General features: G+C 39.7%; 9 protein-coding genes across 16 annotated transcripts in view; 8 read left to right on the forward strand and 1 right to left on the reverse strand.

Annotated features, from left to right (window-relative positions):
• Positions 1-3590: 3590 nt before the first annotated feature.
• On the forward strand, positions 3591-12770 carry LOC116707106 (palmitoleoyl-protein carboxylesterase notum1a). Its single transcript, XM_032544274.1, has 11 exons — positions 3591-4228; positions 7121-7173; positions 7302-7397; positions 7739-7799; positions 7885-7943; positions 8040-8142; positions 8254-8445; positions 8576-8673; positions 9999-10146; positions 10244-10291; positions 10407-12770. Exons 1-11 carry the CDS (start codon positions 3900-3902, stop codon positions 10708-10710), a joined length of 1491 nt encoding a protein of 496 aa, XP_032400165.1. The 5' UTR covers positions 3591-3899; the 3' UTR covers positions 10711-12770.
• Positions 12771-14026: 1256 nt separating this feature from the next.
• Positions 14027-16791, forward strand: LOC116707108 (myeloid-associated differentiation marker-like protein 2). Its single transcript, XM_032544279.1, has one exon. The coding sequence runs from the start codon at positions 14877-14879 to the stop codon at positions 15786-15788; it is 912 nt and encodes a 303-aa protein (XP_032400170.1). The 5' UTR covers positions 14027-14876; the 3' UTR covers positions 15789-16791.
• Positions 16792-17509: 718 nt separating this feature from the next.
• LOC116707107 (pyrroline-5-carboxylate reductase 1, mitochondrial) lies at positions 17510-21919 on the forward strand. 3 transcript variants are annotated; one of them, XM_032544275.1, is made up of 8 exons: positions 17510-17664; positions 17890-17961; positions 18082-18152; positions 18275-18454; positions 20020-20241; positions 20370-20462; positions 20887-21050; positions 21368-21919. In XM_032544275.1, the coding sequence occupies exons 2-8, from the start codon at positions 17895-17897 to the stop codon at positions 21534-21536; spliced, it is 966 nt and encodes a 321-aa protein (XP_032400166.1). In that variant the 5' UTR covers positions 17510-17664; positions 17890-17894; the 3' UTR covers positions 21537-21919. The 3 variants fall into 3 exon arrangements, with proteins under 3 accessions (XP_032400166.1, XP_032400167.1, XP_032400168.1); XM_032544276.1 differs by having other exon boundaries at positions 17529-17794; XM_032544277.1 differs by having other exon boundaries at positions 17553-17668; positions 17894-17961.
• Positions 21920-22228: 309 nt separating this feature from the next.
• Positions 22229-35264, forward strand: LOC116707109 (transcription factor MafG). 2 transcript variants are annotated; one of them, XM_032544280.1, is made up of 3 exons: positions 22229-22394; positions 32831-32903; positions 33798-35264. In XM_032544280.1, exons 2-3 carry the CDS (start codon positions 32868-32870, stop codon positions 34248-34250), a joined length of 489 nt encoding a protein of 162 aa, XP_032400171.1. In that variant the 5' UTR covers positions 22229-22394; positions 32831-32867; the 3' UTR covers positions 34251-35264. The 2 variants fall into 2 exon arrangements, with proteins under 2 accessions (XP_032400171.1, XP_032400172.1); XM_032544281.1 differs by lacking the exon at positions 22229-22394 and adding an exon at positions 22416-23127.
• Positions 35265-40810: 5546 nt separating this feature from the next.
• LOC116707465 (ethanolamine-phosphate cytidylyltransferase) lies at positions 40811-50404 on the forward strand. Of its 2 annotated transcripts, none has more exons than XM_032544806.1 (13): positions 40811-41153; positions 45408-45496; positions 45991-46152; positions 46324-46390; positions 46492-46576; positions 47079-47120; positions 47693-47840; positions 48062-48144; positions 48227-48304; positions 48421-48486; positions 48580-48645; positions 48760-48848; positions 49005-50404. In XM_032544806.1, the coding sequence occupies exons 1-13, from the start codon at positions 40813-40815 to the stop codon at positions 49117-49119; spliced, it is 1431 nt and encodes a 476-aa protein (XP_032400697.1). In that variant the 5' UTR covers positions 40811-40812; the 3' UTR covers positions 49120-50404. The 2 variants fall into 2 exon arrangements, with proteins under 2 accessions (XP_032400697.1, XP_032400698.1); XM_032544807.1 differs by having other exon boundaries at positions 40813-41153; positions 47708-47840.
• A 1067-nt stretch (positions 50405-51471) lies between these two features.
• Positions 51472-60123, forward strand: LOC116669423 (guanine nucleotide-binding protein G(o) subunit alpha). 3 transcript variants are annotated; one of them, XM_032499305.1, is made up of 10 exons: positions 51472-51693; positions 52342-52450; positions 52535-52626; positions 52736-52828; positions 53120-53280; positions 55279-55407; positions 57866-57995; positions 58093-58164; positions 58939-59026; positions 59757-60123. In XM_032499305.1, exons 1-10 carry the CDS (start codon positions 51649-51651, stop codon positions 59945-59947), a joined length of 1110 nt encoding a protein of 369 aa, XP_032355196.1. In that variant the 5' UTR covers positions 51472-51648; the 3' UTR covers positions 59948-60123. The 3 variants fall into 3 exon arrangements, with proteins under 3 accessions (XP_032355196.1, XP_032355195.1, XP_032355197.1); XM_032499304.1 differs by having other exon boundaries at positions 51508-51693; positions 52315-52450; XM_032499306.1 differs by lacking the exon at positions 51472-51693 and adding an exon at positions 51793-51874 and having other exon boundaries at positions 52318-52450; positions 59757-59947.
• A 328-nt stretch (positions 60124-60451) lies between these two features.
• LOC116707333 (neuropeptide B) lies at positions 60452-61922 on the reverse strand. Its single transcript, XM_032544660.1, has 2 exons — positions 61555-61922; positions 60452-60800 (listed from the first exon to the last, which is right to left on the reverse strand). Exons 1-2 carry the CDS (start codon positions 61807-61809, stop codon positions 60672-60674), a joined length of 384 nt encoding a protein of 127 aa, XP_032400551.1. The 5' UTR covers positions 61810-61922; the 3' UTR covers positions 60452-60671.
• A 528-nt stretch (positions 61923-62450) lies between these two features.
• On the forward strand, positions 62451-67051 carry LOC116669428 (B-cell receptor CD22). The gene is made up of 9 exons (XM_032499312.1): positions 62451-62659; positions 62735-63085; positions 63163-63420; positions 63552-63806; positions 64291-64378; positions 65345-65393; positions 65687-65811; positions 65900-65956; positions 66040-67051. Exons 1-9 carry the CDS (start codon positions 62617-62619, stop codon positions 66062-66064), a joined length of 1251 nt encoding a protein of 416 aa, XP_032355203.1. The 5' UTR covers positions 62451-62616; the 3' UTR covers positions 66065-67051.
• A 105-nt stretch (positions 67052-67156) lies between these two features.
• Positions 67157-68412, forward strand: part of LOC116669429 (B-cell receptor CD22) — a 3665-nt gene continuing 2409 nt past the window's right edge. Inside the window, exons 1-3 of one of the 2 annotated variants that reach the window (XM_032499313.1) lie at positions 67157-67710; positions 67789-68139; positions 68226-68412. The exon at positions 68226-68412 is cut by the window's right edge and continues 71 nt beyond it. In XM_032499313.1, the coding sequence (XP_032355204.1) occupies positions 67656-67710; positions 67789-68139; positions 68226-68412 (593 nt within the window). In that variant the 5' untranslated portion in view covers positions 67157-67655. The remainder of the gene's footprint in view (positions 67711-67788; positions 68140-68225) is intronic. The other variant, XM_032499314.1, reaches the window with a different exon arrangement.

Genomic DNA, 68412 nt, shown 5'->3' on the forward strand with positions numbered 1-68412 from the left:
ACAGCTGAACTGTCAGCTGAACTATTTGATTACCCCCTTGTAGCCAAGGAGACCCCTAATGCAAACCTATCTTGAAAGAGTTCATTTTTATCAAACAGGGATTCATCTGTAACCAATAGCGGTGCTCCTCTTACGAAATGAGAGCCTGCTCGACAGATGTCTCCTGCCTCTCTTACTCTCTCTTACTCCCCATTTACATCCACATCTTAGATGGCACCTCTTGACTTAAGTCAGGATCAAGGTTGTTTACCGATTCTCTGGGTAATATCAGGAACATGTGGTGGGGGCACATGAAAGGAACTCTGCAGTGTGTTAACACCCGAAACCTCTTTACATGTTTGTTTTGGGTTTTAAACAATAGTTTGAACATGAAATTAAGGGGACCTGTTTCCGGAGGTTTGCCTTAAGGTGACACAGAACAGAAGCTGAAGGGTTTTCACAGGGGTGGATAGCCTAAAACGTCAAAGATCTCTAACATAACAGTCAGATCAACTTGTTAGTAAAGAAATGCAGTCAAAAATCTCTATATTTTCTACAATATTTATTTTTATTTTTTAAGTGCAGTGTAGTACCTCTACTACTATGAAAAGCAATAGACAATATGTTAAATTCTGGTGTTAAACAGCACAGAAATGTTAGCCACAAGAGAAATTACTCCAATATACCCAAAACCTCTGAAGGTTTCAACATCTTATCAACTTATATGTAACACCTGAGTTGTATTCCATACATTTCCAGTTTGCTTTTCGTCACGGCTTTTAGCAGATTTCCACACTTAAACACTTTGTGGCATAATACCACTAAGTCTCAGGCTTTGCTGTTTGCTGACCTTCATGGGATTTAGTGCTGCGGTTGAGTCCCACAATCCCTACCCTGATATCATATGTTTTATGCTGGTGCTGATTAGTGCTAGTGCTCTGTATAGGAGAGGGTGGCAATTTAAAGAAACTCTTGTATGAAATATAAAGGTTTTATAGATGGTGATCTCTCCTTTGTTCTTCCAATGAGGACCTACACCTGTTTCTGATGATGTGAGCCAGAGCCTGTCCCTTTCAAGAGGCTGATCCCTCCTGATCTCTTTGATGTAACCTGACCTAACAGTTCCAATACCAGGATTTGATGATCACGGATGGACCCTCAACAACAGCATGTGCAAATCAAAACTAACAGGCACGGGGTGACGGACGATGGGGATGTGTGAGCAGAACTGGCAGGCTGTGCGGACAGAGAGAACGCGCACAGAGCTATGATGTGTCTAAACGCCAGGCAGCCAATGGTCACATGATCAATGCTGCCAGCCCAGACTTAAGCAGTAAAACCTGTGGATCTGTGAGGGCACATGCAACTGATTGGAGATGAAAGACAGGCTTTGACTTTCACAGGAGGCCTGGAGTCGGGGTGGGGGCTAAAGGGGCACTTCTGAGGGACTGCCATCAGAACAGCTGGGTCATTTTCAAATGACCTAATTCTAGGATTAATCCATTCGGACTTGCATGGTTAAATTTGTGTCTACGTTACATGCAGACGATGGGAGGCAAAGAAAAAGGGAGAGAGAGAATTACCAGTGAAAGCCAGAAAGGCTTAGCACTTTGAGTTCAAACAAGGTGCACAGTAGAAAACAAACCACTGTGCACTAACAGTAGCAAAGCAAACCAGCGTTTATGTCTCCAACCCTCACACTGTTAGGGAAATTCAACACAGAATCTACCCGTTCAGATCACTCGAAGCACAAGCATTTGCAGCTCGCACTTCTCACTCGTTTGGGTCAGAGGACATTTCGACACACCGCTGGAGCATCTCTTCATGGTAGGTGTGTGTCAGAGGCCAGCGTCCATCTGCAAGTGATTTAAGGGTTACATTTTTGGGGATGACGTGTGATAAAACAGGGAGGTATACAGGTCAAAGTGACCTGACTCAATCTGGGACAGAGCTTCCCCGCCCGGGCCCAACCACATGTTTTAATCTATACAAGCATCTGTTTGAAGTTCCCAATGAATACCATCAGTTCTGCTGGTGACTTCAAATCTATCTTACCTGGCTCAGAACCGTTCGACACCCTTTAGGCACACTGATTAACCACAGGAGGTTCTTTTTCTTAGAGGATGTGAAGCATTTTCAAGAGTTGTGTGCTGTTGTGCTCAGGATGTACGTGAGCATCATTAAAAATGGCCAAATTTGTTCTTGCTGTCTCAGTTTCTATCAACATATTTGGACCATTTTACAGACAGAACTTTGTAAAAGTCACACTCCCCTAAGAGTAAAGTGGCCAACTGAACTTGGACTACAATGAAGATGTCATTCATTGGTTCTCCCAAAAACTACATTTGATGTACTCGATTCTTGCAACCTTTATGGTTAAATGCATTTATTTGAAGTCGCTTTGGATAAAAATGTCAGCTAAATGAAATGTAATGTAATGTAATTATATTTGACGAAATAGGGCTCTCAGTGCCCAAATTAGCAGCCCCTGAGTCCTTTTCAATCCCCCTGCCAAAGCTGATACAAGACATTATCAATAAGGTACTTTAGTCTGTTTCACAGCAACTTTACCATAGGCAGTGTTGACATGACAACAAGCTGAGATTTGTCCCCTTAAGATGCTCTCAAGATAGCAGCTTGTTGCTTTCATATATGCACAGGTGACTGTTATTGCCCAGTACTTTAAAACTAAACTGAATTACAACGGCAGACTGTTTCACATAGGAAGAATGAGCTCAATGAACGACAAAAGTCACTTAAGTGTCACTGTGATGAATAATCACTGCTATTCTTATATATTCACTGTGGGCTACACTTAAACTTAAATGTGTCAAAAGATTGTGTGTTAAAATGAGAAGTTGTTTGAGGGAAGCCTACCTCAACCGCAACGAGGCATTTTTGTGTTAAAAAAGCTGGCTTCCCATCAGGATGCTCTGCTCGACTTAAAATATACAGTAGACCAGGAAAGTTTGGAAGCGACTGAAGTGCGAGGGAGGAGGCGAGGAGAGGGGGCAGAAAGAATGATGGTTGCTTTGATCTGTAGAGGCCCAGTCTGGATTAAAAAAAAAAGTGTCCAAGTCCCTTTTTCTAACCAAAAGAAAACATGAGCAATTCAACTAGTCAGAACTGGAAGAGTTCTTAAAAGGAGTCGTGTGTTTTATTAAGTATGATACTTTATGTGCTGTAAAAAATAATAATAATTAAAATAAAATTAATACAAATAATAGGTTTTCCATTCTTAACCAGGTAAAGTCTCTTGATATCAAAATGTAATTCCCTGGTTAAGTATTGTGGGAACTCTTTGAGTTTTCCTGTGTTTTGTTTTTTCTCCACTTGCTTTTCAGGCAAGTGTGTAACAAGATGCATATTCTCACATTATAAATTTGTGGTGGAATGGGAAATGGGCATTTCAAGGCCAATAAAAACCACCACATCAAATAAAACATCGCGGATCAAAAGAACCAAGCCATGGACATTTTTTCCTCTATAAATTAAAAAGGGGGGGTAGTCTGCCACGCTTGATCATGCATTGAGTCCTGCCCCGCTCCTGCGATTGGCTGGACAGACACACAAGGGGGGAAAGTTTGAATAAAATACACGAGCATGGCACGAGTGTTGTCGTTCAAGCTTGTGCGCTTGGTCCAGCAGCGCGTGAGTAGTACTAGATAGATAGGCATAGGCGCACTCTTTGAAAGTTTTATATATATATCTCCAAAGAATTCAGCGACTGTCTGATCTAAAAATAATTTAAATATAATAAACATTAAATTTAAGCGTTTCTGGGAGAGTGTGCCAAGAGTTGTTGCGTTGTTTAAACCGTGCGTAATTGTCGTTTCTTGCATTAGCTCCATCAGTAAAAGTTTGTGTTTCCCTGACGAACCTTTGCATTTTCATCCAAGGACATTTAAGACCGGGATAAAATGACAGCTATCAGAATGGTTTCTTCAGTGTTGGTGCTGGTCCTGATGCAGTCCGGAGCTCTTTGCGCACGGAGGTTCCGGGGTGGCCGCAACCCACAACCACGACGCTCATCACCTCCTCCCACGTACCGGGCGGATCGGGGTGACACCACGGAGAGCTTCCCTCTGGATTTCACTGCCGTGGAGGAGAACATGGATAACTTCATGACACAAGTGAAGAACCTTGCGCAGTCCCTGTACCCGTGCTCGGCGCAGAGGCTCGACCACGACATGAAGCTGAACTTTTTGGAGAATACATCAGTCACCTGCAACGATGGAAGTCCTGCGGGGTAAGTACCAACTTAGAATACACACGCAGGGTGATAAATCACGATTCCCATGTGATTGGATCAACGGCAGGTCAGAGCAGGGTCAGCTGTGCACCCTGGAGCTAGTCGGAATTGTTACTTGCTTCAGCAGGACACAGCCAGTCCTGCTGGTCATCCTGCTACCCAAGTAACCCACGTTTATCTGGCCTCAGGGCAAAACTGTTCCTCTCAGTCTCCTTAGTCGTGCTGGTTTATTGCAATTGTTCAAATTTGTTTTCGATTCCTAATAAATTTAAATGCTAAAAAATAAATAAAAAATGTATTTAAATGAAAAAATGTAAATGAAAAAATAAATCTTCCAAAAGAGAGCTATGTACTAGGACAGAATAAATAAACAGCTGCTTTGCGTCAGCGAAGCGTGAAATTTGCGGATAGCCACATGGCCTATGCTTCATTTCCTTTGCTTCAAATTAGAATGCAGCATTTGCTCTGCAGAAAGTTTAGATTTAAGTTTTCAGACCCCCGCCCATCCTTCTTTCTGCCTGTCTCTCTCTGATGATGGCACCCAGTGAGCACACAGCGGAATAATGATTTTACAGGCGTTTAACAGTAGGCCCTATGTGTTTTCTACGTGGCTACTGGAACTGTAAATGTGTACAATTTGCTGTTACTGGCTCACAGTAGTTTTTAGTAAACTTCTTGTCAGTCAATGGTCAATGAGGTAAACAATGGATCACTACTACATTTGTTTGCCATGATATCAACTGTTGAGAATGTTAATAAGCAGAAAATCCATCTGTCAGTAAGACAGCCTCCATTGTTTCTCTACTAAAGCAGGATAAGCCAAGCCACTAAAAGCATTTTTATATCAGACAGATCCCCTGACTCTTATATTTTATAATACACAAACAATGCCCGGTCATACAGACTCTCTTTAATGTTCCATTTGTAGGGAGTCAACTTGAGCACTGCAGGTTAAACTGATTCTTGTACATATAATACTGATAATTGAGTGATGGCATGCGTATATAGAAGTTGTGAAAGTTGTAAACTTTTCATATTATACATGGGTTTACAACATAATTGTCTTTAAAAGCCACAGCCCAAGGAACGTGGATTTCACTTGTCTCAAACACGTACGTACTGCATCACAAATATCAAATAAATGTCATGCAAACTTCCTATTAAGGTTTCATGCCCCTAATTTACTCGTAACATAGCAAAAATATGGAAAAGCAAAGTTGAATCATTATCTTGTTATGTAGTCATTATTATTTGTCAGTATTATATAAATGCTTTACTGATTATGCTGTCCGTTCCATATCCAGAGGCTGTAAAGATTGTCCGTGTATAAGATCTGGGACCAGTTCAGTGACAGAAATGGGTTTTTCTATGTCTCTTTATGGATTTATGCTGTCTAATTCCTGTAAACCCCCAAAGTGCCTGATGGAGAGAGCTGACTGTTAGCACGGTAAAGCTCTCAGCTCTTTAGAGATGCAGGGGACAGTTACTGGCAGATGGTCATTTCATTCACTACTGTGGCTCTTCTTAGTTGAGATGCTAATCCATCAGCTATATAAAAGGGTACAGTTACAGATAAACACAGATGAGTAAAACCATTCACTAGACAAGAAGGTAGAACTGTGTGAGTTGCACTTGTTCGAGTGAGTGGGTTGATGCAGTGCCTTTCCCTCTTGACTCGTTCAGCATGCCAAGCCCGCCTTTACTTTGTTGTTTGGAGGTAGAATGCCCTGTCCTCAGTCTACATCATTGACTGTGGCTTACAATAATAGTACAAGACATTAACTGCAGCCAAAGTATGATTCAGAGTCTAAGCCAAAGGCTAAGAGCTACGGCCAAGTTTGTTTTCTTTAAAGTCACTGAAGTGTTTTTGGCAATCCTTTGAGTTTTGTCATTGGTAAGTCAGGTGGATACTGATTGAAAAAAATAAAAAAATATATATATAAATATTCTTGAGCTTCTTATTAATTAGGTGGCTAAATCTACTCAACAAATCAGAAAGTTTGGTGATAAAAAAATAAAGAAAAATAAAAGTTATTGATGCATCTGACATGAGGACATCCAGCAGCATGGGAGAATCATGATAGCATTGCCCTCTCCTGGGCTGACAACATACAGCACACTTCTTATATTCTAGCATGCATTCTTTTTAAAATCTTAGCCTGGCACAAAAATTCACTTCATCTTACCCAGGGTGCATTTACGGGGGCATTTATTTTGGCATATATGGGTCCTATATATAAAAGACATACTGTGTGTAGACATCAACACAGGTCAAATGTTCTCTTCATCATTCCTTTGGGCCGTAGCCTACAATTTATCCATGTCGTGTGTGTTGGCGAATGATGAGCTCAGCGTGATGAGACTATGATGGTACATTACCTATTCTTTCTGCATTACACATGAGGAACAATATCACCTGGCATCTACAGTCCAAACAGGATAGGGGACGGTTTATCTCACTATGTCAGTTTTCTAAGTTCAAACTATACACAACCTTATTGTTCTCTCCTGTGTACTTATGTTGGTGGAATTTCATTTTTTCTATTGTCTTGTCACCTTTCAGAGATAGCAATCAACAAAGTGACAGAACAGCCCTGTTTGGATTAAAGTGATGATGTTGTATGTGTTTATATTTCAAGCTTGGATAACATCACTGATGGTAGAAACAGTGAGGGTATTACTTTTCCGTGTTTATCTCATCCTTCTGAAGAAAGAGCACCCTATCACAACTGTGGAATGAGGTTGTATCTATATGTTGTTTAGATGTATTGTTATGCAGGCGGTGTAAAAAAAATCGTGAGGAATACAAAATCATGTTCACATACGGTATGGTACAAGCGTTATTGACACGTCTGCTAAGTTGATTTGATATTCTTTGTTCTCTTGTAGGTACTACCTGAAAGAATCTCGGGGCAGCAGACGGTGGTTGATATTCTTAGAGGGTCAGTATTAATTCAACACATTTCATTATGTTTTTTCCATTCATGCCCACATTGAGAATGATGAATAATTGTACACAATGTGTGTGATAAATTCTCCATGTTTTGCTTTTTTGTGTCTCTATGTCCAGGCGGCTGGTACTGTTTCAACAAGGAGAACTGTGACAGCAGATACGAAACCATGAGGAGATTGATGAGCTCATCCAAGTGGCCCCAAACTAAAACAGGTCAGCCTCAGCTAGTCTGTATTATTCATTACGCTCTCATAAGCACCACTGTTACTTCACTTGTGGCCTGTAGCAAATCCTGACCCCTAACAGGGTGAAAAAAGTAGCCAGATCCCACTGTAATGCCTCGGTAATTAAAAGGATTAGATGCATCTGTCACCCCGTCATAATGTAGCTGCGGTGTAGGGCTACCTGGCGCCCGCTAATGTAGGAAAAGAGATGCCTTCCTCTCTCATTGCAGAGTAATAACTGTAATCCATGTGGTAATGATGATGAGGAAGAAGAGGATGTCTCTAGGAGTGCCAGAATGGCTAATGATACATGTTGATCTGTCTCTGCAGGCACGGGGATCCTGTCTCCGCTGCCTGAGGAAAACCCTCACTGGTGGAATGCTAACATGGTGTAAGTTGACTCACATTTGTTTGTGTTTATTGAAGTTCAATTTTTAATTATGGCTAGCAACTTTAACTTGATGTGGGTTGCGCAGGTTCCTCCCGTACTGCTCCAGCGATGTGTGGAGCGGCGCTACAGCCAAAACAGAGCAGAGTAAGACATTACTGAAGCATCAAAACAAGCATAATATGTAACCCTCTTTAAGAAAAGTGGTATTCTACAGTGTTACTCCGTTTGTGTTGTGTGTAGGTGGATATGCCTTCATGGGCTCATTGATTATTCAGGAGGTTGTGAAGGACCTGCTGACCAAAGGTCTGGACAACGCAAAAGTCCTCCTTTTAGCAGGAAGCAGGTATGGTCATGTGTGAAGATTTTGCTTGTGATTTCAAATTCAAAATCCTCAACATTTCATTCACATTCCTGTATAGGTATTAATAAGAATATGCTATATTTATTTGTGCAGTGCGGGTGGTACCGGGGTCCTTCTAAATGTGGACCATGTGGCGGAGTTGCTGGAGGGACTGGGCCACACTGGGATACAAGTGCGAGGCCTGTCTGATTCCGGCTGGTTTCTGGACAACAAGCAGTACCACTGCACGGACTGTGTGGATGCTGTCAGTTGTGCCCCCACTGAGACCATCAAGAGAGGCATCAAGTAAGGGAGGCAGTGGATATTATCATGAAGGGACAATATTTTGCAAGACTTATTTTAGTACATTGATAAGTTCATCAGGTTGCTAATATAGACATTGTGTCCCATCTGTTCTTTTCATCTGCCCCATCAGGTACTGGGGAGGAGTGGTACCAGAGAGGTGCAGGCAAACCCATGAAGGAGAAGAGTGGAACTGTTTCTTTGGATATAGAGTCTTCCCATCAATAAAAAGTGAGTTTGGGGTCAAATGCACTTACTGTACATGCAAGCCCAAAATACCTGTGTGGCACATGAGTAGATAGATACTATATATACAGACTACCGTTTAAAAAGTTTGGGGTCACTTAGAAAGGTTCTTATTTTTGAAAAAAATGAAGATAACATTAATTTGAATGAAGATAACATTAAACTAATCAGAAATACTGTCTAGATATTGTTAATATTTTAAATGACTAATCTAGCTGAAAACGGCTGATTTTTAATGGAATATCTACATAGGTGTACAGAGGCCCATGTCCAGCAACCATCACTCCTATGTTTTAATGGTACATTGTGTTAGCTAATTGTGTTAAAAGGATAATTGATGATTAGAAAACCCATGTTCAATTACGTTAGCACAGCTTAAAACCCGCAAAACGACAGTCTCAATGTCCACAGTGAAGAGGCGACTCTGGGATGCTGGCCTTCTAGGCAGAGTGGCAAAGAAAAAAACATATCAGAGACTGGCCAATAAAAGGAATAGATTAAGATGGGGAAAAGAACAGACTTTTGACAGAGGAAGATTGGAAAAAAGTGTTATGGAGAGAAAAATCTAAGTTTGACGTGTTTGGATCACACAGAAGAACATTTGTTAGCAGAATAAGTGAAAAGATGCTGGACGAATGCCTGACGCCATCTGTCAAGCATGGTGGAGGTAATGTGATGGTCTGGGGCTGCTTTAGTGCCGGTAAAGTGGGAGATTTGTACAAGGTAAAAGGGATTTTAAATAAGGAAGGCTATCACTCCCTTTTGCAACGGCATGCCATTCCTTGTGGACAACGCTTGATTGGAGCCAACTTCCTCCTACAACAGGACAATGACCCAAAGCACACCTCCAAACTATGCAAGAACTATTTAGGGAAGAAGCAGTCAGCTGGTATTCTGTCTGTAGTGGAGTGGCCAGCACAATCACCAGATCTCAACCCTGTTGAGCTGTTGTGTGAGCAGCTTGACCATATGACACGTAAGAAGTTCCCATCAAGCCTATCTAACTTCAAGAAGTATGGGAGGAAATTTCTTCAGATAACCTCAACAAATTGACGGCTAGAGTGCCAATGGTCTGCAATGCTGTAATTGCTGCAAATGGAGGATTCTTTGACGAAAGCAAAGTTTGAAGGGCAAAATTATTATTTCAAATAAAAATCATTATTTCTAACCTCTTCAATGTCTTGACTATATTTTCTATTCATTGTGCAACTCATTTGATGAATAAAAGTGGGAGTTTTAATGGAAAACATTAAACTTTTGAACGGTAGTGTATATGCACTCTATTAATCTTTTTGTTTCGTTTTACCTAGGCCCTGTGTTTGTTGTCCAGTGGCTGTTTGATGAGGCCCAGTTGACAGTGGACAACATCCAGCTAACAGGCCAGCCTGTGCAGGAAGGCCAGTGGCGCTACATCCAAAACCTGGGCATTGAGCTGAGGAATACACTTAAAGATGTCCCGTAAGGCACTGTCTCTGCAATTTAGGAAGTTAATTTACATAGAATTATTGCATGGATTCAAATTTGTTTATGTGGGTTTTTTAATTTCTATTTTCAGGGCTATGTTTGCTCCAGCTTGCCTATCACATGAAGTTATCACCAGAAAGTGAGTATGATTTATTTTTTAAAGCCCTGTTTCCAGTGTATCATTATCAGTGGACACTAAATTGTGTGTTTAAGACTTTCTACCTGTGATCTGACAGCGCCCTCTTGTGTTGTAGTTACTGGATTGACGTGCAGGTTAAAGGCACCTCCTTGCCACGAGCTCTGCACTGCTGGGACCGCAGCCTCAACGACAACAGGAACAACAAGGCTCCACCCAAAGGCTGTCCCGTACATCTGATTGACAGCTGCCCTTGGCCACACTGCAACCCCACCTGCCCCACAATCCGAGACCAGTTCACAGGACAAGAGATGAACGTCATTCAGTTCCTCATGCACATGGGCTTTGATGTGCAGAAGATGGCCCAGCAGCAGGGCATGGACCCCAGCAAGCTACTGGGCATGCTTAGCAGCGGCAGCTAGAGGGACACACATGCACACAGTATCAACAAGCTAAGCCCAAGCACGGCTGGCTGGTCTCTTTGACCAGTCTTCCATGCCTGATACCTCCAACTCCACCTTTACAACCCATTCTAACTATAGTCAACTCCCCTCTGGCCTCCTGTTTACTTTAGTCTAAGCCTCAGTCAAATACAGGGGGCTTAGATTTGTCCCACAATCCCTTTCCTAACAACTGGTGAAGGACAGGGGCAACACACCACCACGACAAGGCACAAACTCTCTGCTACTCTCCATTTAAATTATCTTTTGCTTTTTAAAAGAAAAAATATCACAAATGTAATCCAGTTTTAAGGATGCTCATTGATGTTTTGTTTTGTATACTATTTTCATCCTTCCATATAAATTATATAGAGTCATTGTTAAAGAAGAAAACACTACAATGACGTAAGGATGCTGTCTTTGTTAAGTAGTCACTATAGAGTATATAAGGGTATCATTTGGTTAAACTGTTTTATAGTTTCTTATCACACAAAAACTTACTTTAAGGGAGAAACATGGACATATATATGACCAAGTGAGAAAGGCACTGGATCAGAAAGAAAATGTTGTATTCATCTCTAAAATAATGGCAAGAACGATAAAGAGAGACAACTGTCACCAATACTTATCTAATCAGCTTGTAGTATAAAACCAGGTTGGATTAGTTAGGCTACTGAAAATAAAGCTGCAAATATCAGATGTTATTCCTTGCTAATGAAAGTAGCCAAAAAAAAAATAAAAGACAGACAATGCTCCACACTCCATGTTATTGTTGTAATTATCCTGGGTTTAGAGAAAAGGTAACTCATACTTGATAGTGTTGAAATCTAGTGGTTTGTGTCAGCAGTGCTATTACTACAGCAGTAGTAGCAGTGCCACAATGCCCGGTTTAGTTGTTTGCTGGTGCTGATTGTGGTACTGAAGGGGACCTTGAATCACTTAGACGGTCTATCAGTAGCTATACAAACACCACAGTGCCATTACATGTAGTCTATACCTCTTTCTCACAGGCCACATCATCACTAGAGGACTGTTAAAACCCAAAATTAGGTCAATAGTCCTGCATTCCTCATACCAATGCAATGAACATTTAAAGGGAGACAAATAACCTGTATTGTGTATTTTTTGGAGTATTTGTACAAGTCCTTTTAGGTGTTCACTATTGTAACTCCCTTCTTATATTTCATAACAGAGATCACTTTTTAATATAATGACAATGTTGTATGTAATGATGTCTTTAAAAAGGATGTTTTAAAGGACCTCTATTTTGCATCATACCAGAGAAGGAAAGGTATTACTAATTGTAATTTTATTCTGTAACATATTTTTTAACAGAAAAAAAAAAAAATCAAGCTACATTGGTAATTTACATATTTATTTTGTTATGTAAATCATATTTATAAGTGCTATTTTCACAGAGAAGTGATTCTTTGTAAATTGTAAATACATAGCGGTTTTTCTCTTTGTGTTGATTGCATGTCTTTGTATCAGACCTAAAAGAAAAGACATATTACATATACTACAAAGTAAAAATGTCTGTGCAGTCTTGTTATTATTATTATTATTAGTAGTATTGTTATTAGTAGTAGTAGTAGTAGTGGTAGCAAAATAGGTATCATCCCATTTTACAGTCACCTCACAGAAACCTTTAGCAGGAGGTAAGGTCAACAGTTCCCTCAGGCTCCTAACAGTTTGTCACCATTTTGACATATCTGATAATAGATATGAGGCTTAGAGTACACAAACTGTCAAAGGTTTTTCAACACCTTATACTTATACTATATACAAAAACAGGAAAATATTTCAGAGTGGGTAAAGTGACAGGTAGAAATGTCTTTTTTTTTTAAATGACCCATAACTAATAGGAAATTACACGATGAACTGATAATCTCATTCTTAAAATAAGAAGTCTTAGTCTATAATAGATCTTCTAACATCAAAAATCTAATATTCACTGGCTAGTCCATGTTTTGTGACCCTTATACAGCATTCAGTCTTTTATTTGGTGCACTCACTGTTTTTATGATTAAAGGACTGCAGTGCCTTACAATTTGCCTTTCAATAACCTATTGACACATACACTCACACGTCGATGTAAGGCACTGGCCTAAACATTGGTGGTAATTGGGGTTCATTTTCTTGCCCAAGGACATTTCGACATGTGGTCCGGAGGAGCCAGAGATTGAGCAGTGAGCCCTGCAATTAGTACAAGACTTGCTCTACTTACTGAGCCAAAGCCATAATTACACACAGATCAACAATTCATTTGTTGATCAGTAGGTTTCATTTTGGGTGAACAAAGATGGACGACGTGCCAAACATAATGTTGAAAGATAATTAAGTTCCGAGGGCAAAAGGGAACTTGAAAAAAAGACATTTCCTCCCTGCTGTGTCTTCCTCAGAGTCAAAATGGACAAAGACATGAGGCAAAACAAATAGAGCAGTCCACATAGAGGAGTTGTACAATTGGCATTGGATAATTGGTTCAATGATGATTTCAAATCTATTGGATAATGAATCCATACCCAATGACCAAATGCCACACTTAATTTACTATAATAGAGTTTAGCACTGAAATGTATATGTTTCATCAGATCAATCAGCTCTCCTACTTCTCCATGACCATGATATCATAAAAGGTTTCTTTTCCACAAAGCAATCCTGGACAAGAATGTGTTTTGAGTGAATTATGAATGAATTTCGCTTCTCGTAGACCCATAGAAACACAGGCATAGGATGGGGCAATGACATAGGATGCTAATGGATTTTGTAGTTTGGGCAGGCCATAAAAAGCAGGACACGGGATAGGTAGAAAGTTGTTTTCTGTTATCTAGCCCCTTTTAAAAGGCAGAGTCAATATACTCATAGGGAAATTGTCTTCTTCTCTCTTCCAATCTGAATCCCATCATACTCGCATACAGCAAATTAGTGAAAAAGATTTAGCTGAAATCTACCGGACTTCAGATCACAGCATACTAATAACACAGGTTAAAGTATTTCAAGTAACTACTCATTTATTTCCACTTCCCAACATGCATCAGTCAAATCTGCAATCACTCATGCATAATCATCCCTCTGGACCTGTATGTAATTTCTGCCTCTAATGGGAGTCTTAGTCTCCCTCCCTGTCATTATACCATGTATAAATGCCAGTTTCTTACTGAAGGTGCTCTGACTCAGCCTCTCTGGGTGCACCCTCGAAATACGACTCCCATGCTGCCTGCCACATGTAGCCTCCCACCCCTCTGTGGAATATAGACCCCCTATTTATAGAGCTGGCAAGGCCTGTAACCCTTGGCTCGGCACAAAATTTCATTTAAACAACCACCCATTGCAATCCACTGAGTGCACAGTAACACACAAAGGAGGAAGGGTGTGTGTCTTGTGTGAGTAAAAAAAAGTGGGAGACCAAATCCAAAAGGCAAAAGGAGACAGAAACAGCAAGACAGAGAGCAAGAGACAGAGCCAATCTTTTTGAGTCATTTTGACGGGCAGTTAAAGGCCTACAGTGAAGGAATTACAAGGACCAAGTCAGTGTGTAATGGAACTTGACTGAGAGGACAACAAACTAGTCCACCTGTTCTGCACACAGGGCTTTTGATGGAAGATTGATCTCTGGATTTGACTTTTAGAGGACCTAACTCCACTTTGAACTTGTTGATACACTGGATAACTCGGTAATTCAAGTAAGCAAGCGAAAACAAAGATTTCTGAGGACATACTGTACTATAAAACACTATAAAAGGACTGCTACTGTAGTGTTATATGATTGAAAGAAATGCTACTCTGTATGCATTGTTTATAGATTTGTGCAGACAAGTAGAGACATTACTTCAGAAACAAATTAAAAATTACAAATATGTCTTATTTAAAGGTCTAATTAAATACCGTTTACTATTATAAGATACTGTACAAACTTCTACATAACTGTATAAATGTAACTTGATCGTAAGCACACTGCCGTAATTACAAAGCAAGCTCAGGGAAGAATTACAGACATTTGTAATTAAGGAAAATCTATAAAAGGCAACCAAGGAGAGGGTGAGGTCTGTGACGGAAAAAAGTCAGCCACAAGGACACCAAGACAGAGAACAGGACGTCAATAATCTCAACAAAAAAACAGCTCCTGCAGGGAGACAACACGCACCATGGATTCTCACGGAGGACACTACCTCAACAAAGAAGCTGTGCTGTCACCTTTAGGTGCAGCCCGAATGTGCCAACTGCTACTCGGTTGCACCATAATGGCCCTTGTGTCCCACAGCGCAGGCTACAGCGCCTCCTATGGACATTTCTGCATGTTCGTGTGGTGCTTCTGCTTTGCGGTCACACTGATTGTGTTCACCTTGGACATCACGCGGCTCCACACATGCATGCCCATTTCCTGGGATAACTTCACTGTGGCCTTTGCCATGCTGGCAACACTCATGTACATCACTGCCTCCGTGGTCTACCCTGTTTACTTCCTCCAAACAGAGTGCCCTGATGAGGGCTGTGAAGTCCAAATGTACCGCATTGCTGTCACTGTCTGCTCCAGTGTCTGCTGCTTTCCCTACGGTATTGAGGTGTTCCTAACTCGGGCCAAGCCGGGAGCTGTGGTGGGTTACATGGCCACTGTGTCTGGTCTACTCAAGGTGGTCCAGGCTTTTGTGGCCTGTATTATTTTTGGGGCCCTGGCCAATGACAGTGAGTACACCCTCTACATTGCCCCCCAGTACTGCGTGGTGGTGTACAGCCTGTGCTTCTCTATCACTGTGATAGTGGTCATACTGACAGTTTCTGGTAGGACCTCTGCCCTGCGGTTCCCCTTTGACCGGTTTGTGGTTGTCTACACCTTCTTCGCTGTGATTCTGTACCTCAGTACTGCACTGATCTGGCCCATCTTCAGCTTTGACAAAAAGTATGGCAACACTACTCGTCCTGAGGACTGCCCACGAGGAAGATGCCCATGGGACAGTAAGCTCGTGGTGGCCGTGTTCACCAACGTCAACATGATCCTATATTTTGTAGACCTTGTTTACTCCCAGAGGATTCGCTTTGTCTCCAGCTCTGCTGTGTGAAACACATACCCCTCTAAAGACTGTTTAGATCAAAAGACAAATACTTACAAATAAAGAATCTTTGAGGCCACATCCACAATGCTCTACACAGTCAGGTCTCTGTGAAGGACTCATTCCCTTGGATCCATAGATTCATGGTGTTGTATCTTTATTAGATTTTTTTTTAATATCAGTATTTCATCACCTGTAGACAGTATTACCCTATTCTACAAACTTAAAAGGCCTTTCCCCAGTTCTGCAATAACCTACCAGGAAAAGACTGCCAGGTGACATCCTTCTGCTCCAGATTCCTTTGGTGGTGGCCTACAGAATGGACCTATGGGAGTATGGGATAATGTTTAGAATATCCAAACAGTGTTGTGTCAGTCAGAGTAAAAAAGCAATTTATTGATGTATTAGTATATGTATTAAAATGGATGTAAACACTAACATGGATGAAGATATCATAGAGATGAACAGCATAAAGTCTACACAGTATGCACTGAACATAGCTCTTGGTTTTGGTTTTCATGCCATTTTATGTTTTTTTCCCCCACATCTTGTTGTTATATAGGCTATGTAATAATATTATTAAAAAAATATATTTCCTGCCATCCATTGAATGTTAAATGTATTGGATACATGATTTTTTTAAATGCAAAACTTTATAGTATCACAATATTTTATTTGGAATAAGCACAATCATGTAGTGATCTCTTCTTTTGCTATATTTCAGATATGTGCCGTGTTTAATAAAATATTTAACAGTATGTTTTGTTGGTCTTTTTGAGTTTTTTACCCTTTGCTTTGTATGAAGTAACGCTAGGTTTAATTGATATGTGAACCTTCACTCTCAACTTTCAGAAGAAAGATTTACACAGTGACATCGTAAATCTCATTTGTATATTGGCAAATGTTCAAATCAAAATTGGTCAGTTGATTGCTGAAGTATATTTGATTCATAGCCTGATTAAATCAAATTACCTTGATATTTCAGTATTTGATAGTCATTTATAAATCATGTTGTTGTGTTAGAAAAGTTTTGTGAAAGGCATTTTGTCAGATTCCTAGGATTAGCCTATACACAAAGTTAGTAAAAAAAAGGAAAGGCTTTCTTATCAATGTCAAGTGTATTGCGTATGCTTTATACCTACTTGATTTAAATGTTCTATTGTAATGTGTTTTATTATGACCATGGTTAAGGCCAAACCCCGAATTGCGTTGGTCTACAATAAAGTTGTTCTGTAAGTGTTGCAAGTTTTACCATGGGCCATGAATGTATAATGAGACTTATTTTCCCCTTTTTTCCATGCACCTTGGAAGTAGGTGAAGTTGTGCCGATGTTGTTATCCCAGCTCTGCTTCTAGGTGTATTTGGTTGACATAAATAAACACGACGTCGTGTTTATTTATGTCGTTTAATAAGAATATAAATTTAAACGAGTTGCCTAATAGAAGCACTGACGATACAAACCCAAAATGTAGGCCTATTACTTACCCTGGGCTGCTAACTGGGCTACAGGTTGGTTTCTGGGTCAACTGAATTTTCTGTCTCCCAGGAAATAGTCTCTGTTTCTGACAGTAGTAGTACCAGTACTGGCATCCTCCTCATCAACGTTTCTCCCCACGGCACAACCTGATGCAACAGCTTTTTGGCTTTACAGAGCCCGCCTCAAAGTTATTACAAACACCGCTGCGATTGGTCAAACGCAGGGCACGTGTTTCCCCAAACATGCAAGCTCATTGGCTTTCTTGCTTGTCAGGTATCTCCACAGGTAGCCTACAGTGGGCTACAACGCGAGTTAGCCGGGCCACGTCGAAAGTGCAGTAATTTCAGGTGTTTAAGTGGTTGCTGATTCTGTCAGTCGGTCAGCTAATAAGGGCTCTTCAGTTTATTCGTAAGTTTTTGCTCTGAGAGTGCATTTAGGCTACTTTATGGCTTCCGCCACCGTGTGTTCGGAAATGTCGTTCGCTTCGTTTAATAAGGAAGTAAAGTTTGTTTACCACTACAGCACAACATCCCGAGCTGTAAGAGGATTCACTGCACACCGTCGTCGAAATCATGTGTTGCTTTAAAATGGATTAATCCCTGCTAAAGTTTTTAACTCTGTGTACACTCACAGGTAGAATGAGTGTGGGTTTCATAGGAGCAGGCCAGGTGGCCTACGCTCTGGCAAGAGGCTTTATAGCTGCAGGTGAGTAGCTATTAAGTCACACCGTAGCGTTTGTATTATTTAGATTTGACTTGCGTTGTTGATGTATGTTGATTGCAATCAGACACAGAAATGATATCTGGACGTTTTGTCCCCTTTAAGGCGTGATTGCCACCCACAGAATCACAGCCAGTTCCCCAGGCACAGATCGCCCCACAGTACAGGGACTGCGGGTAGGTAGACAATTAGGGAGAATATGAGTGGGGTTTCAAGGTAGGCCTATTAAACAGTACTTTATTTGCATGTTATGAATTCCTGTACACCAGCAAATAACTAAGGTATGTCGTTTGTACAGAAAATTGGTGTCAATTTCACCACCAGCAACAAAGAGACAGTGAGCAAAAGTGATGTTCTCTTCCTGACTGTGAAGCCCCACATCATCCCTTTTGTACTGGATGAGATTGGACCAGACATTGAAGATCGTCACCTTATTGTGTCCTGTGCTGCAGGAGTCACCATCAGCTCTATAGAGAAGGCAAGTCATAGCCATCTGTCTTCACATGTCACTAACTGAACTGAACACAGATTGTAAATAGCAGAACTGGATAATATTGGCAAAATCAAATTTTCTCACTCAGTGTTCGAATAATTTCATTATCAAGAATGAACAGGAACCACTGAAGTTAAAATAAAGTTTGGTTCACTTGCAAGTAGATCAGTTTTACAGTACTCCCAGCATCAGTACAGGAAAAATGACTGACCAAAAAGCTTTATACAGCAGCTCTTGTAATACAATGCAGAATGAGATAAATCACACAGTCACAATAAAGCAGTAATGTTGACAGTTTCTCACAGTCCAGGAGCGCCTGTTCTTTTCCCAGCGTTGCACCGTGCTCCAGACAGGGACAAGACAGTGGTTCCCAGGAACCAGATGTCAACAGCAGTAACCGTGTTTTGTATTGTGATGATGCAAATAGTTTCAGAGAAAAGTATATATGTCACGTGATCAGAGGAAAGTATATATGTAATGTAATTTTCTAACGCTCAATAATACTCATTACATTAGACAACTTGTGTGTATGTAAATTATTTAACCTAAATTGGTTTGTTTTCTCTAATGCAAAAGTCAAATAACTCCAGAAAAATGTTCACTTAAAGCAACATTGCGAAACTTTTTTACCTTAAAATAACAGTTCCAAATTCATTTAGATGCTACTACTTGTAATAGGAAGAATGTTGCCTCTGTCATTCTCACTCCACGCACCAAAAGCCTGTTTTGCACTGTTTTTGGTGAGTGGGTACAAACTCCTGGAAGTGTGCAACCCTTTACGGCACTATCACTGGTTTTGAACTAAGAACAGAGAAAAGGAGAGAGTGACCAAGTTGCTGTGGGACAATTCAGACTGGCATTTAGTTGTTTGGCGAGAGCGTCGCATAATAAAAGGCTGCATGGCAGACGCTGAGCTGGCCTTCTTGCTGAATCGCTAGTTTTTGATCTATCTTTATTTACGACAGCAGTGTATCGGGGAATTACACTGTGAATCTGTAGGGGCTTGAAATCGCAAAACAATATGAATACACAATGTTGCTTTAACTTTAAAGCTGCCTTTTAAGACCAAGAAAATTATTATTTAAATGTCATAATAAAAATCCCAGATTATTTGGAAGTTTTAATATGACATGATATTAATAATCAATCATGTTTTATATACATCTCAGCCCGAGCTGTTGGTTAATGCTTGTGAAGTTTGGCTTTGTTTATTTTATTTATTAGGCTCTCACTTTGTTTTGCGTTCACACACTGCAGCCCCTTAGGCAGAACAGTCATATGTTGTAACATGACATTGGTTGACTGCTATAACTTGAAACACCCATGCATTTTAATTGAATAAAGTCCAAGATATGTTGTCTTAAAACAAATTTATATTATGTAGCAGACTAAAGCAAATGCAATTTCATCTATTCTATCAACAAGACAAAAAACTTTGATCCCTGTGAGTTTTATATAATAGTAAACACTATAAATGATCCTCTCCCTCGTTTTTTTTTATCTATAATTTCAGGACAATTCATTCAGTACATTGCTCTATTCCCTTACAGAAGCTGCAGCAGTATCATACTGATCCAAAGGTAATGCGGTGCATGACAAACACTCCAGTTGTGGTACGCGAGGGGGCAACTGTGTACGCCACAGGCACCTATGCAGCAGTGGAGGATGGAAAGCTTCTGGAGCAGCTGATGGCCAGTGTAGGATACTGCACTGAGGTGGAAGAAGATCTGATTGATGCCGTCACTGGCCTCAGCGGCAGTGGTCCTGCTTATGTGAGTCATTTATATAATGTGAAGTGTGTTTTACAATTTTGCCTAACCTGTAGCAACTGTAAGACGTCAGTTGTGTGATTGTTTTCCTTCATTCAATCATCATAACAATTATAACTGTGGCCTTGCAGGCGTTTACAGCTATAGATGCTCTTGCTGATGGTGGAGTGAAAATGGGCCTTCCCAGGAGATTGGCTATACGCCTTGGAGCTCAAGCCCTGCTGGTATTACCTTTTTTTTAATTTTTTTTTTCTTAATTTGTGTTACATGTATGTTCTTTTTATGATGTTTTTTGGTTCCTTTTTGTTGTGTTACTATTGATTTTGGGTGGTATTAATTGTGCTTTTCAGGCTATGTATACTAAGATTTTGTGGTGTTGACTCACATTTAAATTCCGATGTAAACAGTTTCATGTGCACTGTCCCTGGAAAAACCTATAAATCCAATCCGGATAGAATCCTGCAAAGTTGCCAGTTGTCAGCTGCAGTCTGATTTGGTTGGTTCTAGACCATAGACTGTATGAATATTGAGTCTATCTTCTAGACACAGTCTGAAATATACAGTATATTGATAAAAGATACTAGTTTGTTATGACTTAATTAATGATGTGTTAGTCTAATGTGGATCTCACTTTGTGTTTCTTTAAAGGGCGCTGCTAAAATGCTGTTAGACTCAGACCAACACCCTGGGCAGCTCAAGGACAATGTGTGTTCACCAGGGGGCGCCACCATCCACGCCCTGCATGTCATGGAGAGTGGTGGCTTCCGCAGTCTCCTCATCAATGCTGTAGAGGCCTCCTGTGTTAGGACTAGGTAAGTTGACAAGAACAGTGTGAGACAAACAAACTAACAAATCATATTTCCTGTCATAGGGATACACAAGAAATGCTTTTAAGTTAATTGTCATATTCAAATGGCAAAAGAATGATATATTTCTTTTGAAGTTTATAACTCATGACAGCAGATGGAGCTATATGCAAATAATGTTACAACGAGACTTTTGTCCTTCTCAGGATACTAGTTACCAAGTAATACGATTATTACCACGCTACTATAATATGTTGTGCTAAATATGTATGTTTGATACTGTGTTGTAAATTTCTCTTGTGTCCCTGCCCTTCTATAAAAAGGGAACTTCAGTTTTTGGCGGACCAAGAGAAAATCTCCCCAGCTGCCATAAAGAAGACAACTCTGGACAAAGTGTTGCAGCAGCCAGGAGTGACTGTCGATGGTGTTGGAGTCAGATCTCATGGGATCAGTATGTTCAACAGCAGTAACCCCAGGACCAAGAAGAAGTAATCCTTTTAATGTGTGGAACAATAAATATGCAGTATATGCTGTGAATAAACCACTACTGACAGAAGAACATACATTAACCTAGTGCATTACTTTTCTAGATTAAAAATGAGGTATAAACAATTTTTTGATAATGCTGTAACAGTTCAAGCCATATTTCTTTTTGTAATGAAGTGCCTTTCCTTTTGGCAGGCTAGACTAAAATAATTGAATATTTGTGGTATGGCTTATAAGTTAGATTCACTTAATAGCGATGCAATTGAGTGGAATGGACACTCAATCGCCACTTATGTGCAACCTGTATTTAATGCAAGCTCAAATTAATGTTAATCTCTTAAACAGAATGTGCTAAATGGTATATGGTGCAATGAAACTGAGGATGTTTTTTTTTTTTTACATGTTTAAAAAACATTTTGTGAATGTTTGTGTTAAAACGCATTGGCAAGGGAGAAAGTAGTTTTTAAATCACTGTCCAGCACTTGCATTTTGTTATATTTGAAAGGTGCTATATAAATAAATCTTGATTGATTGAGTAAATGCCAGCAGAAGTTTTATAGTCACCTAACAGTTATTGGCAGCTAAAATGTAACAAAAGGTAGTATATTTTTGTTTAAATGTTTTTTTTTCTTGTGAGGAAAAAGGTCCTTCATGAATGAAGGCACGTGACCAAACACGATGACGTCTGCCTTTAATACAAGAGAAAGGAATCAACAAGGAGAGCACGAGCTGGCATTTGGAAGCGCTGTCGCTTCTGTGAGTGAAACTGAAATTGAACTGCCTCTAATGTTTGGCCACCGTCGTGACGGTGTGAGAACAGGACCTTGACGGCAACAACTTCAGAGAGCGTCATTTTTCAGTCAGGTGGGTCTGTAAACCAAACAGAGTCGGTGTTGTTATGCTGAGTGTGCATGCCTTCGCCTCACTGACAAGCTGGCCACGGCTAGCTTAATGGGTTAGCATACCTCGCTTCTTGCATCTATCCTCGTCAAGGTAGCCCTACTTATACCAGACGTTGTCTTCAAACTAAGAGTGTCCGCCTCACTTGAGCGGTTAACTCACATGTTTTCATAAGTATTGGGTTTATTTTGAAAGTTTATACCGGAAATGCTTGTGTGGCCGTTGGGGACTTACAGCGGTTGGGCTCCTACTATGCTGAGATGGCAGCTAATCTTTTGTACAACTCATGAGCTGCGAATAAAACATGCCATTCAGATATAGGGTTTGATGTAGCGCAACGGCAAGTGGTTTCCCGCGTAAACGGCGATTTTCCCCGGTGAGGAATCGCTCGTGGTGCTGAATTGCTACAGTTCTAGTAAGGAGGCTGAGCACGGGGATTTCCTCGCCTGCTTGTTTTGTAAGCGGGGAGTTGTTTGCCACTTTCACAAGCAGGCGTTTAGAGGAGTCGTGGAATGACACTGTGTAACTGGTTGCTTTTGTGATATACAGTTTGCCAAGACGTCGCGTGTCCACTGTATGACAGCGCTTCTTGGTGGCTTGTCAACTCATGCGCTTCTTGCTGTTCAAACCTGCTGCTTCATCACCTCGTTGTGAAAAGGAGCAAGCGCAAGCCGAGGCAGCGGTTTAGCGAGACCAGGTTGGTTTTCAATATTTTTATCATGACATTTCTGTCAAACATGACTGTGATGTTAAATCTGAGCAATGTGCTGTGCTTTCGCGCAGCTCTTAAATGCATGCGTGGATTTAATCTCAGAAATGATTCCAAACCATCGTTTCGGAATGAATGTGTTCACCTGAAGTGACAATTCATTTAACCAGTGGTTAAATTGAAACAATGGCAGTACCAAACCCGTCGTCCTTGGCTTTAATAGCATAGCCAGGCTGTTACCACAGTATTGTTTTATTGTTAGAGCCAACAAATAAGCAGCGGTATTTTTTATCGTGCTGAATCATCACAATGATGTATAAGACGTTATTAGAATCCACCCCGAAATATGGCACCACCGGACAAAGGTCTGCTCGGTGGATAAGGGTCGATGTTTATCACCAAGCCGCCGTTTAAGGAGGTGGATCGAATTGGTGCTGATCTGTCGTGCAAGGCAGTCATCAAGCCGTGAGCATCAAGTGATGACCATCATGCATTTATCAATAGCCTCATCTACATTCACCTGAGAGCATGTTATTGCATTGCTGTCATGATGTACATCAGCAAACCAGGGTGTGAGTACATTTAGACTAAGTGCTTAGATGTCAACTGCGATGTCAAATCCATTAATAAAAAAAAAAAAAAAAAAAATGCGGGATAAGCAATATATTATGCCTGTGTTGTTATAATGGAGTCCTGCAATCAGTGGCAGTTAAAATTGGGTCAAGTGTAACTATGGGATGTATGGGAAGTTGAAAACAAACACAGAATGCTGGTTTAGGAAATAGGTATTTTGGTGTGTTTGGCGTACTGTGAATGCCTTTTATTTATTGTAATTAAATACGCTAAATCCTATAGTGTTCTAGCTTGCTTGTAAAAATATTTAATGCACTATAACTATATAAGTGAGTATAACACTTGATTTATTTTGGTTTGGCAGATGCTCTTGTTTCCCTGTGTGTGTGACATGATGAAATTTGCTGCATATTAGAGTGCACGCTTATGGTGAGCAGGTAATGAATTATCCATGGAGAATCTCTGTGCAATTTGAAAAGTCACCTTGGAAACTGTTGAGCATATAGGCAGGGCTAAACAGATAGAAGTTGCCCATTCTTACTCAGATATCCAACTTGTTTCATCATCTCTGTTCATGCGAGCGGGGCATTGAAGTGTGTTTTAGCAGACAGGCCAGCCCTACATCAGAAGCTCGGCTTTGCAATAAAGCGTAATGTCCATCTCTGCCTTTTTCTGCAGGTAACAAGAACAGATGAGGGCCCATATAAGAGCCCAATGGGGCTGGCAATGGTGTGTGGATGGAGGCAGGGAGTGGTGGAGATCAGCTTTGAGATTTATCACCTCTTGCATTGAGGTAGCGAAGATAAAATAAGGCTGGATCCCATAGAGGTGAACCGAGTGCACAACTCGTACGCAGTGGCGTTGCTGAGACTGGGCAGGCAGTGGAGGGTGGGAGGGATATTTGAGGTTGATGAAACACGAGGCAAGACTTTACACAGAATAAAGTACAGTCTGGCCACCAACACCTCCGCATGGCTAACACAGCTGTGACTTGGGACTAGTTACCCCTATTCAGGACAAATAGTAGCCTCCAGGAAGAAACACAAATGTGAGATTTGTACACAAAATTGCTGCTTAAGCTGCACAGGGAAATGGGAATGCCTGGAAGGAAGGGAGAAAAAGATCAATATAGTTTTTTTTTCTCCCTTTTTTGCAATAGGCAGAGAATGTTGGTGATGAAACCTTTTGCAAGTGTAGTGCGGATTATGATTGCTTAGCATTGCGATATGCCCGCTCCACTTCTCAAAGTAATACTTTCATCCAGACAGAGTAGCAAGTGTGTTTGATGAATTTCTGTTTGGAACTTGAGTTAGACTTGGCATGTTCATAGCTGCTCTCGTGTGTTTGTAATTAAGATTAGCCAATATTGGACAGAACATAGAGAGCAGAAGCATAGAGCCGTGCACTGGCTGCTGTTTTTAATGCAACCTACTTTTATCTTGACAAATTAATGTTTGAGACATATTTGTGGTGAACTGACAGTAAAACAAGTGATTTAACCATATGCATATTTGCACAAGAGGCTAAGTCAAAATAAACCAGGGAGGCAGGGAAGAATCACTTATGAGAGTTTTGGAAGACTAAATGTTCTGATATTTTTCCGGCTGGATATGTTTAAAATGTTCCAAGGAGGTTAAAGATAACCAGACCTTGTTCTAAGTTAAGCACTGTATAACCCACATTGGAAAGGAGCTCAGGCAGATCATTAGACTGCTATTAGTACTGTCTAGATTGGATCTTGATAAAAACAAAAAGATTTTTTGTAAATGACTTGAATAAATGCTATGTTTGTACTCTCTCCCTCATTAAATTATGCTACATGCAACAGGAGCCAGCATTCATGTTTTTATTATTTGCTCTGTCCAGCCAATATCTTTTTACTGGCACCAGTAGACACACTGACAATATTATACATTTATAAATGTCAGGCATGTATTCATACAAAATAAAAAGCAGAATGACAAAACCAAAATCAATAAAGCTGTATTTTGGTAATCTCTATTGCTAAATATAACTTGTTAGTTATTTTGAAATTTATTCAGTTATTTACATTGAGCTAAAGCTCCTGTGGTGAACAGTTTGAAGTTCAGTTTCTTGTTTTAAGTAATATTTCATCTCATCTGTGGATGGACACAGTCGGTGCTTTGGGGATCAAACTTGTGACCTTACTCTTAAAAAATAGTTTTATCATTTAGACCGTTTTAACTATCTTGTCTCCACTTCTACCGTCTTTGATATGTGATTTTGAATTGATAGTGTCTAATTTTCTAAAGTGTCTTTTTCCATTATTGGTACCTCCTTGCCTTGACCCAACCGCAGTGCCCCGTCCTCCTTTTTCCATTGCCGATGAGTACCGCCTCATGCGTGAGTCGAGCCGTGGCTGGTCATACATGGTCATAGCAGGAAACTGCCGCGATCTAACGTGACGCACACACAGAACGTTGAATTTAGTTTCTTATGAACCAGGAGGCCTGGAGATTAGTGACGATTCTCTCCGACCAATCAGTAGTCTGCAGGTTTTCACGTCACCTTTTGGTATCGCCTCAGCTCGCTTACAACCTTTTTCTAGTACTACAAAAAGTACCTGTTAGCAGGTACCAGGGACTTTTTTTCGTAATGGAAAACCAAAAAAGGTTAAGTCGAGGTGAGTCGAGTAGATGCCATGCAGTGAAAAAACACCATATGCTGTAATTCAGGCTAAAATGTGTGAGCAATTGAGAAGTAGGTTACATTGAGAACCGGAGTTAAAATTCTTGGTACTGAATGCATGATCATTAATTCAGATAGCATTCTAAAGTGACATGTCTTTTTGGACAACCACATTGAGTGTAAAGCTCCATCAAATATCCTGTAGGCAGACATCATCAATCACTTGCCATAATTTGAACTGAGTGCTGGCAATGCTATTAATAGAAATTAGCATCTTTGTTACTTCCAGCCCAGGTAATAACTCTGAGTAACGGACTGCATTTGAATCAAAGCACTCCACAGGAAAAATAAGATGATTTGTTGTTTTTGTTTTTATTCAGTGATGCCGCAAAGCTCTGTTTGTTTGATCGCATGATCACAGACTTGTGTTTTCATGGAAGATAATCCACCTCTAGACATAGCTGTGCAGTTGTACCAGTCAAAGATGTGAATTGTTTCAGTATAATTTTACTTTAAATATTGAAAAATGTGTTTATCTGATCTAGTTTTGCCTTCTGTGCTGCAAAGGCTGCGCTGTTGCTGTGAGGTCAATGCAATATGCATTTAATATGCATGTATGTGTTGGAAAGCTCGTGGATATTTTGCCTGTGTGTGGGTTGCCTGCAACCCTTACTTCCTCTGCCAGTGCAAGACTGAGGTATCAGGAGCTATTCTCTTCCTGTTTAATATAATAAGTCCTCCAGGCAGATACTGTGGAAGGCCAATGAAGTCTTTTCTCCGTTCATACTTGTGCTAACAGAGGTGCTTTGAGAGTATACCACAGCTACTGAACTTGGAAATAGATTCTGTATGTATTGAACACCAACATAAACTGTCAATCCCAAGTCCCTTTAAATAAGTTTCAGATTATCAGTGACTTAAAAAAATACAAAATCTCTTATGCAACTATATGCAAATTCCAGACAAATCGACTGCATGCATTTGTATACCATAGAAGCTTCCATATAGCCTGTGTTTATCATAGTACATCATGTAATGATATCTATTTTCACCTTGTGACAATTATCAAATACAATAAGTGTTTGGCCATGTATGTAAATCTTTTAGAAAAAATAATAAAATGATTGTGTGTATTTAAAAAATAATGTGGAGTATTGTGCACCAGGAAACAAAGATACAGATTTTCTACAGTTAGTTAACTTTCTCTGTATTTGTCTGTTTGTTTCCTTATTACAATAAAATCAAATATATAAATTATAAAAATGTCTGGCTTTACTTTGTGGTTGAAACAGAGCAATATTTGCCAATAACTTTGAGATTGAGAATCACCACATTTGTTATAATAATACTTATTAGCCCAAAGCCATTTGCTTTAATCCTGAAAGGAAGGTCTAATCTTTTGACTACAATTTTTTTGATTAAATCCTTTGCCAAAATGCCGGTGCTTTAAATGTAAATTTGACTATTATGATCTCTTTACATTGACATCTCGAAATGATCGTATCAAAAATAATTGCAATTCGAAGCAATATTACTATTATAATATGTATTGATTATATTACGTTTAATATATTACGTTTAATATATTACAATTTTTCAAGGACTCATCATCTACCCTGCTCTTAAAAATACAATGTTTAGTAAAATTGGAAACATTAGGGCTACCAAAGCTACTGGCCCAAGTTTAGCATGCTATTAAGTAAAAGCATGCACATTTTTCTTTTTCTTTAATTTTGCAGCGTGTAGAAATTCAGTCTGTCTTTTTCAAATCTTTATTTACACCATGTGAGAAAAGAGCTTGTTTTCAGAAAGCCCTTTTTTTTTTTTTCTTTTTTTTTTTTTGCTGATCTGTTGATTATAGCGCATTTTGATTTAAATATCATATTCAGCATCTGTCTATTCATCTAGCAGGACTTCATTTGCCGGTCAGAATGATATGATAATGTACAGACTGTTGTTAACAACCGTTTAACCCTTCAATTATTCATGCCCTGTCATAGTCAGGCAGGCATACGATTTTGGTTAAGCACTATTGTAGTGCTGCCCCGAACCTCCACTGGTCAAAAGTATTAGCTTAGTATTTCCCCTCTACTACAAGAGTATCACATTTCCCTCTGAAAGCAGCTGAATGATTTCCCCTCTCTCTCTTTTTGTCACTCTTATTTCACGCTCTGAATACTTAGTAGTTAATAGCTTCCCTCCCCTCTTCCCATCGAATCTTTCTCTCGCACAGACACACTCACACACTGTGTTTTCTCCACACACAAGTTTACACCAGTCTTCCAGTAACTCTTCCAGAGCAGTCTGATTTTTAATTTGTGGTTAAATGGCGCCCAACACATGTAGCTTGCTTGATAATTGACTTTACTTAGCTGAAGGGAGGAATGATTAGATCTAAATATCTAGACAATCTTTTTGACTCTGAATTAAAAGGGAGGGAGTAAAAGTAGTGGCACCGATCAGTTGACTGAAGTGTTTAGAATGGCTATTTATGGCATACACGGTGAAAATGTTGGCTGTCTCCATAAAGCACCTCACTCCTGACAGAGCAAGTGGACACGGAGAACACATAGGCCCACGGTTTAAATGAATGAGCCAAAGTGCTGACAATTCTTTTATTTTTTATGCACTTATGTCATCATGTGATTTTCAGTATCTTTGTGGTTATGATCATTCTATTTCCTGTGGAAAGTCCATGATAATGGAGCGAGAGGCTACAAGTCTCATACATTATTGATCAGGGAAACTGAATAGGTGATCCTACTGATTTCACATCCAGCTCTCTTCTTTAATGTTGTGTTAATTGTCTAAGATGTGCAGGTTTAGCAAAGGCAATGAATTGAAAATGTCGCTAAATCTATAATCTAAGGCCTAATTTACATTTTGGCAATGGCTCCTATGGCTCTTTCTGTGGCCGTACAAATCTTTACAAGTCTAGACTAGTCATAGCAGAGGAAAATCATTTAAACTAAGCACATGAGTCAAATCGTGCATCTGCTCTTCTGGGGTGAAATGCATTGTTTGATGTGAGATATTCAGTTATTTGTTTAACAGAACTGAGTTGCCATTGTTAAATGCTCCCTGTGCTTTCCTGAAAACAGTGTTTCATCAGCATGCACCTCCACTGTCTAGTTTTGTTCACTTCATTAGCAAGCTGCCAGTGCCAAGTGCTCAGACGCTTCTTTTCAAGAATTGACCATGAGAAGTTAAATGCATATGTGCTTGTGTGGTTTTTGTAACCTCTCTGTGTGTGGATACATGTGCATGTGATTTTAGTTAAGTGATATGCAATCCGCTGTCATGTCTCAGTAAAGCTTGCGCCCCGTTAGTCCTCCCTAGTCATGTTTAGTATTCAGAGAGCAGGCGCTGTCGAAATCTGGATTCTGAGGCAGGTTGCGGGGGGTTTTGTTTGGTCTTATGGCCCTGATAATCTTGTTACACCGCTGTCAAGTGGAGATGGCACTCCCTGCAGCCCTGAACCACCATGCATGCCACCTCCAGTACCAGAAATCTACCCCCTCACCCCCATTGCCGCCCCCACAAGCCTACCGCCATTTTGAAACAGTCGTTGATGGAAGAGCCTTGGATGTATCCTTGAAGAATCACCTCCTGAGCATCTTTATTCAGCCACCCACCCCCACCGCTGCCTCCTACCCCCACCTTTGGCGGTGAACGACAGTGATAAATATTCATCAGGGGACGCAGTGCGTGGATGCTGTAGCCTCGGTTCCCCCTCAACAAAGGGTCCTCTAGCTAATGGTGTCCACCCTTGGCAGCCCCCCTGGAGAGATTCTGTGGCGGGGATGAGATCATTAAAGCATGACACGGGCTGAAGGCCCGACCTATCATGTCACATCAGCATTTATCCCAATAGAGCCCCCCCCCCCCCCCCCCCCCCCCCTCCGAGTCTCAACCTCAGCCGACCCCACCTTCGCGAGCTGCTCTCTATAGATTTAGATGAACACAGACAGCTTTTGAAGGTTGGCTGGGTTGCTCTCGTCGTGTTAGTTCAACTTCACAACTTCCTAATTGGCACCTTGGTTTTGGTCCTTGCTGAGATCAGTATTTTTTTCTCTCTCAACCTGTTCTTCTCAAGCTCCTCTAAATGTGTTGAGCTTGCATGTTTCACAAGGCTGTTTGCTCTCTCTCTCTCTTCTCACCCTCTTTTTGCCTGTCTCCCTTTCTCTGTCCGTCTCTCTCACCATCCCCTCCTTCTCTTTCTCTGGGTGACCACACTCAGCGATTTCTATTTCCTGTGGGTGTGATGTCTCTCCTCCACAAGCAATCAGCTCTGATTTGTCAGCGTTCTTCCAAGCGATTCATAAGAATTCAGCTAGCACCTACAAAAGACGTCTGTGTCCCTGGCTGCGTTGCTCCCTACCTCTACTGGCCCTATGCTCTAAGCTGCAGCATAAGTCTCACGCTCCTTTTGCTAGACACACAAAAGACTTGAAATCATCCGGAGTAATCATCATTACAGGAGTTAATACAGTACATGTGTGCAAGAAAGACACTTGTGTCTAGTGTCCTCGATTGCGACTGTAAAGAGGGTGAACAAATGAAAGGGCATTCTTTTGCAATCAAATCAGCTCAAATTTCCCTGTCACGTTGTTTTTGGGGGAAGATTATAGGTGTGGTTTTCCTTTCTTTTCATCTCTGTGTTTATGTGAGCATGCCTCTTTGTCTCTGTGAGGTATGACATGCCTGGTAGTGGAAGGGAGCAGCTGTGCATTGGACCTTGTCTGTGTTGTGCTGCCATGCCCTGTCATTGGTAGCCGTCTGTTGGCAGCAGCCTGTGCTAGAGGGTTGCAGCCTGGGCTCAATCATTCCACAGTGTCATATGGTGAGCTTTCAGCCATGCCAAGCCATGCCTACCGTGTCACCCTACACAGCTGTGTGACAGAATACGTCTCTTCAACCTGGACAATGTGTCATCTCTCTGCAATTTCAAGATTCTAACTGGTTTTTGAACAATGTTGCGTCTAGGCGGCTAAGGGGAAAATGATAGGCTTATATTGAAATTTGGCAGAAGCAGCCGTTTTTGCATACTCTCATCTCAGTAGCTATTAGTGGAGTACTTTCCTGTCTATTTGTCCATTAGCTGTGCATCATCAGGCAGACCATTATCCCATTATGTTTTGCATCTGTGGTCCAAATGCTTACTGGAAATGAGTCACCACAAAGGCCGGTGAAAGGTAGGTGTTACTATCAGTCAGCTATTCATAGCCAATTCAACAGAGATGAAAGTATCGCATTTAAAAAGTCCTCTGAAGAACGTGAAAGGCTTTTTTTTTTATATGGGCATCTGCAGCACTGGGAAACATTGCCATTTTATGAGAAGCTAGAGGAGTTTTTGAAGTAAAAGCATCAAGAATGCGAGTCACAATCTGACCTCATGTTATGTCCCCAGCCTGTGTGATAGTGTCGTATTCAGGTCATTTTTAACAAGCGTCTGTCTCTGCCTGTTTGGCTCAGGTGACTGGTTCACCTGTATCACCCGTTTGTTGCCATGGAAATATCCTGGCCATTTTAGTGCACTTCAGAGCTACGATTCATTCTTTTTTGGATTCCTTTGTTACCTGCTAAAAAGTTGTACGAGCCCACATGCATTTGTTTATGTGCTCAGTGCAAACACACACTGCTGGGCTGTGTAAATCAGCTTACAGAGGCAAAGTGCTGGCTAGGCTGACTGTGGTGGTGCCTGTGTCGCTGACACTGCATGTACTGTGTGTAGTGTAAAGCACTCAGGGCCACAAGTGTGGGTGTGGGTGTACGTACATATCCTGTGGCAGAGCTCACACGGTGGAAGGCACCCAGTCTTATGTCTGTCTTAACACCAGTAGGTTAGATGTCTCGTCTGCAAAGCTTCTCTTGGTGTTCCCTCAGTACTGGCATGAAAGAATAAACTGCAGTGCAGCCCTGTCTAGACAGGTGTGACTGGATAGCTTGTACAGTAGATTAAAGCCTGCCCTGTGTCCCTCTGTGATATGTTTTAGGTGAGGTTGTATGTACAGCAGAAAGGCTGAATGCTTTGCTTTAGTCCATCCACATCCCCTGTTTGTGCTCTCAGTGGTTGCACTTAACAAATATTTTTGTTTTCCAAGAAATCTTTGTGAATTGCTGCCAGTCAACTAAATGTCTGATGTTTGAATGCAGTGAAGGATTCAAGTGAGAGACCAATAGTGGAGGGGGAAATACATACCACCAAGGTATTTGTTCATAGTGACAGGTGCAGCAATAGAACAGTAAAGTACCACTTGCTGAACGGACTTTGCATCCCTTGTAAGGAAGTCATAAGTCCTTGACCCACTTTGTGCCTTGTGTATTTGAAGGACTTTGTCATGCTGTAGCATCTTTGCCAGAAAATACATTCTTATTTCACTGAAATGTTCCTCCTTTCTTCATTCCTCCAAGCTTTTTTCCTGCTGGCATTATTCTGTAAACTGATGGTGACATTTCTTACCCACAGACCAAGCAGCAGTATAGGTGGACGCGGCTCTCGTGGCATGACTACCATAAACAAGGGAAACAAGGCCTTGAAGGTACTTAGCATGTATGATTTAAATATATATATATATATATATATATATATTATTATTCAAGATTGTCACAAAGGACTTGAGTGTAGGCTTCCCATGCATAAATGTATGAATTGCCCTTTACCGGTCAATTAGGGGCTGGAGTGTTGAAGCCTTTACACAGATTTTTGTTTTATCCTCTTCACATGCATGTAATTTATAATCATACGGACACCTATATTCAAATGATGCCGATTACAATTACAGTTGATCATGTTGACGTGATGGTGATGATGATGGTGATGGTGATGACGATAATGATAACGTCAACGTCAGGGGTTGTTAACTCTATATGTAGACCTCACCTGAGCCAGCCGTGTGTGTGTGTGTGTGTGTGTGTGTGTGTGTGTGTGTGTGTGTGTGTGTGTGTGTGTGTGTGTGACTTGAGAGCAGAAGGACAAACTATTTTTCCAATTAATTGTAGGAGCGGTCAGTCAATCAACGCACATTTGTTTGTAGTGTCATAATGATCCGTCTCTTTATTTCATAACTGCAACAGCAACATAAGTAAACTTGTTTTAAACAAAGAAAAAAGAAAAAAAAACATTTGTCTCACAAAATGCAGTTGAAAAATTGTTTGTCCTTCCGCTCTCTAGTCATACACAAACACACACACACACCTGGCTCAGGTGAGGTCTACATATAGAGTTAACACCCCCTGACGTCATCACCATCACCATCATCACCATTAACATCACGTCAACATGATCAACAGTAATTGTAATCGGCATCATTTGAATATAGATATTCGTATGATTATAAATTACATGCATGTGAAGAGGATAAAACAAAATCTGTGTAATGGCTTTTTATATATATATATATATATATATATAACTAACTAATCCCCACCCCTAGGTGAAGCGGGAGCCAGGGGAAAATGGCACCAGCCTGACCGATGACGAGCTGGTGACCATGTCAGTGCGGGAGCTAAACCAGCATCTACGGGGCCTGACCAAGGAGGAAATCCTTCAGCTGAAGCAGCGGCGGCGTACCCTGAAGAACCGGGGCTATGCTGCCAGCTGCCGGGTGAAGCGTGTCACCCAGAAAGAGGAGCTGGAGAAGCAAAAGGCTCTACTGCAGCAGGAAGTGGACAAGCTGGCAACAGAGAATGCCAGCATGAAGGTGGAGCTGGACGCTCTGCGTTCAAAGTATGAGGCCCTCCAGAGCTTTGCTAGGACTGTGGCCCGCAACCCTGTCACCTCAGCCAGGGGACCTATGGCCTCTGTCATAGGACCACTCATCCCCGGTAAAGGAGGTGCCACCAGCGTCATCACCATCGTCAAATCCAAAACGGAGGCTAGGTCGTAGTAGCAGAAAGGGCGGGAGGAAGTTTTTCAAGACTAAACTAGTCAGTGCATTGTAACATGCCGCAGGACTACCTGTGTAAGTTCTCAGTTTCAACCCTTGACACTAACACTAACAATATGCTTCCCAAATTCACTTTTAAAGCATTACTCAGCAGTCTGTACCTGTCAAATAGACATTTTCTGCTTTAAAGTGACACAGTCAAATTGTGGGCTTTAGGACATCACAGTTAGTTGTTGAAGAATAGCGACGTATTGACAATACTGAAACATTTCATATAAAAAGCAGATAGTGGTTGCAAATACTCAAGATAGCAATATTGAGTAGAAAAAGTACAAAGTGGAATTAAATTCAGACCGTTATCGATTTTTGATAAGGTACTGTGTGTGATGTGTCTGTTTCCTTAAGACTGAGCTCTTAAGACTTTTCCGTCCTAAGAATTGGCATTTGTAAAGTCTCAAAACAACGATATGTTTCAGACATTAGTCCTCACCCCTAAACCAGTTTGGTTGTTATTATGCACTGACTTAAATTTGGATAAATGACAACGGTCACAAGCTCTTGGTGTGGATACTCCAAATGTCTTCATAACAGCCTGACTAACCCAAAACTAGTACATTTTTGTTGGTCGCCTGTCAAGAAAATAATTGTGAAATAATGCTCCCAAATCCAGCATTCATTTCTGTTTATCTGTGACAGGCTTTATTGAACTTGTCATTATCAATATGACTGGTAGATGCAATAATATACGTATGCACTGAAAATACAAAGAGGTCTTGCATATTTATGGTTAAGTGGAGAAAAAATAAAAATGATCAGCAGTTCTTAATGATATTGTTCCAGAGCTGAGTGCCATTCCAATATGACAAGATTCTTTTACAATAGCTGAATACCTGAATGTTATAACAGTAATATCCTCATGTTTTGTGGGGACAGTGAAATCCACAAACATTTTGAAACATAATTTTTGCTCATAGAGAAAATATGTTCAAGTTGTTTTGTTTAATATATATATATATATATATATATATATATATATATATATATATATATATATACATTGCATTTTTTTGTAATTACTTGTTGACCGGGGCCGTCAGATATTTCCAAAAGAAAATCTTTACACAAGCTTTACTGTTTGAATTGTTAAGGTGTAGAAAACTTTGTCTATTGTTGAGTTCTTGGTTTTTACTACTAGGTAGATTACCTTCCATTGTTTATAGAAATACAGATAAAGAAAACATAAAAAAATCCTGTGACATCTTTTTTGCAATTGTACCGAAAGTGGCTTACTATTGAAGTCTGATAGCTTTTTTCTAGTGACTAGGCGCGTACTGTGGGGTAGCGCGTGATGTGATGTTTAAGTGACAAGTTGGCAGTGTCGTTCACTGTATAGATGTCAATGCTGTGCTATTTAAAACAAATCTGTAGAGCTAAACTAGGTGGTGTAAACAAGGTCAATTGTCTTTGTGCGTATTGGCATCTGTGATATCCTCCTCTTCCTTGGTGTTAGTTACAAATCATATGTCATTAAGAGTTTACCCCATTGAGCCATGTAAGACAGAATCGGGTGAAATGGAATTAGTGACTTTTACTGAAGCTTAAAGTGATACTGTCAATGCAGAATCTGAATAAGGGTTGCACCTAGTGCTGGATGCCCTCTAAACACATCCTCTGTGACCTGCAGCTAGATGATTTTAGTGTTGGGAAGATTTGTTTATAGTATCCATTTCAGCCACTTCATTGGTTGGAATTAGATCATAGGAATATCAATTAATAACCCTTCAAATTTAGCTTTTCACAGACTAAACTTAATGTGAAGTTAAGTGTTTTTCCCCTCCCAATTGTTGTCGAGTAACTTTCTCAAGCTTATAGCGATACAATTGCATCCATAACCTTAAAGGGTAACTTGTGTAAATTGACCCACTGGTCTTCAGACTGTCAGATTTAAAGCGGGAGGGTTTGGCTGAGGGTTTGTATGCACTAAGCTCCTGCTTGTTTTGCTCAGGACAAAACAGGTCACTCTAAAAATGAACAAACCATTCTAGATGAAAGGCAGGGATGGCAGCTCTGCTCATGTTTTTCCTCCCTCTTTTTTTAATAATAAGCATGTCATGAAGGGCTTCAATCTGCACTCAGACACAGCAAGACCATGTAGAATTACAATCATAAACTGCTGCCAGCAGCGCTCCTTCTGTGCCAAGTGTCGCATCACTCTCCTGGTCCTCTAAAAGGGAATGTAACAGCGGAGCAGTTTTACACCTCAAGGTGAAAGCAGTTAACAGAATGCACTTCATCTGGATCCCACTTTCCTGCTGGTCAGAATGTCTTATAGTGTTGGCCAGGTGTTAATCTACAGTCAGTCTCAAAACTATGCCTCAGCAAAACTCCATGCTAGCGACCTGGGTGCTGGTTATACTGTCTGTGTGCAAGTGTCCTATCCTCAACATGCTTAGCTATGTACATTGACTGGTTAACTGTGGGAAAATATATATCTGACTCTTGACATAGCCCAGTATTGATGTTGGCGTCCTTATTGCTGTGGCAGTCTTGTGGAGTGAATCTTTTTTGTGTCAAGTGTCTTCTAAGGTGTTTGAGCTGCACCGTCGACCAATCTCTCGATCTCCGCTAGAGATGAGGACTCTCTCTTTCTCACACATACAGGTGTATAGTATGTAGCTACAGTAGGTAATGACCATTGTGAAAAAGTGACCCTTAATATGCAACTCAGTGGAAAGGTGTGAAAGAGTAGATGTAAGAGTAAAATATTGTCAAAGTGACTATGGTCTGTTATTTAATCATTCTTGCTGTTTTGTAGGTTCTTTGCAAAATGTGTTTTTTTATTTATTTTGCCCTCGGATTTTGAATTCCTGAATGGAAGCGCAATTGGCCCTTGTTTATAGTAGCTAACATGTTAAAACTGTAATAGTGTACAGTGTTTTAAAGGAATCATTGCACTCAAGCCTTACTCACCGATTACTCTGGTCTTAAATTAGGTGAATTACCGGATCTGTAAATTGGACTTTAAAAATGAATGAAAGATATTGCTAATATATAAATGTTTGTGCACTGAGGGAAATGGATGCTACAATAGACTCTGTCATAAGGGCCACATGCAAGTGTGTGTGTGTGTGTGTGTGTGTGTGTGTGTGTGTGTGTGTGTGTGTGTGTGTGTGTGTGTGTGTGTGTGTGTGTGTGTGTGTGTGTGTGTGTGTGTGTGTGTGTGTGTGTGTGTGTGTGTGTGTGTGTGTGTGTGTGTCGCGCTGTCATTAATGCTCGTTGTTTGCTGTAGCATCATCCACAGCATTTCTGTTCTCATTATGTGTTGAGTGTGTATTTGAAATTGATCTTAACACTGTAATTTGTTCTGCAGATTTAATGTTTAATTGGTTATAGCTTTTTCCTTGTTTATTTTTTACAAGCATTATGTTAGAGAGGATAAATAACAGCACTTGTGTGGAAGTTGAACTTAATAGCTCTCGAGACATTGGCTTTTTTCATTAAATTATGCTTTGAAAACAGTTGACTGTGCAGGTTTCTTGCTCTCACTCTGTGGAGTGGGTCTGTGTTTCAAAGGTATAACAATCTGACTCAAGTGAGTAACACAAAGTTAATTATCTGTTTTTTCTTATTTTTCTGTATGGGTTGTAATAAAATATTGCAGTAATTTGTATAAAAACAGACAATAGTTAATGGTAACTATTTATAAATTAAATTATTGTACTTTTTGCAATCTGTAGATAAGTACTATGTATTAATATATATATATAATATATATATATATACAGTAACAACTGTGGATTTAAACGTGATTCTCTGAGGTGTCTAAGTTATTGATGTATATATTGTATGTTTGTTGATACAGCTTACTTTATTTTCTATAAGACCAATAAAAATGTTTTGAAAAAGGATTTTAAGCACTTCTACTCTGTCTTTGGAGGCTTTTAAAAACTGTTGAAATTGTTTTTTTCATATTCTGTGGCGTCATTGACCCAGTTTGATACTTGTAAAAATAAACTGGCGGGGAAGGCTCTTTGCCATCCAGGGTGGGTTTTAGACGACAGCCATCATTTAGATGGCACGATTTCTTTTTCTGTGATCCAAAAAAAGCCGTTGGGCGACCCACTTTGGCTAACCTCAGTGGACGTATTTTTGGCCCGACACGAGTAAAACATTAGAGTCATGAAGGATGTCTAGGTGTGCTTGTCCTAGATTAGGAGGAGTAGTGAGTTAGTCATCTGTGCTCCCCATGGGCCTCCTAAACCCCCTCTGTCTCAGCGCACCTCATCAAACATCACCCTCCTCAGCAGCGTTTCAACCCCACCACATTCAAAACGCATCTCATGAGAGAACATGCGGAGACAAAGAGACAGATGGCTGAAGACGAGCTACATTTTCCTCTCCATCCTGCAGGGCAAGTCTAAACCCCAGAGCCTCTGCACTATTGCAGCGTGGTATTGTTCTCTCCTTCTCTTAAATTGAAGAGGCTCCTACAGGTCTGTTTGACCTGTGCCTTAAAACCGACTTGTCTCCCTCCTCTGGATGCCTGCCCCAGACAACTGGATGGCCTCTGAAGAGTTGATTAATTTGGCGGGTTGGGTTAAGGTGAGCTGGTGGGCAATCTAGGACAGCATTCTTCATCTTCACCCACTTCTGCAGCAGGTGCCTGCCCCAGTTCTCAGACCCCAGCCCTGCTGTACAATTAATGTTGCCATCTCCATCAGAGAGGCTGTTTATTTAGCACGTCTACTCTGCCAAAGCTTGGCATGGGGCTCTGCTCTGCAAATGTCACCGTGGCAGAGGACATGCCTGTTTATTAGAGATGCTACACTGGGCGAGGGGTGGATTTCCTTGTTCACATCAGCAATTATTTGAATCACGTAAAGCTGTTGTGATGGTGCACATGAGGGATTCAAAGCAAACACCATGATTTTTCAGATAGTCAGTGCCATTCCAGCAATAAGAAAAACCTGAGACTAAACAACCGGCACCAGGATGTTAAATATTACTGCTTGTGAGGAGTTAACCTTGATCCAGCTTTTAGGCAATATGTGGGTCTGGGGTTCCCTCTGCTGGCTCTTCAGTGTAAAGGCTTTGTGTGATTGAACCATACTGTCTATGTATCTAAAGGGTTTTCCATAAGATGACGCCACATGCTCTGATCAGAAGGATTTCCCCTTCAGTGCATCTTTACTTTATCAATCCGAGAAGGAATATCTTCAACCCATTTGTTGAGATTCTGAAACTATGAAATATTACCCCAAAGTGACAATTACGGCGCACACACTATATTGTTATTATAGTCCTTCTGAAACTATGAAATATTACCCCAAAGTGACACTTACTGCACACACTATATTGTTATTATTGTTCAGGCAGGTCAATTGTAAGTGTGTAGGCCCTACCTTATCCATGCTATAACACCAGAAACTCCTGTGCAGTCGTATGCAAACTACTAACAGTTTAGATTTCGTTGACACTTTGTAATTGGACAAATACATAACCTTTCGACACATCACAATTATCTTTGAATGTTTACTGGTAAGAGTGTCAACATGAAATGTAAAGTAGGCTACACAATATTTAATAAGATAAACATTTGCTGCAGGGCTGTTGGCTTGCGTAATTATTATTAAACAGCTCGAAAATAGCTCGAATCGAGCAATCTGATTGGTTCATAGCTGTGACATAAAAACGCTATAAATCGGCTATGTGGTTCGAATTGCACAATAAGTATCACTCCAGGTCTCAGAAAAAAACGTAGACTAACGAACTGATAGCTGGTGCCACCAAGGGAAACACACACACACACACACACACACACACACACACACAAACATAATAATTGAGTTAGCTTATTTTTTACACTTCTATAGTCTTAGTTATGTGAAAGAACAACACAAGAGAAATGTATAAAAAAAAAGATATGACATGTATAGCTATATTTGCATATTGAGAGTTATATCTTTTTATATGCTAAATTAATACATAACAATACGTGTGTTAACAGTCAGAATTTCTTTAACCTTTGTTTTGTTTTGTTGTATGTTATCTTTATCATCGTATTTCATCGTAGCGTGTCATTATTTCTGATTATTTCCCCAGAAGCACAACGGAAGAATGTCTCCAATAGGCCTACTAATTGTTGGCTCATTAGCTAAGCACATATGGCTACTTATAATAAATAAAAGGAATATCTTTTCTATACATGGTTGTTATTTTAGACGGATAACATGCAGAAAATTGAAGTGGACGTACAGACCACAAACTGGCACGTCATCAAACACAGCTTTGGCAGATAGCCGCTATTTCTGTGGGAATCCAGATATTGTCACATGACAGTCGAATACGCCGCTATTATGTAACAACATGTCGGCCGCGTGCACCAGCGCCACATCGTACGATTCAACCTGTGTCAAGTCTTCCATACTGAACAACCATCACATCTTTGGTCTTTTCAAAATAAAACCAACAACTGCAGCGATCCGTTTCGAGGAGTTTTATTAAAAGTGCTTCCTTCCCGTCGTGGTTTCTCTGCTTTCTTCGGCCGACTTGACGTAGCGTGATGTGCGTCGTTGCGTCGCCGATGAAGGAGGCGTTGGCGCATCGCACTGCTGCCGCTGGAGCCGCTGCTGCTGCTGCTGCTGCCGACACACAAACCGGCTGCCCTGCACTGAAAGGGGACTCACAACTGACACCGTTCATCATCTTAACTGGAGGAAGTCGCTCTGCAGCTACAGTTGCACTTCAAGTGATCACCCACCAGACTGAAAAAATGATCAAGAACGGACATCACCACCACCAAGTGAACACAGCAGCCGGGAAAGACGCAGGGTCGACCCCAGGCACTGCAGCTTGCAGTCCCGAGAAGAGGAGGCGAAGAATCCGGGTTTGGTGCGATGGCTGGTGAGTAACCTACCGGATGATAAATGGTGTTAGGATGATGATGATGATGATGATGATGATGATGATGATGATGATGATGATGATGCTGCTACAATATTGTTCTCATCGTTTGCATGAAAACCCGTTAGAATGAACGTGTCAGCCTGTAGCCTATGTCCCCACCGGGACAGGCCTGCTGCAGGTTACAGCTCTCGGGACTGCTGCTTCATTCTCCAAAGATGTCAGTAAACACTAAACTTTTAATTGAATATTCTCGTTTATGTATTTTACCATGAGAGTTGCAATAGGCCAGGCATAAACCACTGTAATTCAGGGCTTTACCCTATATTATTACTGGGACATCCTAGTCTCAATTTTCTTCCTCAGTGGACACATTATTATATAATAACATCAGGATATCTCTCATAACACATCATTACTGCCATGTAGTATACTCTGTAGTTTACCGGTATACTGGCAATGACACATTATTGTACGGGATTTGGATAACATTGTCTGCCAAATTTGTGTATTGCAATGTATTGTAAGTACCTTTACTTAAGTTAGAAACAGCCAGTTCTATAGAATTAGCAGTCATATAATTAAAATGCGATTAAAGGCATATGACTAAATGTTGAATGTAGTATGTGTTGTTTCAGATAAAATCGGCCAAAAAGCATTGGATGTGGTCGCTAAATAAAACAGTAACAATAGTTTTAATTACTGGAAAATGTTTGTGACCATGTCATTTTTTATAAGTAGGATTTTTTTAGTAGGATTTATTATACCATATTTACAGCTTGCAAAATATTAATGCCTTAGTTTCAGTGTCCAGGTATTGTGCATGCTGGTTCTCTGTTACTAGGACAACTGAATAACGAGCCATCCTTAACTATGGAAAGTCAGAATGTTTGCTGTGAAAAGATTTATTGAGACAACATCACAGAATGATAATGCACACATACATTTTTTTTCAAACCCAGAACATTGCAATTACACATAATGCATCTCAGACCGCTTGGTAACAGGCCACTCTGAACATACTTAGTTTGACTTTTTGTGGGATTACTTCCATGATGCCACACTGACAAAACACGGTGTCTTCTTTCAGTATTGTAATGGAATTATGAGTGATTGTATTAAAGTTCAACAAGATGCTCAGATAGCGCCAGGCACGGTCTTTGATACAATACAGGTGCTTAATGTGTACAGCTGTGGGAAGGGCAGCCCTAACCAGAGAACAGAACAGAACATGTAAAACAAAAGCTAAAAACAGTCAGGCTTTGTTCACTCTGCTCCTCCAGCTCAGATGATACTTGACTAATATATATCACCAATATCACACAACAGCAGCAAATTTCTCCTTGTTTATAAAACTACAGTCCCACTTATTTGTTGGCCACTCAGGCCTAATGATGCTCAGTACACTCAACAGGTTTAATGGGCTGGACTAGGTGGAAGGAAAAGGTTTTAGTGTCATCTCAGATAGCCTACTACACGTATTGTGCTCAGTCTGTTATTTCAGTCACCTCACCTTGGCACTTTTAAGAGGGCTCCCCTCCCCTTAGGTCACCTAAACTAGAAAGGGAATTTTGTTTGTAGTTTATCCCGATATTCGAAAAACTCAGCAACAACCTTTCTATCCAGAAAAAACACGGTTCAAATTATGGCTATTTGGCTTATCAAATGTGAGGGGATTTGATGTTTTTTGTTGCCATATGTGATTATAACTGACTGGTTTTCGACCGTTTGCTGAATAAAACAAGCTATTTGAATATGTCACCATTAGCTGTTGAAATACTAATATGCAGTTTTCTCTATTATCTTTCGTTATACACAAAACTAATCATTGAGAATGAATCATTAGCTGCAGCCCGAGAATTGAGCCTTTGGGATGCCTCCTCTGGGAGAAACACCAAGCCTTGGTGGACAGAGTGTGGCTCCATGGTACACTGGAAAAACACATGTTTTGAAATCCTGTGTAGTAAGGCCAGGATTATTGTGGCTTTCTCTTGTAGAATTCCTGTGATTTAGGTGTGGCTGCCTGTCCATGGTTTAATGGAATGTTTCAGAATGTTTGGGATGCCAGAATATTAACCGGTGGGGTGAGCATGCAAAGAGAGCCAATGTCAACAGAGCTCATGTCATTAACCCCCTCTAACCCCTCCTGCCCACACCTGCTATGGCCACTGTGGCTCGTGCAGCCGTGCCCGATGCCCTTCACTGAGCACATTGTTTCCTGAAGCCCTACTGGATGCCACCACGCTCTTACTGACATCCAGCGTTGTCAGCCGTATGAGAGGAAGATTTCAAGGAAAGAGCACAATCAGGTCATCTGTTGAGAAATCTTTGACCCAGCCCCTTTTTTGCTTCACAAAGGCGCTTATTTGTCAACCCTAAAAAGAGGTGACGGGGTTAAAGATTAGCTGTCAGTGAAGCATCATCAAGGAAGAGTGTAAAGTCCTCTTCCACTGTGTTTCCGCTAAGGTAGTTAATCCATACTAGACTATAAATGTGCTATTTAAAGCCTCGGTGAAGTAACAGTGTGTTTCTTATTCATTCCAGCCCTTATACGAGACTAGTCATATCCTGATCACTCCAGGTATTTTAAATTTTGAATTAAAAGAAAACCAAAATGTCAAGATTATGAGTTTTGTGCTCCCCTAACTGGTATTTCCTGCACATATCCAATTATATTCTATCACTCTGTTCTTGAGAAGCGTATGTGCTGTTTGGGTGTCTACTAACAGGTTACACTAATCAATATTTCATCATCCCTCGGCCATGATCCATCCCTGCTAAAAAATACAACAGGACTACGTTAACACGTGTTGGGCATCTAGGTAGTATAACACCCCCCAAAACAGCCTCCTGGTCTTATGTAACTCTGAGTTTTCTTTCCTATTCATCACCTCCAAATGCTCCCCCTTACTACATTCTTCTGTTCCTTCTGTACCTCAGAGCCTGCACACACGGATCCTAATTCAACAGATTGACAGCACAAGACTCGCACAGAAAAAACACTTTTTGTGGTTCTCGTTCTTTGTTGAAGTATAGTGGATACATCTGAATCACATAAAAAAAAGTCCCTATAGTCTGGTAATTGTTATTTTTTGTGTTAAAATAAAACTCAAGTGCAGTCCAGACTGTTTTTAGTCAGGCGGTCTATAGTGACACCACAGCAAGGCACATATGCTATGTTTCATTAGCATAGCCTGGGCCTGAAAACAACATGGGATTCTGTTACCGTTGTGGCTTTGCACAAACTGTAGTAAGGGCAGTATTCATCGGTTTTCTCATTGATTTTTGAGGATGCTGTTCATAGGGCTGTTTTGCACCTGACCCATGACAGAGCTGATGTGTAATTTAATGAACTAAAGAGGACACAGATGCCAATTTGAATGTGTTTTTTTCCCTTCAGCCATCAATTATGTTGTCATTATTGTTATTCTCCAAGTTAATGGTTGCTACAAAATTGCTGATGGTTATTGTAGCAACTGTAGCAGTGATCTGAGTCTAATAAGCGTATTGCATCTTCAGTGACACCTGCAGTCACTTTCTTCTCTTTTTTGAGAATATTAGACAATATCATGCTCCAAGTAGACCAGAAAGAAAAATGATCAGACTGATGTCAGCTGTTGGCAGTAGTAATAGTGATGGAAGGCTAATGCCCATCTGTTCTCTATTACCATTTTAGATTACCATGTTACAATCTCAGTCTCCAATCTGGGCTAATCTAATTATCTACAGATGGTATCAAAGCCTGGGTGGAGTACAGTGGGAGGAAGAAACACACTCTGCAGTTGACTTTTTATGTTTAGACTTTGATAACATATCTAACAGATCACATGAAGTGCGTGAAATACCTTGGTGGGTTGACAATATCAGAAATATCAGGGGTTATGCATGTTTCAGCCCATGAACTAAACATCTAGTGATCTCCTACACTCCAGTTTGTCATTGCTTGTTGGTGCATTGAACAACTTAGAAGAGTTGAAGAGGGGTTGCAGATTCTAATTTCACCATGCTTTATTCAACAGTTGTTTGCGACTATCTTGTTATCGTCGGGAATAAAGCATGGTGCACCGGAGAAGAGTTTTGGACTGGTTTTAATTTTGATTGGCTGCCAAACATTATGACTATAATTCAAGAAATCCTTTTCTTTTGTTTGATTTTCCAACCAATTGTTTTGAAAACATTCCTTTCCTATTGCTCTTGTACCTCCCTAGCATTATGTAACTTTTATGTTACTTTTCTATCTTCTTATCCTCCCAGCTATGACATGGTCCATTATGGCCACTCCAACCAGCTGCGACAGGCCAAGGCCATGGGAGATTACCTCATCGTTGGAGTACACACAGATAGTAAGGCTCAGAACCATTGACTTATTGTCCACCTACACCTCACTTTAAGGCCTAGGTCATCTGCACATAACTTTTGTCATTCCTAACTCCTTCTTTTAACGTGCATGATTCAGCCTGGAGCTGATGAGTCTGTGGAGCCATGGCACCTGAAGCTTCTGTTCAACTTCTTCAGTACTGTCAGTAGCAGGCAAACACTGTGCCCTGTACAGGGATTGTTGTAACAGTAGTGCACTTACTCAGCGATTACATCTTACCCATAGACATCTTACCCATAGACATACAGTATACAGTATAGATACCCAAGAATGACTTCATAGTTCAGCATCTATCCCTCTGCTGAAGTGATAAGAAAATATCTTAAGGAGGAAGGCGGAGCTGCATTCCGTCACTATAAAAACTGCTTATCAGATGGAAATTTCTGTCTCTCTGTTCTATTGATCTCATTTTATTTGTGTGTGTCAACAACAGTATTGTGTACATGTTTTGTTTTCAAGGTGAGATTGCAAAGCACAAGGGTCCGCCAGTCTTCACTCAGGCAGAAAGATATAAGATGGTGCGGGCCATAAAATGGGTGGATGAAGTTGTGGAAGGAGCGCCTTATGTCACCACTCTCCAGACCCTCGACAAGTACAACTGTGACTTCTGTGTGCACGGAGGTACAGTATATCACTACTTCTTGTCCTCATTTAGACACACACAGATTCACAAGCCATAAAGACCGTTGGTCATTTCCAAGTATAATGCTAGATCACAGTTTTTTGGTTGAGGTAACATGCAGGGCTCTGTTGATTTTTGGAAGCAGTATGTCATGTATGATGTTGTTTCAGATGATATAACACTAACAGTGGATGGGAAAGACACATATGAGGAGGTGAAGAAGTCAGGGCGGTACAGGCAAGTTTCCTTTTTGAAAAATGCAGAAGATAATAACAGTCTGGATAGTATGTTGTGTAATTGTTTCTTAAGTTGCTATATTGTGTATTATGCTGTTCCAGGGAGTGTAAGAGAACCCAGGGAGTTTCAACCACAGATCTGGTTGGCAGAATGCTACTGATGACCAAAGCACATCACAGCAACATTGTAAGTACAGCCTTAGTCTTTTTATAAAGATAACAAGACCGTTTTACACGTCTTTATCTCACTGCCACTATGCAGCGCCTACATCCCTGACCTCTTAATGTACGTTCAACTTTGAGATTTTCAGGCAGAGGTCTTTTTTCTGAGCCAGAGGCCTAGCTGAAAACAAAAGGTGACAGAGCGTTTGCAGGGCCCGAGGCTCTGGAATGATCTGTCCTGAGTCAGTGGTCTTCTTTAGGGCCCTCCGAAAACATACTTTTATCATAAACACTTTCCTAATTGTACTTGAGTTGGAATTTCCTTAGAATTTTCTTTTGTTTCCTTGAACAAAAAGTCAGACACTGTATTGGTTTTTATACACCAAATAAAACCTGATAATTTTATGACTTGGCATCTGTTTTATTATGCGGCCGAGTTGTGAATAATTTTGTAACGTGGATTTTGAAGTGCATTATGAATAAAGATGAATTTATTTATACCTAATTTGAACCTCTCTTCTCTTTAGGATAGTTCAGACTATCAGCAGCACACAGACAACTTTGGAAAGGTATGTACCAAACATATTTACAGCTAATTTTAATGCTTTGGTCATCACCTAGTTTATAGCCAATACCCAGCTTACTACCAAACTCTCAATTAGCATATCTGTAAAAACCAAATGCTTGGTTCTTTAGCTTCCTTTTCCTTTACTTACTTTCAAGTTGTTAAAGTTGCTATGTGGGCCAGATGTCAACCATTATTAAACAAAGTCCTTTACTGTGGACCCACTTTATAATCAAGTTGCTGGCTGTGCCAGTAAACAGTGAATGCCACTTCTGTTCCTGGATAGCGAACCTAACTCAGAGTTAACATGCTGTGGATTTAAATAGTGTGAAAGCTTTAGAGGGTCTCTTCACATTAGAACATTTGCGACTGGCACAGAAGCGCTGTGAATTTGGAGAGGGCTGAATAAATGTGCTGGAGATTTGGGGACAGGCAAGTGATCTATTGAGCATTTAAGAGATGACGTTACTACTCACACCACTAGGTGGTGGTGAGGATCCAGCATTCTGATACTCCAGTGTCGAAACTGGTTGCTACGGTCTGTTTGTACTCATTGTGCCTGTTACTTGATTACGGGGCTCACATGGTCAGAAGGGCCACAGTCCCTGGACGGGGGTGTCTCAGTTCCTGCAGACTTCACAGAAGATCATCCAGTTTGCTTCAGGCCAGGAGCCTCAACCCGGAGACACCATCATCTATGTGGCAGGAGCATTTGACCTTTTTCGTATCATTTTAGAACCTCACTAAAAATATTGCTTACAACAATAAAACCTTTGGATCAAAAAGCATGAACGCTTTAGTAAACTGAAGCGTTTCTGGAACTGTCATTTATAAAAGCAGTGGTGTCACTTTCAGAATGGTGTGAATTCATAATTTTGTGAACTGTTGCTATAAAAAGTCTGTTTTCATAAAATACTAAGTCACCCTTGACTAGTCTCCTATCAGACATTGGCCATGTGGACTTCCTGGAAGCAGTGCATAAGCTTGCAGAAAAGCCATACATTATAGTGGGGTTGCACTTCGATCAGGTGAGTCTCCTTGGCTTTTTCAATTGTGTAAATCATTCACTGCCTCCCTGAATCAAGTTGTGACATTTTACATTTTTTTTAGGAGGTGAACCGCTACAAAGGGAAAAACTACCCCATTATGAATGTCCACGAGAGAACGCTCAGCGTCCTGGCTTGTCGAGTAGGTTCTTCTTCTTCTTCCACCATCAACATAGTGCATTACAACTATGTCTTCTTTATCTGAAATTTCTTTTGGGTGATTGATTTTTGATTTTGTTGTGTTGCTTTTTTACACAGTATGTGTCAGAAGTAGTGATTGGTGCACCCTTTGCAGTCACAAAAGATTTACTGGACCATTTCAAGGTAAATACAGACCATAGAGTTATCTCTCACCACTAGATAATAATGTTCTCTGCAATCAAAAGTGAACAAAATAGCACATGTTTTTATCCACAGGTGGATCTTGTATGCCATGGAAAGACAGAAATATATCCCGACAAGGATGGATCTGACCCTTATGCCGTAAGACTCTAAATACTGTCACCTACCGCTTTTTAATAAAAACACCTCCATGAAATACAGTTATGCGCAGAGATGATATATCACATCCATGCGCAATTTTTTCTTCAAATCCAGGAGCCGAGGAGGGAAGGAATTCTACGTACCGTTGACAGTGTCAACAGCCTCACTACGGATGCCATTGTGCAGAGGATAATCAAAAACAGGTTAAAAAGGAGCCTGTCAACTTCTAGAAACAGTCACAAAGGCTGAAATAGACAATTTTATATTTTATCCAATGGGCAAAACATATTAAGTTAAATTAAATGGGACAGTTTGCGTACTGTTGAGACCTATTTTCCATTTTTGTTGTTTTGATTCAGGTTGCTATTTGAAGCAAGGAACCAGAAGAAAGAGGCCAACGAGATTGCTGTGATCCAGGCCATGAAGCGACAAGAGGAGGAAAAGACTAAAGAAAGAGCCCAGGCTGTGCTGTAGGAAGGCCCTAAACAAGCACCATCGACTTAGTGTCAACATAACACTGACAAGCTCAATTATTCTAAACTCATGTACAGTAAAATCAACCCTTTTCTATGTGTTATGACACCCTCCACAGACGATCCTGGCTAATAACAGCAGTGCTTAGAGCAACCCATTTAAAGCCAGGGCAATATAGTCTTTTGTGGGATCATCAGGTATACAGTGCATGTGTGTGTGTTTGTGTGTGTGTGCGTGCATGTGTGCGTGCGTGTGTGTCTGCTGTGGGATTGTCAGGTATACAGTGTGTGTGTGGGGGGGGTATTAACATATTCAGCATTATGCAAATAATCACTCAACAATCATACATACAGACAAAGGAGATATCATTATGTCTTCAAATGTCTATTTTCTGTCTTTGGATATTTTTAATTCCTGAAGTATTTATTTTTGTTGCCTTCAAAAATATAGATTTTTTAACTATTATCTTAGCAAGTGTGGGGACCTGAGATGTCGGTCCGGCATTAAACTGTAACAAAGAAATGATTTGATTAGTCATTTCCATGGGGTTGTTGCTGCTTTCTTCCCAGCAATAGATGTCGCCCCACAACTAATCTATCCATGTATATACTGTACGTAATGTATCATAAAGTGATTACAGGCTCTCTGGAGGATGCTAACACCAGTAGAGAAGTAGGAAATCCCCCTGCTTCTCTGCATCAAACTTGAATTGTTTGGATGTGTAAAGGTGTTGAAACTCTTTCAGGACCTCATGTACATATCAGGCCTTACTCCAGACTGCACTTACTTCTCAAAAAGAACTGTTTTGTTTTAGGGTTTGAACTCAAAAATGCACACTGTCAAAACCTGCATGCCTGGCCTTTTGAGTGCAGCTGTCTTTTTTCTTAAACCAACACTCCTTTAAGGTTTATCCTAATATAGAGAACACTACAAAGCTTTAACAGACTGCTTTTAAGATTAAAACAATGACAGTTGCTCAGTGTTGTTGACTTGATAATGAAGACCGTTTACTGTCATTAAACCCTAAAAAAATTAAGCATCTGTCTCTATATCAAATGTGATTAAATAATATTTTTTTGAAAATGTATATTTTACTCACCTCCACTCCATTAACTACTGTATAGATCATTTAATGTTTAAAAAAAGCATAATAATGTGTCTGTATGTCAAGTTGAAATGTATTCAGTGTAGGCTGTAAATGTTATTGACAATTCCCAGTTGACAAACACTGTAGAAAGTGATTGGACTACAGTATACTATTGCTGATAATAATAACATTTTAATCTGAAAGGCTATTTGTCATCTTATTTCCCTAAAAACAGAAAATGGCAGAGGTTATGAGGATTGCAACATCTTATTTATTGCCTCAGTAATTGAGGTAAATGAGCAGGGTGTGCTTTAATCACACAATGAAAGGTTAAAGTCATGTTTTGGACACAGAAATTACCTTTGATCACAAAAAAAGGATCTGAATTTTTCAACATATGAATGAGTCACACAGAGAGTTTGTTAAATGTCAGGTGATTAAGAGTAGATTATTTTAGCAGCAGATTGGTACCCAGCTAAGATCTGTAAGCTTTTTCAAAAAGAGAGAAAAAGGGCATATTGACCTAATTTGAAAATCCGTTTATATGGAAGCATGACGTTATATGGCCCAGAAAGTCATTCAGTCAGTATGAATGTTTGGCAACCCTGTGTCAAGCAGGCAATACAGGAAGAAGTAATGAGATTATTTTTTTTTATGTAAGTAAAAGTAGCAGTACCACAATAAAAATAATACTCCATTAAAAGTAAACAACCTGCATTCAAAATTAGTTAAAGTATGTATTATGTCATGTGGCCCCAATCAGTTTAACATATATCATCTATCTTATATATTATTGGAATATTATCACTGATTCATTAACATTTAATTCATTACATACATTTAATGTAATTTTTAATTACAAAGGTAGAGTAATTATAAACGTGTTATACTGTTGGGTAGTTAAATCTTTAACAATGCATAATTTATGAACCAATGTAGGCCTACCTATAACATTGTTTTTAAAAGTAACTGGTTAGATGTTAGATTTCATTCTTAAATGCAGTGGAGTAAAAGTATAAAGTATACAATGGAAGAAAAAAACTCAAATGCTTCAGAATTATGCCTCAAAAGTAGGCCTACTTGAGTAAATGTACTTAGTTTCATTTTACCACTGTAAGCAGCTGAGCATGACTAGATGCTCTCATTCAAAATATTCATCATGGAAAAAAATTTTTGTAAATATTGATAGATTCAACTGCATATGTGCTAAGTAAGTTTTTTAAATGTTAAATTAAGTGAAGTTGTGCTCATTTGAAGAAGAAAAAAATATGTTTTTCATGTACTTTTTTGGGGTTTCTCTCTGAAGCAAGCTGTCAAGAAAGCATATCCGGGTTCACACGTGCGCCCAATGAAGCTAATTAACGCTTTCGTTTGTTGCTAACTCTGTTAGCTGTTGAAGCTGAGAATCAAACGACACCGACGTACAGAGCGAACGAGGAGTGATGTTTTGCTGTCTTGGTATAGGCCTACTACCAGCTCCGCTGCAGGTAGAACATCCATTAAATTGTTCAACTTCCGAACTAGCATTTGGAAATGCTAATATGTGTTGCAAAACTATGACCAAAGTGCGAGAAGAAGAAGTGCCTCCTCGTGAAGTCTTGGTCAACAAATCTGTGTTTTAAGTATTTGCTAGCTCTTGTCGTCTTTCAGTCTAAATAGATTTAGATCTATGGAATAATCTTTCAGGTTGCTATTCAGTCAGTTAAAGTATTTGGAACTTATTTATTTATTCATTTAATGAATAGTAAAATTAAAGCAAATGGACTGTCTCAATACCTTCCACTTCGGTTGACTAAAATGACACGGCTTCTACTTGAAGCTAGATATAAAAAAAGCTAAGCACACAATATGGTTTACATCTGGGGCCAGGGAAGGGTATTAGGCATTCTACTTTTAATAATTATGTAATGTCACACAAATTTAGTATAGCCTTTATTAACTTTTTTTTTAAATGTTTTAAGAGAAATCTAATCTGCCAATGCATTCCAATCCGTTTTAAACATTTACTAAAACATATCCTCACTTGTTAATGAAATGTTATTACTATAGTTTTTGCAATCAGTGTTGTAGTCCCAAAGCATCCATGTAAAAGCTGAATTCTTGCTCAGATGTGCATGGGAATGTGCCTTCACCAGGAGATCACAGACGAGGGTAAAAAGGCTAAGCTCCAGAGCTCTAAAATAGAGCAAGACCTTTGTGAACATGCCCGGACGGAGATGAATGTGGTAAAATTCCTCATGCTTGGTAAGTTTTTATTACAGAGTTTATCAGATTTCAGGGAAGTGTTGCCGTTTTTAAGTGGAAGCATGTCTTTGGTGTGTGTGTCAGGAGCTGCAGAGAGCGGAAAGAGCACCCTAGTCAAACAGATAAAGATAATCCACAGTCATGGCTTCTCCAAACAGGAGCTCATAAGTTTTAAGGTCAGCTGCAAGCAAAGGAAGCATTTGTTGAACACACTGAACTATTTGAGTCAAACGACTTTTCAGCATCAGTCATGGGACAAAAGGTTGACTGTCATTTCCTCTGTAGCCTGCAGTACTAGACAACCTGCTGACCTCCATGAAGTTTGTTCTTCAAGGAATGGGGATGCTGAGGATTAATCTCGCTAACCAGAAAAACAAGGTAAGGAGAGATTAAACAATTTTTTTGAAATAAAGTTTAATCAAATCTGCTCTGTGGTAGCCCACTTTTCATTGCAGCCCCTCTCTGTCTCACTAGATGTCAGTCTTTGTCTGTATACGACACCCACTGTATAATGATCAATCTTATATACTGACACGTTCTGTTGTTGCAAGAAATATTGATCCGTTTGTATCTTCAGATAGAGCATTACATTTAGTTTTGTGGGAGAATACAAAACATTTACTTTGAAAAATATAGTGTTTAAATGATATGTTGTCCCGTGTACTGCAGATGCACGCACGCTCCGTCCTGTCCTGCAGTCAGTGTTTGGGAGACGACCAGGAGCTGCTGCCTTTCGTGGCTCATGCAATCTGTGCGCTTTGGGCCGACCAAGGGGTGCGAGCAGCTGCAGCCAGAGGTTACGAGTTTGAGCTCAATGACTCTGCAGTCTAGTGAGTAGAATTACCTAAAGTTATCTACATCGCACAATTCCACCCAATTAGGACTGACGGTGCAAATGTCATCACATCTTATAAATACAGAGCAACAGTAAATCAAGTGCTGAGAAAAACCTGTGTTCAAGAAATAGATGGCTTACTTGGAAACAATGCTCATTTTCAGCTACATGTTTATATTTTGGGCTTTTAATAGTGTTTATATGTTTTATTGTTAAACACTATTTCCAATACTGCCTGTCTTCACCCTCTGTCTGAAATGATATGTTTAGCGCCTGGCTCTTTTAAAGCCCACTCTCTAAAAAGCGTGTCTGTTCTGATTTGCCAGCGTTGAGAGTTTTAGACACTTTTATAGTATTATAGGGTGGTGATGGTGCAGTGGAAATGTCCCATGCCTTTGGTGTGGGAGACCTGGGTTCAAATCCCATTGCATCAACCAAAGACACTTATCCCCTAGTTGCTCCAGACGTGTGCAACTTTTGACTTATTGTAACGCACTTTGGATTTAAAAAAAGGTCTGCAAAATGTGTAATGTATTTAAATAGCACCCTTACCTGCATCAAGATGCATAGGAGATATGTCCAAATCGAGACATTTTGATCAACAGTATTTTATTTTTTCCAAAATACATCTCACTGAAAATTGTCTTATTAAATGGAAATTATTGGAATACAGCCAGTGTGTTTTACCCAACATCTCTGTGGGACAGTTTTTGTATGTGGGCATAGCTGTTTGTTTTTTTCCAATTGCTGTCCTTCAGCAGTTGTGCCCTTTCAATTGTTCAACCAATAAAAAGCAGCCTGCACAGTGTCATGAAACCCTAACACACCACTCTGCATAAATTATTTGGTTAGAGTGTTTGTTGCATCATCAGCTCAAGTGTGGTTCATTACCTGGAGTGTGGAAAACATTTTGCTGGATGACATTGTTTCTCTCTTCATGCAACCATGAAGTGCGATTGTTTTAAACAAATTGTCCATGTGTTTGTGCCAACAAGCTCGCTTCTCCCACCTTTAGGCCACCACTGCCCTACACAATTGAATTCATGCCGGCGCTGTTAAATATTAGCATCAGTTAGTAGTGTTTATAATGCCGCACAATCAACAAGAGTGCAGTGCTAGATGGGGCTCTCAGAAAATATTTCTAAACACTCTTCATTAACTAGAAGTTACTGCTGTTGAAAGATGGAACATTTTGAAATGGATATTAGAAGATAGTATTATATTGAAATGCTTTGTCATGCAAGCAATCATCTTACTTTTATGCAATGCACACAATATGTAATTTTTGTGTACAAAGCCAAGGCTTTGTGAATGTAGATGGACACTGGACAAGTCTCATATGTATGTGTATAAAAAGGTCTCCAACACCATCAGTCTAACATAACGGACTGCTTTTGACTGCAGCTACTAGGGTATTTATAAGTGTACTCTTATAATACCACCATAGTTATCAGACTCCTGGACAGTCAATAAAAATCTAATCAATCCAGCAAAACCAGAGATCATACAGTTTATTTTTTTAGTGCCTAGATGTAGTGAGCTACAAAAATCTGTTAAGCTGCTCACCATTTTCTAACGTCACCCCCTGAATTTATTCATCTTCAGCACCAACCACACTGACTCAAGTGACATAACTCAGTTTATCAGACTTCACACACCTCCTTTTTGGAGACGCACTCCAAAAATGCTATGCTTTATTCTCCACAACTTACAGCCTCCAAAATGACCAAGTTTAGTCCCAATAAACCCACTAAAGTTCAGTTGCAACTTTACATTGTACCCTTGTTTTTGCCACTTGAGTTTTACTGCCCTTAAAAATCAGATTTCGTAAAAGTGATCATAAAGGATGTACTGGAATAGCTTCAATTGAAATGGCCAAATATTGTCTGTCTTGACTGTATGTTGGAAGGAAATTTGTCTGAGTAAAGCTTAAATTATCTAAAATATTTCTGATCACTAAGTGATATTTCTCTACTTTTTATTCCATCTCCAGTTTCTTTGAGAACATGAGTAGAATCATCGCTCCCAAATATGTTCCTACTGAGACGGATGTTCTGAGAGTCAGAGTGAGGACCTGTGGAATCATTGAAACGGTGTTTCAACTTAATGAAACAATCTTTCGGTAAGCCTTATTAAACTTGAAGCTCAAATTCAGCAGCGGTCAGAACATGATATACTGTAGTACAGCGCACAGACAACATATGCCAACATAATGCTGTATATTGAGTTTATAAAGGTAAATACTGTTACTGTTTGCACTGGGCTCACTGCGAGCATGATATTATTCACTTATTGTAAGAGGGGTAAGTATGTTACTGAATATGCATGGTTAACACTATTTCATTTTAAAGGGACAATTGAACTCTGGATCTTACGCTATAACTGAGTTATGGCGTTAAGTGTTGGTCATATTCCCTTGAAACACCTTATCAAATCTCAAAAAGAAATCTTAATATTGAACATTAAAGCATCATTTAAAGGGGAACTAAGCAGCTATTTTTTTTTTTTTTTAGCTTAATTTACCTTAACTGAACAGCTTTGGACAAATATTCCGACCATTCATTGAAATAGTTTCATTGAATAGAACGTTTTTTCAAGTTGTATGGTGGTTGCTGGACAAGCCGAGCAAGCAGTCTGACACAAGTAAACGTAGGAGCCAATATCTATTCCAAAGCTGTAGGGGTAGTTCTATAGAGAAACCTGCAAGAAAACAGCAAAGAAATTTGCATTAAAGGGGCAATATGCAGTTTTGGACATTTCTTTGTGTATGAAATGTATCCCCCATTTCATACACACCCTCTCTGTGAAATATGTACAAATAGAGCAGGTACTAAAACCCCATGTAAACATGCAGTTTAACACAAGCATGTATCTACACACATACACTGAAAATATTACATATACATTGATAGATTGTAGGCTATACATCACATAGGTGCATAGTATGTACCTGTAGATGGATAACAAAAGGAGTTGGTTGTTTAGGAGTCTCATGCCTGAAGAGATGCATGTGTAATGGTGACATTTGAATGTGTTGATTAGCTTACTCAGTCACGAGCTTCAACATGTAAATAGGATGGCTTTGTAGTTTTTTAATGTGCATTTCCATCTTTTTTTATTGTTTGCTATTGGAATTCTAATTAATCTGTTAAACAAACCTAGTCAATGGGTCCTTGAGGACTTTTGGATTTAGATTTATTTTTCATCAGAGTTACTGTTTATGCAGTTGTACACTCTTTAACATGCTGCTTTCCTAGAAAGCAGTTTTTGAGCCTCTGGGGTCCCTGACGAAAGCTGAACCTTTCTGAGCTGAGGGAGGCGGCTACCTGGGCATGACTCAGACATGAAATATTGATGGCTTCTCTCTGCCTGGTATTTCATGAGTAATGAGACAAATATATGGAGGAAGCGTCCGATGAAAACATTAAAACCCCACCCTCCTAAGCAACCTTTTCGCAATTCTCCCTGCGATCTGTCCCTTTTGCTGTGATGGTATTCGGTGTGTGAGTCATAAGAAATTAAATCCATTTAAAATAGAGTAGGAAATATTAAAGTTCTGACAATTTTACAAAATGTTTTTTAGTTTTTCAGCAGAAAACATTTTATTAAAATTTTTATCAGATTTAATCAAATAATCTAGATGCTCAATACAAATTGTAGTGAACTGTAAGAATTTGAAATCTACTTTGCTAACGTTTAAAGATGAAACTGCACAGAAATATGTATCATCTACCAAGGAAGGGTTGGGCGGGGGGTGGTTTTTTCCCTGATTATCTGGCCTGGCTTTTTCCCTCTTATTTAAATATAAGCATAACATTTTAATATGTTCTTAAACTTGCATAACACAATTCTGATAAGCGGCCTCTGAGTGAGACAGTGTCGTATGTCTTGGGCTAGTTCCACTAAATAGCTAAATTCATTAACGTTATTTCCTCAGCTCTTGGTTGCCATATCAGTTTACAGGTCTTATGCTCTTCCATTAAATCTGAAAAACCATGAAAGCCTTGTTGCAGTCAAGCCAGTCACAAGTGAATTTATTTTTATTTTTTCTGCAGCACAGCAACTACTGCCGTCAAATGCTACAGTTCTTGCTTATTGTCCCCAGCTTGTTAAAACTGACTCCTGACCCAGGGGATAAACGCTTTATTCTCTTTGACATGAGTACTGCAATCATGCACCTGGAGACTGTCAGGCCAAAATGGGGCTCATTACCTGTGTCACCAAGACCCTCAACTTCACTTAGTCAGCACCAGTTTAGATTTTGAAAAGGGTTGCCCCAATATTTTAAATGGGCTCTAATTGATACTATTTAATATCAAGGATATTGCCTTATTCCCTAAGAATATGTATTTAAATATATTAATGAACTCTGAATCATGTGACTGTCTCTGAAGAGTTTAGCAACACAAGCTTTCCAGTGGCAGAACATGTCTTTATAGATTGATTAGAGTGATTCAAGCTATAAACATGGAGAAGATGATGCTCAATTGCACATTTTTCTCTCCTTGCACATATTGTTTGATCAGTTGGAAGAAACTCGTTGGATGAATAAAGCATTGATTTGTTTTGGTTATTTACAGGTTGTATGATGTCGGGGGCCAGCGGAGTGTGAGGAGGAAGTGGCTCAGCTGCTTTGACTGTATTCAGGCTGTGTTGTATGTCGTGGCCCTGAGCAGCTATGATATGACACAGACAAACGAAACTTCAGGGGTATGTTCTAATTTTAATCTATTTCATTTTCTTGCAAAATATAGACACCTGTTTTTTCTCGGCCACTTGTCTTTTTCCATATTTTTCTTTTTATTAGAATCGGCTGCAGGAAAGTCTTGAACTTTTTACGTCCATCTGCAACAACACAGTCTTTAGAAACACCTCACTGGTAAGTTTTTTTTTTAACTTACTTTCTTAAAGATAAATAATGCTTTGAATGAAATAAAGGGATCCTGTTTAGAGCTTTTTTATGGCCTTTTCTGTGTTTATGAAGATGTCCATTTTTAAAAGCTTGTCTAAATGTGTGGAGGTGACTAAAGCACGGCGTGGGGCTTTTGGTAATCATTCTTGCCAAGCAGATGGGACACAAACTGGCTATAATTGCATCTGACATACATAATTAGCATATACAGTTTTAATTGAGATATATAGGGCAGGTGATTTCTGTTTAGGAAGTTGGCTGCGAGCACTGTTTCACACTTGGTGTAATGGTTGGAATGATTTTGTTCATATTGTGAGCTGGTGGGGCTATTAGCATTGCCATCAATAACTCACTTGTTGGTCACTAACTTTTTATATTTGCTTTTTGATTAACTTGAGGCATTAAGGGGCAAGGGTTATCTTATGGCCTTTTCCTCTTGGATAATTTTTTTTTTTTAAATGTTAATTACATTTTAAATGCTGGGCAGTCAAATGATTTTCTTTGGCACAATACGAAGTCTATAGAGGTGATGTTAAATGCTAGAAGTGCATATTGACTGGAGATGCAAACTCAAACTACAGAGTCTTGTTTGTACAGATAGTTCTAATGTTGTGAATGTGACTCATTTTAGACATGAGCTTATGTTGTGAGAAACTGCACTGAAAAGAATCAACTGGAAAACTAGAATATTGTCACTTATTAAAATTCCCAACTCTGATGGCATCTTGCTCTCTCATACAGATTCTATTTATGAACAAAACGGACCTTTTCCGGGACAAGATCCTACACTCTGGAAGACACTTGAGGTTTTACCTTTCTAGTTACAAAGGTATGTCGCAGAGGAATGTTAATTTTTCTTTTTTTAAGACTCCAGGCTACTGTTCCATCGGAGTTTGCATACAACATACTTTTGCTTTACGTTTTGGGAGTTCAAAAGGTAAATTAAACAAGGATGAGAAATTTCATCACTTTGTTAATCTTAAAGGTCCCATGACATGGTGCTTTTTATATAGGCCTTTTCTTAAAAATTCAGCCTTGGTGCAGAATTACAGCCTCAAGAGCCAGTCCCACAATGAGATTCTCCAGTTCTTGCTCAACTCTACAACTCACAAGTTGACAACTTGGAGGTATTTTCTCTTATCTGAATCTTAAATTCCTTAATGAATTTATATGCGTCTTTGTTTTGCTAGATGGGACGCTGCATTTCCCAGTCTATTGGGCAATCTGAATTCCTTCTGGCCAGATATTTCAAATACAGTCCTCCCTGTTTGTCTGCATATTATTAATTCTGGCCAAATCATGGTCATACTTATTTTAAACTCATGTTTTATTTGTGTATATTCAGAAGGATAACTTGTGTGCAGATTCTCACCAGAAGCCATTTTCTTGATTTTTTTTTTTTTTTTATTTTTTATTTTTTTTATTTATTGTTATTTAATGGATTAGACTGCCCCTGTGTGCATGTAGTTTTGGCTGTATTGGTAAACCGACCCGTCACTTTACTGAACTCAGTCGGATGTCTCAAGATTTGGCATGTTTCTTCCTTTGACCTCATTCAGGCGCAGATGTTGACGTGGATTCTGCAGCCCACCACATAACTGCTGTGTTTTCTTCATGTAGCACCAGTCCTGACCAGCTAGTGTACCACCACTTTACCACAGCCACAGACACCACGAACATACAGGTGGTCTTTCACATGGTCATAGATCAGGTTATGAAGGAGAACCTTGCAGCTGTCCAGCTGCTGTAATAGTCACCTGAAGGCTGTAAGATTGTTTATTTATTCAGTGCTGGTATTTTTATTTTTTGAGATGTTTTCCTGTATGTAAATCATGTATTTAAGCAGCTAATGTAAACATAAGGCTGCACTTTACCCATATATTTTAAAAGCTTTTTTAAAGAAGTTATTTATTGATATGCCTGGTCCCTTTTTTGTAATGCTTTTTATTATATCTATTTTTTTACCCCCTCATTTAGAATAAAATCTGACCATGTTCAATACTTTGAGCCTTGTATCAGTGAGCGGTTTGTATTCCATGCCTATTTGTAGTCAGTTTTCTTTTATTTACATCTTACACATTTTATGGTTCTGAAACACCCACCACTAAGTGAATTACCAAATGCCAAAATGATTGCAAGTTACAAGTTTGACATAATTCATGTTTGCAAAATGCAGTATTACTTATCCTCCAGTGTAGATCAGAACAATCATTACACTGTAATATGTTTTGTATTCATTAATTTCAACAAGGGCTGCAATATGATTAATTTATTAATGAAAACTCAGATGTATCTACATTAATACTTTAACAGCTTAAAGTTTGTAAAACTGGTTTATCATGAAATCAAAATTGGTGAAGTGATGAATGAAAAGTAGAATATCTTCCATCCAGTGCAACATTAGTGTTAAAATGAAAGATGGAGAAATGTACAGCATTTTTCCATCATCCAACCCAGCTGTTGGGCTTCACTGCTCAGTCTCCTGCACAGTCTGCAGTGTCCAGAGTGAGGAAGACTTCCGCTTGGCACTTAAATGAACCTTTGATTTCCTGGAAGAGTTCACAGCTCTGCAGGTTTGGTGTAATGTCTTTGATGCAAACAGGCTGTTGGGAAGGAACAGAGAAATTGTTAAATTACAAAAATGTAATCTTTAAATTCTGAACACTTCAGTCATTGTGATGTTCGATATTCCTGCAGACAACACTAATCAAGAGTTTATTTATATGGACCTCATCTCAAAAGTACTCTGTCACCGTCATTGTCAATATGATAACTAAGCACATTTACCGCCCAGTGTTCCCATTTCATGCTGCTTTTTCCACAGGGGACTTACTGCACTTGACATTTTGGACAGTTTTTGTTTAGTAGTAACTTTGATAAAGATTTTACATATTTAATATAAATGTAATTCAAAGTTAAATCCGACCGTTCTGCTTATATTTCACTTAACTGCTGTTAGATTTATAATGTGGCTAATGGATCTGCATAGATTTTTAAATTGATAAATCCGACTTTCTCAGGTTCAGTAGTGCTGACTGGACAGCTCCTCCACGACTGAAATGATCCGGGAGTCCCGGGAAAGTGAATTTGTTCTGCTTAAACTATATATAACGTTCATGTGAGTACAATATTGGGCCCTTATATCTTTAGTTTAAAATCTGAAATAAAATGTAGTTTCCAGCCTTTTTATTTTAAAGATAGCAAATAGCTGATGTTTTATATTTTAAAGAGAAACCGGATATTCAGGTTATTAAGGTCAAAAATGTTAAATGATACACTTTAGCGCTCTTGCGGTGAGCTGCCGCGTAATGGCATCCTGCCCATAGGATACGTCGATAAAAATCGATCTCCACTCACAATAGTCTTCAGGAGGAAGTTGTGCGGAGGGTATTCAGGAAACGCGCTGTTGGTCCCCAACTCTTCGCTGTCTGACGGGTCCGGCTCGGCTCTCCTTCCGTACGGTGACCTCCGGATACCGGACAACAAGCCGGATGCCCTGCCCACCGAGTAGCTCGGGCCGGCCACCTGCTTGTACCAAGCCTCCGTCGGACTGCAAGCCACCAGCACGGAGATCACCACCACGGAGAACAGGAGTTTAGCGGGCATCTCCATGTCGAGCACTGAAGTTTAGTCCTGCGCACCTCTGACTGACTGGTGGTTCTCGATGTCACCGCTCTGCTTCAGTCTTTACTGGGACCCCGTCATCATTCTCGCAATGTCGTCAAAACTGTCCCGGAGGGGGCGATTTACACACGGACACACGCACACACACATGCACACCTACCTCAGAGAAACCCAATCCTCCGGCGAGCTCTGTTTGAAATATCAAATTCTGTCATAAAATCTAATTTTTGAAAAGCAATTGTGAAGTCTTCATGTGTGCTGATATAAATTAAGGTATCTGTTCAATTACTCGAACATTGGAAAATAGACCTACTCCCAAAATGTGTACAGAGATGACTTGGCTAGAGACAATGTTAGCATATATCCCTGTTAAGTTTTTTTTTTTTTTTTTTTTAAACCATGCAGCCATATTAAAAATCAAATGTAAAATGGATTTTGTGACAACTATGGTATGACCACAACAAAGCAAGATGCAGTAAGACTGCCGGTATGCACAGGACTTATGTTTCATGCACTGGAGTCACACATCTAAACAGAAAAAGCTGAAGGGGAGGACTGAGTGCGATGCATGTGACCTGATTTCATAGGCTGAAAACTTTCCTAAAGAAACCAAAGACTTCATTTTCTCCACTACAGGAAGCTGTGCTTTTAGTATGTAGATTAAGAAGCAGATGAAGGAAAGCAACAATTTATTCACTGTGTATTTTGAGAAAAGGCCATTGACAACCCCTGCACAGCATTTTGCAAACATTTTAGGATCAATTACAACCTTGATGATTTGACTTGATTTGTAACATGTGCATTGTGACGAGGACACTGATGCTACTCTTTCTGGCTGGTAAGAACAACACTTATATCTTGTTTACTGTTTTAATTAAATTGTTTAAAAAATGTTTGAATCCATATCTTTCAGGTGTTGTCTGCAATACATGGAACGTGGTATACCAACCGCAACATATCTGTGCAGTGAAAGGCTCTTCTGCTGTCATTCCTTGTTCGTTCTACTATCCTGATAACCTGAGAGTGAAAAACGTCATGTGGGGTCAAGTTAAGTCTCATCCTTTCAGGACTCTCTTCATTTCTGACAAGAACTTAAAAAAAGTCACTACAAGATTCCAGTACATTGGTGACAAACATCACAATTGTTCTTTAAAAATACACCAAGTGGAGCATAATGATACAGGAAAACACGTCTTCAGATTTAAAACCAACGACAAAAGCGGCAAGTGGACTGGTAAAGATGGCTCAACATTAAAGGTTGTTGGTAAGTTTTCACAATAAAAAAATATTGTGAATCTTCTCAGGTTAAATCTAAAGCAATAGCTTACTTTGCTCTTTTAGATTTGAGCATTTCGGTGACAAAGCCTAATGGAAACAGAACAGCAAAGGAGGGCGACTCTGTGAATCTGACCTGCAGAAACGGCTGTGATGGCGGGAACCTTTTATCTACTTTCACCTGGTTTAAGAATGGAGAACCCATAACTGAGGGACCTACACTTTATTTAAGCAACATGTCCTCCACAAACTCTGGAAACTACACTTGTTCTCTGAAAAGACACACAGCAGCATCTTCAGGAGTCATACACATTGATGTTGAATGTGAGTAATGGACACAAAATCAACACTTGAATGAAAAAGAAATAAAAATGATGTGATTTAGATAATGAAAATGAAATCTACCAATTTGCGAAATGATTTCTGTGGCAGTTAACAGCTCCAGTTTTTTTCAGATAGCCCCAAGAACACATCAGTGTCTGTCAGACCATCGATGGAGGCAGACGCCGGCAGCAACATAACCCTGACCTGCAGCAGCCGTGCTAACCCCCCAGTGGAGAATTATACCTGGGTTAAAATAGATGACGGCGATATAATGGATGTTGGAAAAGGGCCTGTGTTCATCCCTGGTGATGGTGGCCAGTATTTATGCAGTGCCAGCAACAAACATGGAAGCCAAAACTCTTCTGTTGTTACTTTAAAAATCAAACGTAAGTGGATTTTTATTTGCTCATATTACCAGTCCTTTAGTGTCTTTCTCTAATTTAACTCACGATTCTTTGACTCTTTTGTTTTGTTGACATTGACTTCATCATTGCTTGGGGTCCTGCTGACCCTACTGCAGTATATGTACAAATTATAATAATTGCTAAATCAACCATTGTTTTTCTGAAAATACATACTGTATATTTCTGAATTTCTAAGTCGTGTGCATATAACAATAAAACCGTGTAATTAAACCAAATGTAGTATGTAGAATTTGCATGGACAAATGTAAAAGGAAGTTATAGTGGTGTTCCTAAGGTTTGAAGTGAATATATATCCCAGGGAATACTTATGTGTGTTATAACACATGACTCCAAATAGGGTCAATTGAATTAATCCCTTTTGTAAATAATTTTGTGCCTCATATTTTAGGACTTATTGAACAACAAGTCATTGAAACAACTGTAACACACTGCCTTGATTTTACAGCATACTGGGCAACGTGTTCCAGAGATGTACTAATCATCGCTACTGTTGCTGCGGTCCTGATTGGGATTACCGTTACTGCCGTCAGAAGGTAAGCTGTATTTGTAGCTCCTTTTCTGACATGCACCAGACAAGTATGTAGAATGAGTGATAATACGTAAGTATAAGTCATGCATTCAAATCTTACTTAAGCAAAAGTATACATGTTTTATAAGTAAAAAATAAGTAGCTCTTTTAAGTGTCAAAAGTAAAAGCACTAATTATGCAGAATGGACTTTGTTACCATATTGTTATTATTATTATTATTATTATTATTGTTATATCTTATTGATTTGTTAATTCAGATTTAGGTATAAGCAACATTTAAATGTAGCTGGTCGAGATGGAGCCAATGCCAATTACTTGTGATATTGTTTGCCAGTTTGATCAAGCGTAATGCACCATATCTCTAAAGGTATCAGATGTACACTACCGGTCAAAAGTTTGGGGTCACTTAGAAATTTCCATTGCACTCCATTATAGACAAAATACCAGCTGAGGTCAGTTGCATTGTTTTTTTAACCCGGTCAGCAGTTTTCAAATTACATTATGTGCTTACATAATTGCAAAAGGATTCTCCAGTGTTTTCTCAGTTAGTTTTTTAAAATGATATCAGATTAGTAAACAGAATGTGCCTCTGGAACACTGGATAAATGGTTGCTGATAATGGGCAATGTAGATATTGCATTAAAGATCAGCCACCCACTCAGATCAGCTGGTATTTTGTCTATAATGGAGTGGCATGGAAATTTGCAAGTGACCCCAAACTTTTGACCGGTAGTGTATGTTCCGTATGTAAAGTCCTGAAGGATTATGACACAGGTTATGCTACCTGATTAGGTCCTGTCAGCAAAATGGATCAAAATCATGTTTTGGTTTTCACTAAACATGACCTGATGTGGCAGAATTAATGACAGATCACAAATAAGAATCCTTGCACTGTGTTATTCATTGCTCAGAGGTCTGCAGATGTATATCACGATCATGTCTTAGCAAAGATCACATTTCTTTTTTTCAGACTCCACAAAAAAAAGACGTGGGTACCAGAGACAGAGGAGGACATGCAGGTGACCTTTTTGTGGCATACATATACAGTACGCTCCATACCATATAACAATTAGGGCTGGGAGTTTCTCAGAAGTTGTCTGCAGCCCAGTTAAGCAGGTAAAAGGCAAGTCTAACCCACATCCTAAATCTCTGCTCGGTGACATACCTTGATGGACATCAGATAAGAGAAAGCAGAGGTTGTTTTGGTTGTGTGGGTGAAACAGAAGCTCATAACAAAAACATAAAGGTAGAATTTAAAACACAAGGAGGGAATTGTTCTACACTAATTAAAATTGTTTTTGATTGTATGCAGAATACAGACTATGTCAACTGGCTGCCCTGTGACAGCCAATCACAAGTGGGCGATCAGTATGAGGAAGCAGCCACAGAAGTCGTCTATGCAACTGTACACTTCACCAGCAAAAGACAGTCAAACATGTGAGATGTTTTTCAACTTCATTTGATCAATTTTTTCCACGTTTGATGCATTGGAGGCACGTGAACTGACTGACTGTATCGCCTGCAGGCAGCAGCAGACGGACTCCCATAATAATGAAGATGTGGTTTACATCACAGCGTGCAGGTGAAGCTCAGGAAACACACATTTAATGAATGATTATTTGCATAAAATGGCTTCAGTGCAAACATTTTTATTCTCTTTTTCAGGCACCAACTATCAAACCCTTTATAGATCAAGCCTCCCCAATTTGAAATTAAACCCTCGTCGTTTTGCAGTAATACGTGGGTTTTGAGGGTATTTGGTCTCTCATGTTTTTCTTACTTATTACAAATCTGTAAGATGTGCTGCACATGCATTGCCGTAAAGATAAATATTATAAACCAGATGAGAAAAAAAACGTGACAAGGCATCTTCATGAAGGTACAATTTAGTGTGTAAATTAGTTTTTGTTTTAAGACATGTTCTTGTATTTCTTTCACCTTTCCTCTGTGTCAAATGTGTTTGGATCGTGTGTATGCACACACTGCCTTTTAAGTTGCTTTCTGATGCTCAGTGTTTCTATAAATCACTTTAACTCCTGTTTTGTGCTTTTGGCACTGTAAAAGTTCATTTACTTCCTGTAGTCTTTAGTTCCAGAGCATCTCAGGAGTTGTAAACCTGCACTACTGACATGACAGAAATATGTGAAATAAATACTTTATGTGAGATACAAATTATTATATTGAATAAATGAGAGCAAAACAAAAACATTGTCACCTTTGTGAAACTAAATGTGTCCCTGCTGTTTAGTGGTTTTTCTTTTCTTTGATGCAATGAGATATACTCACCAGGTCCACTTACACATAACACACACCACATAGAGTCATGCACTGCAAAAACTACGTAATGTTTAAAATCTCTAAAACACACTCTTTAACATAATGTACCAAGAGAATGAGGTGACTTCACTTGTTTCTAGTAATCTAGGAAATTGATGCAGCAGAAACAGAAATATCCTCTTCTTTATCCCACACATTCTTCTTCCTCGCAAAACGTGCCTGCATTACCCACGATGCAAATCTATTGCTGACATTTTGATCATGCAGAGCTAAGAAGTGGACTTCAGGTATGATGAGCTCACTTCTCTTCAACTCCACACCTCCAGATTCTTTTCATTTTCAAACATTTTCACGCTGACTTAAGTGACATCATTTGAGGCAATTTCTCAGACTTCGCTCAGTTCTCTGGAGCCACAAAAGGCTTCATACATCTTTTTCACATGTGCGGTGCAGTGGTCCTTTTGACGTGTAAAGTTGAGTTTAATAGATGATGATGTGTATTGGTAAAGTATATAACAAGGTACAGGTTCAACAATACTGTAGTTTCTACTGTAGTTCACATTTTGCATGCACATAACACTTAGTGGCAAGTTATCAAAAGTAAACATGGAAAATGAATACGGCTAAAACATACTTTAAGAACAGAGTACAGTCAATACACTAACTAGTGACACTTGGTTGTGTGGTGTTTAAAAAATGTCACAGTACCTTTGACTGCTCTGCCCACAATAAAGCAACATTATTAGTGTGTGCTGTGTGCCATTTCCTCTATGCAGGGCCTGGTTTCATATGTATACCGTTCAGGATCCGATTGAAGCTGTGCATTGAGTCTGTGGTGTGAGTGACCTCATTTCAGGGGCATAGAATGTTTTCAAGAGACGATCCAAAACGGTACATATGGTACAGTACAGGAAACTTTGGTTACAACATGACACGCTAACTATGTGAAAACAATTAAAGTTGCCTGCAGAGTTTTTGATCTGAAAGTTTAAAATCAAATAGAGATGTGTGTTGAAGGCAGAAACCTGACATGGACACCGATGCTTCTGTTTCTGAGCAGTAAGTACAACATTTTACTCTCATTTAAGGTAGCATTTTTATGTTGCAATAATGCATGCATCAATACATTTGTTTCAGGTGCTCTTTGCAGTCAGTGGGAAGTGAATTATCACCAGCAACATATCTGTGCAGTGAAAGACTCGTCTGTTGTCATTCCTTGTTCATTTTACTATCCTGACAACCAGAGAGTACAAAGTACCGCATGGGGCCATGAAAAATATGATATTTTTAATGGTCCTTTCAATTTTGACAGTGAGTTGAATGAAACAAAAAAAAGATTTCAGTATATTGGTGACACAAATCACAATTGTTCTTTAAAAATAAACCAAGTGGAGCATAATGATACAGGAAAACACACCTTCAGATTTACAACTAACGACAAAGAGGGCAAGTGGACTGGTAAAGATGGCTCAACATTAAAGGTTGTTGGTAAGTTGTCATAATAACACAATCATTGTGAATCTTCTATGCACTTTAATCCATAAACAAACTGAAGCTGTACTTTGCTCTTTTAGATTTGAGCATTTCGGTGACAAAGCCTAATGGAAACAGAACAATAAAGGAGGGCGACTCTGTGAATCTGACCTGCAGAAACGGCTGTGATGGTGACAATCTTTTATCTGCTTTCACCTGGTTTAAGAATGGAGAACCCATAACTGAGGGACCTACACTTTATTTAAGCAACATGTCCTCCACAAACTC

Source organism: Etheostoma spectabile, chromosome 19, assembly GCF_008692095.1.
Source record: "Etheostoma spectabile isolate EspeVRDwgs_2016 chromosome 19, UIUC_Espe_1.0, whole genome shotgun sequence".
Classification (NCBI taxonomy): domain Eukaryota; kingdom Metazoa; phylum Chordata; class Actinopteri; order Perciformes; family Percidae; genus Etheostoma; species Etheostoma spectabile.

Bases quoted from the DNA above. Each gene is read 5' to 3' on its own strand.
- LOC116707333 (XM_032544660.1), bottom strand. From the start codon at position 61,809: ATGGAGATGCCCGCTAAACTCCTGTTCTCCGTGGTGGTGATCTCCGTG. The intron at 60,801-61,554 runs GTGAGTGGAGAT...CCTTCCCAACAG, and splicing joins ACTTCCTCCTGAAGACTATT to CCTGTTTGCATCAAAGACAT.
- LOC116707465 (XM_032544806.1), top strand. From the start codon at position 40,813: ATGTGCGTCGTTGCGTCGCCGATGAAGGAGGCGTTGGCGCATCGCACT. The intron at 45,497-45,990 runs GTAAGGCTCAGA...TTTGTTTTCAAG, and splicing joins CGTTGGAGTACACACAGATA to GTGAGATTGCAAAGCACAAG. The intron at 48,849-49,004 runs GTTAAAAAGGAG...GTTTTGATTCAG, and splicing joins CAGAGGATAATCAAAAACAG to GTTGCTATTTGAAGCAAGGA.
- LOC116707106 (XM_032544274.1), top strand. From the start codon at position 3,900: ATGACAGCTATCAGAATGGTTTCTTCAGTGTTGGTGCTGGTCCTGATG. The intron at 4,229-7,120 runs GTAAGTACCAAC...GTTCTCTTGTAG, and splicing joins AACGATGGAAGTCCTGCGGG to GTACTACCTGAAAGAATCTC. The intron at 7,398-7,738 runs GTCAGCCTCAGC...CTGTCTCTGCAG, and splicing joins GTGGCCCCAAACTAAAACAG to GCACGGGGATCCTGTCTCCG.
- LOC116707109 (XM_032544280.1), top strand. From the start codon at position 32,868: ATGACTACCATAAACAAGGGAAACAAGGCCTTGAAG. The intron at 32,904-33,797 runs GTACTTAGCATG...CCCCACCCCTAG, and splicing joins AGGGAAACAAGGCCTTGAAG to GTGAAGCGGGAGCCAGGGGA.
- LOC116669423 (XM_032499304.1), top strand. From the start codon at position 51,649: ATGTTTTGCTGTCTTGGTATAGGCCTACTACCAGCTCCGCTGCAG. The intron at 52,451-52,534 runs GTAAGTTTTTAT...TGTGTGTGTCAG, and splicing joins GGTAAAATTCCTCATGCTTG to GAGCTGCAGAGAGCGGAAAG. The intron at 59,027-59,756 runs GTATGTCGCAGA...GACCTCATTCAG, and splicing joins TTACCTTTCTAGTTACAAAG to GCGCAGATGTTGACGTGGAT.
- LOC116707108 (XM_032544279.1), top strand. From the start codon at position 14,877: ATGGATTCTCACGGAGGACACTACCTCAACAAAGAAGCTGTGCTGTCA.
- LOC116707107 (XM_032544275.1), top strand. From the start codon at position 17,895: ATGAGTGTGGGTTTCATAGGAGCAGGCCAGGTGGCCTACGCTCTGGCA. The intron at 18,455-20,019 runs GCAAGTCATAGC...ATTCCCTTACAG, and splicing joins CCATCAGCTCTATAGAGAAG to AAGCTGCAGCAGTATCATAC. The intron at 20,463-20,886 runs GTATTACCTTTT...GTTTCTTTAAAG, and splicing joins TTGGAGCTCAAGCCCTGCTG to GGCGCTGCTAAAATGCTGTT.
- LOC116669428 (XM_032499312.1), top strand. From the start codon at position 62,617: ATGTGCATTGTGACGAGGACACTGATGCTACTCTTTCTGGCTG. The intron at 62,660-62,734 runs GTAAGAACAACA...CATATCTTTCAG, and splicing joins GATGCTACTCTTTCTGGCTG to GTGTTGTCTGCAATACATGG. The intron at 65,812-65,899 runs GTGAGATGTTTT...TATCGCCTGCAG, and splicing joins AGCAAAAGACAGTCAAACAT to GCAGCAGCAGACGGACTCCC.